We start from the raw sequence: 72,089 nt of genomic DNA, 5'->3' as shown, positions 1-72,089 counted from the left end.
TGGAACGTCGACTACTAGCTAGCAGCTATTCAATATTTAAATATTATTTGATCGATCACTTATAATAACTAATTAACTTCGGGTCTTTGAGTGTCTCGACCCCTTTGGAAAAAAACCAGCCCAAGCCTCCGGTGCAATCTCGGAATCTCAGAGCTGCAATCTCAGAGCTGCGGTCCTCTAATCTTCTCTCTTACTTCAAAACCTTCCTCAATCCACCCTCTTATCGTACGCTTTTTGCTAGATTATATTACTGTTTCAAACAAGAAACGAACCAGCCTGGTCCCGGTTAAACTCGGTGAAAGCAGAGTGACCATAAACAGGCATTACTATTACTACTTAACTTACTTCGTCCTCTAGGACGTAACTATATTTTTCTTATAAATATCCAAAGAAATGTTTTTTAAGTATAATGTTTGCGTATTTAGGAATTTTATACTAATTTTTCAATAAAATAGAAAAGTTTTTAAATAGAAGAAACTGGACACGTGACAAAAAAAAATAAACCTTATTTACTATATATTTCTAATAAAAATACAATAATATAACTTAATTTTACAAATACAGAAAAAAAATAAAGAAAATAAATTTAAAAAAATTTTTTAATATAATAAAATAAAACAACGAAAATAGAAATAGATTTTAAAATCGTAATTCTAAACCCGATGAAACGAAAAAAATACGACCACAATTGTTCCCTTCTTTAACAGCATCTACAGTTATTAGTTGCAACACAAAAATGAATACTTGTGTATGCTAACCCATGATAAAGATATTTCACATACACAGAAAGTGTGAAAAGTGTAAAAGAAAAAATTCATCTACCTGAGATTCAAAAAAATATATTATATTTACTTAGGTTAAGACAGGGTATCATTCCACCGACAAACATTCTACAATTTTGGATTTGTATTTATGGCTAGCGCATTCGATATTCTATCTTTATTATTATTAATTGGCGTTAGGAACTCGAAAGTTTATTACCGCAAATACTAAATCCCGCCATTGTTATCGTCCCTGAGTACGATCCTTCCATTCGCGGTCTTCGTATATTATTTCTTTCAGATTCCTTTCTGGTATTATCCTCGATGTTCTATCTTCATGGGTACAATTTTGAAATGTTAATTTTTGTCAGCTACCTACATCCCAAGGCTGGTTCGTTTCCATAAGAACAGAATTATAAAAAACAGAGAAAGTCTGTTGAAATTTGATCTATATTCCTCATGTTTATTATCGGTTCGATAATATTCATGCCTATAGTTTTGCAAAGAATATGGGCGTGTTGTCATCATTCCTACTTACTTCTCAAATCCTTTTGTTAAAGATATCTTACTCTGTATATTAAAAAATTACAAAATACATCAGAGAAAAAAATTAGACAACACTGTAGAAAACATTAGAAGCCGATGAAAAACTACATTCAGAAGCAAATAAATTACTGTTACATTTTTATTTTCTTTCTTCATAGAATATATTCGATTCATTGAGATTTAAATAAGTGTATTGAATTTCATAATTATATGTTTTTATAAAAAATATAAAAAGACTTGTATTTACCCAGGAATACAAAAAATTATATTAATAATTATAATATTTACGTAATAACGAAATTTATGTTAATTTTTTAATCAAATAAAAACATTTTTGACAGGCTGAATGCCCAGCGTAAATTAGTGAAATTACCACGGTGCAAAAATTCGAAACTAGTTGTCAACACAGTTCAATAAACTGAGAGAGCGATACGATTCAATGCGTTCTTTAGATTTTTCGTCTTTCGGATCTTTATTTAGTCGGGAGTACTTAGAATGATAGGTTTATAGTCCAAAGAATAAAGACGAAATATGTTATAAATAATAAGGGTCTCGCAGTGTGACGCAGGCTACAGAGTTGAAAAAACATCTCTAGATAATATCTTTATTAGGTCTCTCATTGCATTTTATCAGAACCTTCGTTCCGTTCAGCAGTATTTTCCATATGTTTTTCGTAATGTCTTTATTTCATCTATCCTGAAATGTTTGTTATACAGCGCAAGAATATAGATGAAAAAAGGAAATTAAAAACCATACTAATAAAAAAATTTTATACCTGAGTTTCAAAAAAGGATTACATATATTTACCTAATTTCTGACGGATTATATTTCCTTTGATAAACATCCTACCATTTTGGTGTCTTTTTATAACTATCGCATTGAGCATTTCATTTTTGTTCCCTCGCTGAAAGATTTCAAAACTTATCTTGTTATGTGGGACTGTTGGATGTTGCTCTCACATTGCTGCTATCATATATTATTTATCTTACGCTCGATATTTGGTGAAAATTGTAACACCTACTGAGATTCTGAGTCGCGTGTTCATCGATGAAAAAATTAGTGTCCTAGTGAATTAAAACAGTAATGAAGACTAATATAGTTACATCTTCTATTATAATTTTTATTTTTTTTGCATAAGATTTAGAATAATATCTAACCTTTAAAAAAATATAAGTACCATCTTTAAGTGTATTTTTAATAATCAATAACTCTTCTAATTACGTTAGACGGAATACATCTTAATTGTTTTATAATAATCTTTATGTTTATTTCTGGCAAAGTGTATTTTGAGTAAAAAAATATTTTTTCACATTTTTTTTTTTTTTAACTGAAAAAAAAAATATAGTTTAGTTAAAACTTGAGATTTTAGAAAAAAATGAGTTTTTAATTTTTTTCATATTGTTGCTTTGAAGTTATTATTGCAAAGGGAACTTTTCTTCTGGCCCAACGATTAGTTTCTATCTCCAAGGCTAAAGTATTTTCTTGGTCTTTTTTTTTGAATACGTGGCAGCAATTATTTTTTCTGTAAGATCAAGATCAGAACCAAGTCTTATTTCAAATTTAAAATATATATATATACAAGTTAGTTAAAACTTGAGATTTTAGAAAAAAATGAGTTTTCTATTTTTTTCATATTGTTCCACCACTTCAAAAAATTCAAAAAAATTCTTGAGTATAGAGGAGTATAAAAGACATTTTCTAAAAAATTTGGATGAGTGACATATTTCAAAAAAGCTAAAAAAAAAAAAAATTTAATTTTCTTTCGCCCGCCAAAAATCGGCTTTTCGTTAAAATATTATGATAATATTTTTTTTCATGTCTTAGACTCCTAAGAACAAGAAAAAAAATCATCATTGATTAGTTTTGAATTTTACTATAAAAAAAAAAATCGAAAAAACAGGTTTTTTGAAAATCTCGAGAACCGTTTAAGTAAAAGAGCTAAAATTTAGGGTGAATTATTTTTATTCGACACCAAATCGATCCCCTAAGTGCGAGTCAAAAAAGCCACGGGGGCAGATTTCCCATACTTATCCGGCTATACCCTTTGAAAAAGTGCAGTTTTTATCGGCTATTCCACCCACTAATCATACCGGTGACCTCTATTATATATGGTAATAATATTATAATAAATAAATCCTACAATTATCTTACTCTTGAAACTGTGCATTTAACTGATTCTCTCGAAACTTAGTTTTTTGAAGGTTTCACTTCTACACGTGTGATCTGCACACATGATTTTTTCAAATCACTCCCTATTCTAAAGAAGTTTTCACTTCAAAAACAATGCACCATACCAATACATTTGGAGTAGGGAAAACCCTGGCCTAATACTATTCAACTCATTAAGTTGTCTCGATTGTCAACCTGGCATAATATGTGAACATTTCTCGATGGGACAAATAAACTAAAGTGATAATCGCTTTCTTGCCTTCTGCAAAGGCACAGAAAATGTTGAAAAGATTTCAGAAAGACCCCGTAGTCAGGACAGTGCTGTCAGATCGTGGGTAAATCTTACCCCTCTCCCTGTGCCACTGGGATTGCACACAATGAAAGTTTTCCATGTCCGTGTGTTTGGGATGTCGAGGAAAGCCGAGTGTAACCGAAGTTGGCGGTTGGCCACGAAGTGGCACACTATGAAAGCGACTCGTGTCCATGTGTTCGGACGACACGAGTCGCTTTCATAGTATGCCACTCCGGCGTGCCCGCCAACTTCGGTTACACTCGACTTCTTTCGACATCCCAAACACACGGACATGGAAAACTTTCATTGTGTGCAATCCCAGTGGCACAGGGAGAGGGTAAGATTTACCCACGATCTGACAGCACTGAGTCAGGATGGAAATCAAATGTGTATTATGTCATTTGAACAATGTGTAAAACAATGTTTATTGTGTCCATGTATTTCTCCGCGGCGCGTGGTGGGGGTATTATTTCTCCTCTGTCGCGAATCTAATCTCGGCTTCCCTCGGCTTAATTCGGTTTCCCGACACACCGACACGTAACATTTCCTTGTGTGCAAGGCGTGCTAGGCTCGAGAGAAGGGGTAGAAATGTTTCTACGATTTGGCTTCACTGGACGCGAGCCATTTCGTTTTGTTCTGTTAAGTTTTATGTTTCTTTTTTCGTTGGTAAGTCTTTATCTGTTTTATGCAAAATCAGTGAATTTTTTATACACGATTGATCATTAACGTAAAATAATAAAGTTAAACATAGTTAAATTTGAGAAAAAATATTTTAGTAAAATTTGATATTATCTACGACTAGCATTATTTTATTAATGGTTATTATAAATGTGTGTACCGGAGGCTTCAATCCACGAGCTACTACAGAAAAGGTAAGAGGCTTACTTTAGTTCCTAACATAATGTATGCGGCGTTCTTTTATTTCAGAGCTAATAAATTTTTGGGTGCTTTTATATATATACTAACATAACTTAATTAAAAAATGTCGCTATTATCACCAAGTTCATTTTCGTTTAAAGTATTATATAGTAATCTGATAAATCGTTAAACAAATATTCACTTTAACTTTTATTTTTTTTAGATACTATTTTAAAATTAGTGTCTATTTCATAAAATAATTCTTATTATAAATTATCATTAAAAGATTAAAATTATAATTGATTTTTAAGAAGCTGTTTTCCTTACAAATTATAATACACGATTCTTAAAATAACAAAATGTCAAACAATAAACCATTTTGTAAGGTAATATGTATAATATATATAATACATAACTGCATATATATTACCTAACGTTCGTCTGATTTTTACGTCTCGGGCTATAGACATTTATTTTTTTTTCTCGTTAATCATTTATTTGGAGAATCGCGTTACTTCGTTACCGTGGTAACGTAACAAGAAAATTTATTTTTAATTCCTTAATTCAATCTATTCAGTTCGAAAAAATCTAAAGACTATATATACGCACAATATTTTAACATTACGATTAACATTTTAATTTCTTATTTTAACTACCTCTTCTTTATTCATTTTATCGTCTGTTGTCATTTTTTCTCATCTTTGTCCTTTATTTTTTCTTTCTTTGAAATCCCTACTTTCCTCCATAGCAGATAATCGTTTTTATGATCGTGTTTTGTTTTCTGTTACGTCATAAGTACGCGCCCACACACAACAAAACTCATGTGCACACATACATACATATACTCATTTCTTATACTATACAACGCGACAAAAGAAATAATAACATTTTATGTAGCTTACTTCCAAGAAAATTATCTTATTCTAAAAATATCTATATTCGCATTTCCAATAGCATTTGTTATTTTTCGTCCTTACATTTCTTCTGTTCTTATATACATAATTCACATCAACACAAAGCACTGCTTCTTGTGTATTCCTCAATTTCTTTTATCGTTACAATTTTTTATATTATTTTTTTGTCAAGGCTTCCATATCTTGATCAATAACTAGCATACAGTCAAAAATACTGCTTTAATTGAATCGAATAATAATTATAATTTATTTTTATAATATAAATAATTTTTATAATTAGGCATTTTCTTAAATATTGAATAAATATATAATATTTGGAGGTTAAATTGAGGTAAAAACACAAGATTGATTCGTCTAAAATATAGAGTTTTTATTATTAATGATGTAATAAAATCACTTTACTATAACGTACATATGTTATACTAGCCTAAAATATAGAAATCAACAATTTAATGTTTATGCTTTTCTATATTGATTGTTTTATATTATTTCATAAATTCTTATAACAAGGTGTACTTATCGAAGATTACATTAACTTAATATTATGAATTTAGATTCTATAGATTACAGTAATTAGTTGCAAGAATAAACTCTTGTTATCAATCCTATCTATCTTGTCTGTATATCTTCTGCTCCGATATTCTATTCTCTCCTTTTAATTTACTTATCCGTCAAATGTCGACCTCTCAAGTATAACCGTAGGAGTTACCGACGAACAGAACATACACAAAGCTTACAAAATTTATTTTTGTTTTGTACGAGGAATGTTATCTATATTTCATACATTTTAACTGATTAGATAGAATTAGAAATATATTTTATTGTTAATAGTACATTTATATGTTTCAATTTTATAATAAATTTAATAGTTTATAAATTATATATTTTATTTTTATAATGTTAATATCTTTAATATTAGATATTTTTTTGTAATTTTAAATAAATATTTATTTTTCTTGTACGAGGAATCTTATCAATAACCACATATTAGCTGATTTGGTAGAAGTAGAAATAGAAATTTTTTATTGTTGATAATTTCAGTATTTAGATATTAAAAGATAAGAGTAAATCGCACTTTATATTTGTTTGTAAAAAAAGAATTTACATAAATACGCGTGAATCGTTCGTTACTTTATTACAGTAGTATTTTATTATATAATAGTACTGTTCTAATAGTAAATTAATTACAGACGTTAAGTTATTTAATTATTTAGTTGTTAACATAAATTCGTCCAATTTTATCTAATTTAAAAATAAACATAAAAAGCGTTTATTTTTACATATATATATATATAAGACCAGAATAGGAGTGGTCCAAACAAAACGGTCAAGAATAGCACAAAGTATTGTTCTGAAACGAATTTATTTCTATGTCAACCTTATTTCCTATATACAATATTTACAAAATGAACAATATAATATTACCTGAAACGAAAAACGACAATTATGTCTATTCTTCACTTTTATCACTCACTTTCTTAGTCTATTAAATCTATCTATCCTTTTTAAATATCTAATCTGATTTGTATATGTAACGTCTTTTCTCTCTTATTTATATCCCATCTGATCCATATACGTTACATCTTTGCTTTGTCTCTTTTGTTTGTGTATCCAATTAGGTTTATACACATAACGCTTTTCCTACTTATGAAAGCGCGCGTAATCACAAAGGAAGAAAGTACACTTTCTTTACATCTCCCCCTCCGGGTGAAAATACTTCATAATTTGTATTCTATTTGTGATATTTATCATTCTTTATCTGTGTCTCTTCTGTTTCATCGGTGATTGGTATGAGCTTTGTTATATGGAATAAATCTGTATTTCTTTTTTTTCTGTTTTTATGTTATATATTGAATCCGATATCTGACCTATTATCTCATCTGGTCCAGTTCTCAATTTATCCAATTTCGTCTTATTTAATTTATTTCCATTCTCTATATATACTAAATCTCTTATGTTAAATTTGTGTTCTTTTCTATTTTTATCGAATAGCGTTTTATTATAGTTATGAGATCTAATCGTATTTTCTATTGCTGTTTTTCTGTTTTTAAGCCATATATCTTTTTCTTCAACTTCTTTTAATTCTTCTGGTACAATACTCACGTCTGATTCATCTAATAAATATCTTGGGGCAAATCTAGTTGTTGAGTGTTCTGTCTCATTGAATTTTTTTATACATTCATGAGCTATTGTTGTCTATGCTTTTTTATTTTTCTTTTCATTAATTTTGCATCTAATTTTATTTACTATAGTTTGATTTAATCTTTCATTTAAACCATTCGAAAATGGCGAATCTACGGCTGTAAATATTATTTTTATTCCTTTTTCTTTTAAAAATTCTTTAAATTCTCTTGAATTAATGCCTGGATATTGGTCTGCTAAAATCATTTCTATCTGATTTATTTCTATTACTTTTTTTAATAGTTTTATGAAATCATTTGCGTTTTGTTTCCGTGATGTTATTATGAAAGCGTACCTTGTAAAATGGTCAACTAGTAAGTGTAGATATCTCTTTGTTGATCTATTTCCTCCAAAACCCCTATTGTATCTAGTGACATAATTTGAAAAGGCTTTGTCGCTGGGCCCAAGTGTGACATTAGTCCATATTTCCTTTGCCCTCTTGTTTTATTCTCCAAACATATCCTGCAATTTTTACATATTTTTATTATATTTTTTGTCATATTTTTTGCTGTGTATCTCTTACTCATTCTTGCTGTCATTTGGCGTATACCAATATGGCACCATTCCTTGTGAATTTTTTCTATTAATTTTTTGCTTAATTTCTCTGATAAAATTATTTTATCCCCCTTTCTTGTGTGCTTATAAAATATCTTATTTTTCTTTATAAGTTTCCTTATATTTTGTTGAATATTTTTGTTTTCAGCTTGGTCCCTTTGAATTTCGTTTATCTCTATTAGATTCACAGTTCTTAGCGCTTCTTCTGTATCTTCTCCTGGTTCTAATACTGGGTTTCGACTTAGACAATCCGCTTCTATGTTGTTCTTTCCTGGAATATATTTTATTACAAAATTATACTGTGATAAGTAGTACGCTAAATCGCCTAGTTCTTCGTCTGTTCTTGCTTTAATATTCAAGTTTTCCAGTGGTTTGTGGTCTGAAAACACTGTGAATCTTTTCCCAATAAGCCATTGTTGCCAGTATCTCACCGCTTCCTTTATCGCCAGACATTCCAAGTATATAGCCTTTCTCTTCTTTTGAGTTTCTGTTAATTTCTTTGAAAAATAAGCTATTGGCTTATCTTTTCCATTAGGTTGTGTTTGTTTAAGTATTGCTGCTATACCTTCTATTGATGCATCTGTGTATAGTTTTATTTCTAATTTTGGATCGAATATTTCTAATATTGGTTTTTTGCATAGTAGCTTTTTTATTTCCTGGAATGATTTTTCACAATCTTCTGTCCATATAAACTTTTCATTTTTTCTCAATAATTTGTAGAGTGGATCTAGTATTATGGCACTTTTCGGAATATATTCATGGTAAAAATTTATTTTGCCTAAAAATTGTCTTATGTTCATTTGAGTTTCTGGTTGTGGAAAATTTTCTATTGATTTTAGGTTGTCTTTGATTGGCCGGACTGTATTATTTTCTATTATGTGTCTCAGGTATTTAGCAGAGTTAGAAGCGAATGTACATTTTTTAAATTTCAATCGAAATCCTTCTTTTAGTATCGCACTTAACACTTGTTCTAAGTGTTCTATGTGCTTTTCAAAGGTTGGTGAAAAAATAAGTATATCATCTATGTAATTTTCCGAAAAATCTTTTAAATTATTTTTTCTTAAGATATTGCTTAGTATCCTTTGGAATATCGCTGGTGCTGTTTTTAAGCCGAATGGGAGGCAGGTCCATTGGTAATGTCCATCTTGTGTTACAAAACCGGTTTTTGTTCTATCTTCTATTCTAAGGGGAATTGACCAAAAGGCAGAATTTATGTCTAGTGTGGAGAAAAATTTGCAGTCCCTTGTTTTTACTATTAAATCTTCAATTATTGGAAAAGGTTGTGCTTGTAGTACAATTAGTTTATTTAAGTCTCTAAAGTCTATGCACAGTCTTGATTTTTTATTTTCTTCTTTTTTAAATGCTAGAGTGACAGGTGCTGCAAAAGGGCTATATGATTCCTCTATTAGTTTCTTTCTCAGTAATTTTGCTATTTGCTGCTCTATTTCTTTTTTATCTTCTATTGTACATCTGTATGGTCTTTTACTACAATATTTTTCTTCTATCAAATCTATTCTTGCCTCATAATCTTTAACTGTCCCAATGTCATACTTATCTTTTGCGAACACCGTATTATACTTCTGTATTACTTCTTCTATCTTATTTCTTTGGTTTTTCTTCAGGTGTTCTAATTTTATATCGCATTCCCCTTGTATGACATTTTCGTTGAAATTTACTTTGGCTTCTTTATTATTCTCAGTCTTATATCCTATATCTAGGACTCTATCTATCTTTTTATTTATTTCTCTTTCTTTTAAATTTGTTTTTTGTGATATTTTTAGGTTTTCATCCTGAGAGAGTCTAAATATTTTTATCATATCTAGTCCTATGATAAAATCTTCAAAATTATCTTTTTCTATTATGAATACATCTATTTCTTTTTCCAATTCAAAAATTTTTATCTTTATTGTTATTAAACCTTTCGTTTGTGTCACACCATTGACTGTTTTTAGAAATGTTTTATTCATATCTTTCCCTTTATTTCCTATTTTTATCCATTTTGAATTTATTAAAGAGACTTGTGATCCAGGATCGTAAGTCCCTTCTATTTCTAAAGTATTTTCTATTAACATTTTTTGTTTAATCAATGGTGTGATTATCAGTTTTTTTGTTCTGTGTTTAAATTTACTTCTATTATTGAGTTGTTTTTTACCTTTGGATACTTACCCTTTTCTTTTTCACCTTCATTTATTTTGTACCAACATTTGTCTTCGGGATGATATCTGATGCCTTTATTCATTTTCTCGCATATATTGCATGGCTTCTTTTCCTTTTTTTCCTTTATCCAGTTTCTTTTATTTTCCCTTGTTCCTGCATTTGTCCTCATTACCATGCTTTCTAATTTTCGTATTTCTTTAAAAAGAGAAATTCTGTCTGTTATTTTATCTTTCTCTATCCCTTCTCTTATATCTTCAGGCATTCCTACCGCTATTAATGCGGTTTTTGTTTTCATGTCGATTTCCCTATCTGCATCTAACAATAACTTTTCTTTCCGTATTGCATATTCTAATAATGATCCTTCTCTGTATCTGTATGCTACAGCGTATGCCCATCTGTTTCAACCTTGATCTTCAAAGGTGTGTATAAATTTATCTCTCCATCCTTCCCAATCTCTTTCTCCAAGTTCTGTGTTAGTTGAAAGATACCAATCCTGGCCTGATTTGTCTAGGAATAGTCCTAGTATTCCGATCTTCATGTTATCCTCTGTGATGTCAAATCTTCTGCATTCTTTCTCAAACGTCTCTATCCACTGTTTTGTATTTGTGTTCTTACTAATGAATTTTTCTAATATAAATTTTTCTGAAATATTTTTTAAATCTTTTTCTCCATCTTTTTTTCCATTAGCTATTGTTATTTGTTCTATTAGTGTTTTAAGATCTTCGTTTCCTGTGTTTTCTTTTTTCTCCTCTATTGTATCCAAAAAGTAGTTTTTAAATTTCATATTTCCATACTCATCCATATAAACCTTTTTTAATTCTTCTGACAAACCTATCCATAATTTTTTCTTCTCGTGTCTCTTGGCCGATTCTTTCAAACTTGCAAACACGCTTGTTTTCCTTAATTCGGTATGCTGACTTACATTCTGATATTCCTCAGGTAGAACATATATTTCCTCATTTTCTGTCTTAATTGTAGTTATAATCCTAATGTTTGTTTTTGATTCTGTTGGAGAAGGTATCACCTGAAATTCAAACTGTAGTTTTTCCATTTTCTTTTTGTTCTATAGAAATTGTCGTTTTATAAGACCAGAATAGGAGTGGTTCAAACAAAACGGTCAAGAATAGCACAAAGTGTTGTTCTGAAACGAATTTATTTCTATGTCAACCTTATTTCCTATATACAATATTTACAAAATGAACAATATAATATTACCTGAAACGAAAAACGACAATTATGTCTATTCTTCACTTTTATCACTCACTTTCTTAGTCTATTAAATCTATCTATCCTTTTTAAATATCTAATCTGATTTGTATATGTAACGTCTTTTCTCTCTTATTTATATCCCATCTGATCCATATACGTTACATCTTTGCTTTGTCTCTTTTGTTTGTGTATCCAATTAGGTTTATACACATAACGCCTTTCCTACTACCTTCCTACTTATGAAAGCGCGCGTAATCACAAAGGAAGAAAGTACACTTTCTTTACATATATATATGTATATCTTTATCTCTATAAAATTCCCCTGTCACAGTGTTTGTTATTCTTATTCTCCGAAACGACTTGACCGATTTATATAAAAATTTTTGTGTATATTCGGTAGGTATGAGAATAGTTTTTCTTATATTTCTTATACCCCTGAGGGATAAGGGTGACCCACCATAATTATTTTTCCTTTAAAAGGATATTAAGAAAAAAGCGAAAAAAAAGACAAATGTTATGTGCCTATATTCAGACAATGTAAAATTATATGATGTGAAGTAAGTGGTGATCTTATGTTACCGCTCATGCGCAGTTGGTTCGATATTAAGAAAAAAGAGAAAAAGAAGACAAATGTTTTATGTGCGTAGATTCAGATCTATCTATATATTTATTAGCCAAAGCAACGCGTGGCCGGGGCACCCCTAGTATATATATATATATATATATATATATATATATTTATATTTGTTTTGATGATTTTGGTGTTCCGCAAATTTTCTTTCTAATCAAAAATGTTCCGTGACTTCGAAAAGGTTAAGAACTACTGGCATAACCGAAAACAAAACGATCATAACATCGCATGTCAATTTCAAAGAAAGGGAAAGTTAAGGAAAATGATGATAAAAAGAAATGACAATTGACGATAGAGGGGGTAAAGAAGAGGTAACTAAGATAAGAAATTAAAATTGAATCATATTGCGTGCGTGTATATTCCCTTTAAAATAAATAATGTCGACATTCCGAGAGAGTAAAAATCAGATGGAAAAATTATAATTATATATATATATATATATATATATATATATGAGTAATTGACGGGAATTTCCCTAAGAATTCGCGTGTATTGAAAAAAACAGTTAAACGTGTCAGTCATTACTCACGGACGCGGCCTAAAGGGAAAGTCTAGTGTCAGCCACTGGTGGCTGACGTGGCGCTCAACCTGTTAATTGTTTTTAAAATTATGTACGTATACGTTTTTTTTATTTTGTTTTTCTTCCCCCCAGAAATTTAAAATAATAAATTTAACTTGAATGAAATTTTTATTAATGAATAATCTTTTAAAATTAACTCTAAATTAGATTAAAATTTTTTCTTTTTATTTCTTACTACAACTTTTTCAACTTGAAACTCGGTTCACCTTTCTCGATTAAATGTTCACACTTGATCGAACACGTCCTCGATCTTCATCACTTTGATCGTGAACGAGCTAAAGTTTCCTCTCATTTTCAATTTTGTTGTCTCTTTTCTATCTTTCTCTCTCTATATAGTATATAATACCATCGAAGCTATTCTTCTTTTATTACCTGAGATGATTCTCAATCTGTAAACATCGATAAATAAAAGATATCTTTAAAAATGTAATATATATGTAATAGGTTTTTTCTTATTCCGGTTTTAGGTTAGAATAGAACTCAACTGCGTTTATCTGTAGAACAAAAGATTTATTTACACCATTTTAAATAAATATATATATTAGACGAAATATATATATAAGACCAGAATAGGAGTTTTTCAAATAGAATGTTTAAGAATAGCACGAGGTGTCATTCTAAGAATTTATTACTACATTAACTTTATTTTCCTATATACAATATTTACAAAATTGAACAATTTAATATTACCTAAAAAAAAAAACAGCAATAAAGTCTATTCCTCACTTTTAACACTCACTTTCTTAGTCTATAAAATCTACCTGTCTTATTTAAATATTCAATCTAGTCTATACACGTAACGTCTTTTCTACTACCTTCTTACTTATAAAAGTGCGCGTAATTCAAACGAAAGAAAGTACATTTTCTGTACCTACATATATATATATATATATATATATATAATTATAATAATTATAATTTTTCCGTCTGATTTTTACTCTCTCGGAATGTCGACATTATTTATTTTAAACGGAATATACACGCACGCAATATGATTCAATTTTAATTTCTTATTTTAGTTACCTCTTCTTTACCCCCTCTATCGTCAAATGTCATTTCTTTTTATCATATTTTTCCTTAACTTTCCCTTTCTTTGAAATTGACATGCGATGTTATGATCGTTTTGTTTTCGGTTATGCCAGTAGTTCTTAACCTTTTCGAAGTCACGGAACATTTTTAATTAGAAAGAAAATTTGCGGAACACCAAAATCATCAAAACAAATATAGTATAATATATATATATATATATATATATATATATATATATATATATATATAATATAAGACAATTCCTTTGTCTTACTAGTTTTGGTAACTACTTCACCAATAATTTGTACTGCGGTTGATGATTGTAATAACTGGAAATATATTTACACTATACACAAATATTCAGAGCGATTTCAATAATTATAATAGAAGATTGTACGCAGGATTACCTGAATCAACAACAAGTACAGCTTGACTTTATTATAATTAATAATTGAACGTAATTATAATTCTTAGCGACAGGCGCTATGAATCTCCCACGTATCTCAACGTGATTTCTGCTGTTATCACGCAGTTACGACTCACGAGTTCCAACGGCCGCGTGCCTCGCTTTGTATGAGTGTCGAGCTGGGGCGACCTCTGACGTGTCGCGCTATAGTTTCGACTAGTCTCAAAATTACATATATATATTTTTATTTAATATATTTATTTTATATATAGCGTATATATATACATGTAGGATTGGGTTTAGTGTAGAGGTGCGAGGTTAACGTACATCTAGTTTAATCCTACTGATAAGGTATATTTAAAAAAATAGGTATAATATACTAAGCATTGGCATCGTTCAAAAACCTTCCTGACTCACATAGACTTACACAATTTACAAAGACAGACCATACACCTTTCTTTATTTTGACCGTTGATTTCGTTTAAACCTTATTCTTTTGTCGCTTACACGCCACATCTCTGTTATTTCTGTCTTTCTCTATTATTCTGTCTCTTCTATTCTCTGTTATTTCTTATCTCTGCTTATTATTCTGCCCTTATATCGCTCCTACATATGTACATACAGTAGTCTGAGAGCTAGCAACGTTTTAGAGAGGGAATCGTGGGTAAGCTGATTTTTTGATGTGTCTTTCTTCTTGATCTTTCGGTTAGAACCTGCACTTCTTGGCTGGCCGTAGGTCTTGCGTTTACTAGTGCGCATCCTACCTGTACAGGTAATAATCCTATATTTTAAAAAAATGTTAAAAGGCCTAATTTTTCATTTATTGACTTTAGATAGATTTATCAAGCATAAATTTTTTATTGCTATGCACTTTTCTCATTGCTAAATATCTGCCATATACGATTTTTTTTTAATAAAAAATTAAAAGTATCTTGGTATGCGCATTTAATTTTAATATTATGTTATTTAAGTATACAGAAACCTAAAATTAATTTGCCAAGTGTTTATTTGCTTGGTAAACCTAGAATAAGAACGACAAACTTATGAAAAGTATTGCAGTATGATGCTGTAGTTAGAGAGAGACAGTTCAAATTGCAAGAAAGATAGACAGCCACGGTTGCGCAACTAGCAAGTTTACAAGATGATGTTCAATCCCCCAAATCTTTTGCAGACGATAAACTTTATATTTGTTATTTTTTATAGTATTCATTTCTGTGAAACAGAACCTGCGATAAGCCTATAAAATAAAATATCATAAAATACGATAGGTAGCTATCTTTCCCTTGAATTTGACCATTGACTCGTCTATTGACTGCCTTGTGCTGTCAGTGAAACTTTTCAAAAAGTATACTTCAAGCAGGAAACTAGTTCTTCAATATAGTATAATTTCAAAGCATCTGCTGGTTTCTCCGGGGAAGTGAAATATAATTTCGGAATAAAAAAAAAAGCGATCCCTACTCATCGCCTTTTGAATAGCTGCATTTCCCAGCGAACAATTGCGTGACCAATAGTGAGCCATTTGAGGTACCTGGTTGTAGCTCATTATCAACAGTATCCCAAATACTGTCATTATTTCAAATTTGTCGGTCATGTGATGCATTTTGTCTGTAGCGTTTCAACTGTATGATGCTAAATTTGCTTCCTTTTCCTTCAATGCTTTATTCTCCATTTCTATTCTTTCATTCGTATATTGGGCAATGTACATAAATAAACTTTTGGGAAGGATCTTGAAGAAAAATCCACTTCGGTGGCTTCGTTGCCAATAGAGAGATTTGCTTGACCCTTGATGTAAGTAACTAATGGCAGTCGTGGTGCACAGTTAGTTGCATGGGACCAGAAAATGATGGTTGACTCTGATTCTAGAGCTGTACTTCATTATCAATCAAATCATTGTAAAATCAGTGTACGCAAATAAAGATATAGAATTTAGGAAAAATGTCATATTTTCTAATGAAAGTGAGTTTAATTTATTCGGATCAAAGGGAAAGAAATGGATGAAAAATATATGGAAAATCAGATGAAAAAAAGTACACTTTTGCAAATCTAAGCTATTTTTATCTATTCACTTCATTGATGAACGGTTTCTTTCTTGCGGTTCTGCCGTATATGTGAGCTGAATGTTTCGAATTGTTTGTGGATTCACTGTCTTTCCCTAGTGTGTTGCGACATCAACGAACAATCTATGAGCACTTACAAATGGATTTTTCCAATTTGTTTAATGATATCGGGCTGCTCCTTCATTGTTAATATTTTCGGTCGGCCTGCCCGTGGTCTATTTACGCATTGTGCAACCTTATTCCTGGGGCTCCAAATCATGACATAACAAAGTTTGAACTTGATAATAAACACGATTGAAATGTTGGTGAGCTGCTGCACTTGTTGGTGAAATATTTTATAACTGCACAGGTTTATTCAGTTTTGTAGACTTAACGTATTGTGCATAACGAAGATGATCGATACCGTCCACAGATATTGAAGCATTTTAGACTACCAAAAAGATTTAAATTCCATTCGAAAATAATCTTCGATCTGGACAGTTTTCTTCTTCAAATGCTGCTGTAAGTTGATCCAGATTCGGCAGTTTCTCAAATGCTTTTAAAAACGTTTTTTCCTCCTTTTTAAAAAACGTAGAAGTCGTGTCATAACCACTTTATGCGTGCAGAAACAAATTGTGTTTTTTGGAACGAGGATACTTATCAAAACTTTTGGAAGAATATATTTTTGTTTTTACATTTCCTTCGTCGACTTTTTTAAAGAAAATTTCTTGTTGATGAGACATTGTACGCCCAATTAAAATGACAAGTAAATCAATATTTTCTCCTATTATAACTGCAGTTTTTTCAAGTTTTGATTCTTTAATTGCTGTTTCAATAATAAGTACATCTACATCATCTCTGGCCTGTTTGGTAGTAATATTTACAGCTTGTAATTTTTCAATTAGCATAATAATGAGCTTTTTTTGTTACTTCGATTTGATAATAATTTTTCTTGCGTAATTGGTACAACAATTTTTTCGTCGGAACAAACTTCATATGTTTTTGAAATTGTAGCAGTTTTTCTCAGTTGCTCCATTGCTTTTATGTTCTTATTGTAGTCTGAATATCCGTCAAATACAACAATAATTTTTGAACTGTAATGCGTCTGTAAATACTTTACATATTTATGTAAAATAATAGAAAAAGTATCTTCTCTACTCCATATAACGCGATGCAAAAGAAATTTGCCATCAATAATGAACCTCACATTGATTTCAATAAGAACAAAATCGATTGGCGTCATATCGTAACACAATGACGATTTTGTGGTTTTTCTCATGTCATTATCAAATAGTGCTGTGGGATACGAACTCAATTCATATTGAAGATATTCTTCAAGATTACTTTTAAATTGTTTGCTGACAGTAATTTTTTGGAAGAGTTATAATGGATCTACTGAAACTTTACAATCATTAATTATTACAGATTTGTTAACAATTAAAAGCAGCATTACTTTTTCAGAGCGTTTAAATTTTATTTCATGAAAGTTTAAGCCAATGATCTTCGTCATTAACCTAATTCAAATTTTGTTAACTCTGTGAAAAATAATTTGCTTATTTCCAACCATTCCCGAAGCTAACGATATTAACTATGTGGTATTTGGAAAAGGATCATGAAGTTTAAACTATTAAACTAAAATATTTACGTCAATATTGTCTCTTTTTACTCTTGAATCTCTGGTATCTACGTATTGATCTGTCGAGTCCAAGGAAATATTAAAGTACTTCTCCATTTCCTCACAAATAGTTTTGTGGTGTACGAAGCATATACCAATTTACACAAAACACTTTCTTGCGTACTTCGACCACAAGATACTCCTCCTTCTGTTTTCATTGATTTCATGAGACTCTGTTCAATCACCATATCTGTCCATGTACCTTTATTGAATTTTCCTGTTCGTTTCACCGTGAAGAATCTATTTTTAAAGTTCTCAAAAGTTTGTTTATCCATAGTTTCTTCCAATTTTAGCATATCTTGCAGATATAAGTGGGCAGATTTTGCATATATGAAGTGACTACTAACGGGAAAATATGGAAGCATTTTGCACTCTGCATCAAGATGTTCTTTAAAAAGCCCAAGTCTTTCAGCGCAAACAAAATCAAGTGCTATAGTAACTATTTTGAAATATTGAATCCACAATTGTGCTGTTAAACCTCGAGCTTTTAATTCATCCAGTTTGTTCAAAAATATCGAAGGAAGAAGGTTAGAGTTACCTATACACCATTCTACATTTTCGTAGGAAACATCTCGAGAACTGATTTGCTGTATTAACGCATCCAACCTACCATCTTAAATCTTCATGTCTTTAAAAATTATCATTGATAATGCAAGTCGTAATAATGTATGGCCTCTAATGCTTCTTGAATAAGCGTGACCACTCAGCATTTTGTCAACAGAACTCGTTGCATATATTTTACCGAGAGCTTCCTTGAGTCCATTTCTGTCCATTATGTATCCTATGCTTCCAAGAAAGGACATAGGCATATGAAATCCTCTTAGTTTTGCAACTACTTTACATAAATTTGAGTTAGCTTCTGACGCAGCTACCATTTCACGTACTTAAGAGTAGAGAGCGGTTGATCAAAAGTAATTACACACGTCTTTTGTCCATGTGACTTGACAATATCGAGAGCACAATGTAAAGTTGTGTAAATTGTGTCTACGTTACTGGCAGGATGATCAATGAAAGGAAAAACTATAACCTGAGATGTTGAAAAATTCTTGTCATTTTTAGTGAGCTGTTCAAGATAACTATTCCACCCTGGCAACGATGCAATATCCCTCCACTTTCCATATAACCACAAAAACTCAACTCCGTTAAAGTATTTTTCTGAGAATGCTTGATCATCATGTAGATTTTCAACTTGAGCTTTACTGTATCCAGGTATGACTGGTTTTTCATAAACTTGTAAAGACACATGTGATATTGCTGCCAACTCTTTTGCACTTAGTTTGGTTGTGCATTCTTGTCTCTGTTCATCGTAGAGAAAAGCATTTCTTGGAGTTACTATCTTAATCATCCCCATAAAATGAAGAGTATTGTTACCATCAAGAGTATAGACATTTATATCGGCATTGTCTCTAACATATTGTACAAGTGCACCTGATTTTTATGATAAAATACGAGGCTGTGGGTGATAAATTGCTGAAATTTCATACTGTACAGTATTATTATAAGAAGCTGCAAATCCCAAACTAGATAAAATATTCAATAGTCTTTTAGATCCATTTCTTCTGTGAAGAAATACAGAAAGGCTTAATAGTAGCTGTGATGAAAAAGAACGTTCCCGTATGGCAGCCATTATTGCATTGCTTATTAAAGAACATTTTGTTTTTAAATGATCTATTTTTCCTTTTCTGATTTTGACAATGATTTTATCTTGAAGAATCTAAGAAATGCAATAAAGTTTTTGGAATTTCTTGATTAATATCATCCAACATTTTACTGGGAGGTGGATAAGATTTGGTTTTAACTATAGATGATCGGATATCTTTTCTAATAATAGCTGCTGCAGCTTCTACAATTCTTAGCCTTTCTGCTTCGGGATCTAATATTTTACTACCGTATTATGCGTTTGATAGAATATTGGCGTTTGCATCAGGGAAAGAAATGATTGTAAGAGCTCCAACTTCTTCGTAACAATTATATAGGTTAAGTACTTCTGTTGTAGTCTTTTAATGATATTTTTAAGCTCTTTTAGTGTAAATTGTGATTCGTTATTTTTTTCGATGTAATTAAAAATCTCTAACATAGCTTCTGTAACTTGATTATTTTGACGAGGTCTCTGAAGAGGCGATGATGATGATGATTTATTTGAGAATTTTGTAAAGCAAATAGCATGATATTGGCCCGTTGCAAACATGTTAATTGCTCTAATTAGGCAAGGTACATGTACCACCAGGGGCTCAGCCCGCCCGATGGGATCAAGTACGAAAAACTGCCCCGCCCTACGGTGCAGCTGGTGAATTCAGCTCCCGTCACGAACGTGTTAAACCTTTCCGCTTTTCCATTTAACTCATGCTCATACGCTGGATACTTATTTAGCCAGATACCATTTTCATTTGCAAATTGAAACATTTTTTTATTTATATTTTTTTTACCATTATCACATCTGATCACCTTTACTCTTTTTTCATTTATATTTTCCGTTTTATTTACGCAGGGAACTAAACAATCAAAAACTTTCTCTTTAGATTCTATTTTTTATACTTTTGCAATTTTAGTGTAGTTGCTAAGGTAGGGCTGACAAATAATAACGCAGAGTTATGATAGAAAAAGTAAGATGTAATATTTATTATAAGATACAGTGAAAAGTAATGTACTGCACAACTAGCCCAGAGCTAGACCAGATACAGACAGAGAGAGGGCGTACCAGCGCCCTGTACAAAGGGACTGTATGGCCCGTAGTAGAGAAGTAGAGATAAGGAGTAGGGAAAGTTAGGGTGAGAAGACATAACGTCTTATATTTACGCTATTCCTAACAGTAGTTGTGAATAAACGATACGATATATCATTTACCATTAAAACCTGTTTTTTTGAACAGACCACATACATCCGTATGAAAAATTTCTAAAATTTATTTTGCTCTACTTCTATTGTTTTTGAATGATAAATTGTGCATTTCATTCTCTATACAAGTTTTACATTTCATAAATTCCGTTTAGAGTTCGTTTGAAATACCATTTAGCAACTGTTGTTTACAAATTATAAATAAATGGCAAAATTTTTCTTGACCCAACATTCTGTGTTATTTCTTTTTGAGACTCCTATTACTCCGTTCTTTACTATTTATTGAGCTAATATATTCAATTCTACTTTTCATCTTATACGTTCTAATATTTTTAAATGCTATGGCAATACACTTCTTTTTACTATCAATAATTTTTGCCATGTTGCCTTCCAAAATTATCATATTATCATTGTCCGGTAATTTTCCGACACTTATTATATTCTTAATTATATCTTTTGAAAAGTAAACATTCTTGATTTTAACCTTGTTTTGTTTCCCGTAGGCAGTAGAAGAAGTAACTACACTTCCTATCCTAGTAGCTTTTATGGATCTATTATCCGCAAGAAATATCTCTATCGGCTTTTTAAGACTAATACTATTTTCAAAATATAACTCGTTGTTTATTATATGATCTGTACAACCGCTGTTGAGCAGCCACTCGATTTTTTTCTCACCTAGCGTGTCACCCTGCGTCACATTTACAGTCGCTATCCAAGCGTTTAAGTCCCTGCTGCTTTGTTCTATTCCCTGTTTACCGCAGCGTCCTCTGTCGTTGCCTCTTCTATTCTCCCCGCGACCTCTGCCACGCGTTGATCCTCGCCAATGCCCGCTATTATGCCTTGGTTCGTTTACGTTTTTGCATACCCTTGCAAAATGCCCTGCTTTTCCGCATTTGTAGCATCCTTTGTTACTTGCGGTAAATGCATTTTAATTTCTATATTGATGTTCTTTTTTACTATTTCTTTTCTTGAACTCGACTTCTAATTTTAATTTGACAAATTCAACTTTTTTGTCCTTTTCCAGTAATCCGTCAACAATATCAACAAATTGTTATAGTCATTCAGGCAATGTCAACAAATAATAGTTTAATTTATCCTCTTTTGTTATTGTTTCTCCTGAGTTCTTTTTTTCGTTAATTGATTTTTCAAATTTATTGTAAAATTTCGTTAGGTTTTCATGTTCTTTTATTTTTAAATCGAGCAATTTTCTTTTATATTGGGTCTGCAAGTAAGTTTCCATCGTTTTTTAAATAAAATTTGAGGGTTTATTCTGAAAAAATGGCTACATAATTTTCATTCGAAATTATTGTCTATCGGAAGATACAATTGTTTTCCATCTTTCTGGCAATTTGTTATTTCTGGATCAAAAAAGTTCTCTTTTGAGCCCAAGAACGTATTGAGCCTATTTTTGATTCCCTTTACTGAAGTGAAGCGCATTCCGGTAAGAGCGTTATGCATCGACCAAAACAATTGGTAGTCGGATAGCATCAATCTGGACAATAAAGCGGGTAAAGCAGATTTTCTCATCCACTATTCTTCAAGTAGTTTTTGACCGAAGCAACAACATGTGGTTGAGCGTTGTCGCGGTGAAAAATTACGGACTCATGCCTGGTTTGATATACTGGCCGTTTTTTTGCCATTGCCCGCTTCAAACGAATTATGCGGGTTTGATACAATGGTCCTTTGATGGTTTGACCACTCGGAAGCAGTTCGTAGTATATGTGTTAAGGAAAAAGGAATTTAAGAAGAGGTTAATTATTATATATACCGGTGATTTACTAAGTCACTTTATTATCTATCTACTAGCTGACCCGGCAAACGTTGTTTTGCCATATAAATAATTTCCTAGTAATTTCTAGTGTAGACAAAAAATAGATTACTTATTGTAAGTATGTATGTATGTTAGAATGTGTATATTGTATGTATGTAAGAATGTGGTATATGCGTGAAATAAGCATGAAGCGCTGTGAACGATGAGGGAATATAAAAATAACAAAAGGCAAACATTATTTTCAAGTTATTATAGTTTATTCCCTAAAATTATATATCATTAATTAAACAATTACGACAGTAACACTATTAAACAATATCAATCTCTTAATGCTATAGCGTGAACAATATTTTTTGTTAGTCCATCTTTAGCTAACACAAACAAACTGGATGGTTTACCCACTCGAGAGCATGCCACGTATAATTGTCCGTGTGAAAAACATGGTGTTCTCAAATCTAATCCACAAACAGACATCGTTTGACCTTGGGATTTGTTGATAGTCATTGCAAATGCCAATCTAATCGGAAACTGAATACGTTTGAATTAAATTGGCACATCTGTAGGTATAATAGGAATCCGTGGTATGAGTATATTTTCACCTCCGAACTTGCCATTTAAAATCCTGGCTTCGATCACGTTTTTCATTAATTTTTGAATGACTAATCGCGTACCGTTGCACAGCCGGGGCGGGTTCAAATTTCGAAGCAAGATAATTGGAGATCTAACCTTTAATTGTAAATTATGCGGTGGCATGCCTGGCAAATCCAGTGAGTTCAAAAACTCTGTGGGAAAATTTACTTCTTCGCTGTCGTCGCAAACTGTATCAATAGATTTATATGATACCAAGTTCCCTGGCAACAACATTTGTATCTTCAGTTTTAAATTGTCAACGTCTACATTTTTTGCCGCTAAAATCGCTCTTTCGGCAAGCCACTCATGATTTATGTACTGTGTGTGTACATCGGGAAATATTTGTTTAATGAGAGTATCTTGCGAATCAGCGATTGTGCAGAAATCGGTCGGTAATTTTATGTATCCAGTTTCATCTATAGCAACTTTTCCATCACCGATATCTAAGAGTTGTTTTGAAAATGTTTCAGCGGATGGATCTTGAAGCATTTGAACGCGTATATTTATTTTTAGCTGTAATTTTTCAACATTACGCCACAATGGAGATGATTTTAAGCAAGCGTTGATCTCATCAGCGTATGTTGAACTTGGAATGACTGGAAGTGTTTGTCTGAAATCACCTGAAAGGACCAACAGAGTTCCGCCAAATAGTTTGTCACTGTTTTTAATATCTTTCAATGTCCTGTTCAACGCCTCAAGTGAATGTTTGTGTGCCATAGTACATTCATCCCAAATAATAATTTTACACCGTTTCAGCACAGTGGCCATGGACGATTGTTTCTTAATGTTGCATACTGCGTCAGGGTTATTCTGAATATTTAGTGGCAGCTTAAATACTGAATGAGCTGTTCTACCTCCATCCAATAAAGTTGCTGCAATGCCCGATGATGCAACGGCCAATGCGATGCCATTATTTGATCGTATTTCAGCAAGAATTAGCGAAATAACGAATGTTTTGCCAGTTCCACCCGGTGCATCCAAAAAGAAGAACCCACCTTGTCCAGCTGAAACTGCGAGCATAATGCGATCATAAATGGTTCTTTGTTCCTCATTCATTAGTGGGACATTGCGGGCAACAATCGCTGCCATTTCTACAGTACTGTACTGCAGTTCACGATTCATTTCAGTATTCATTAAATCAGATGCAGTTCAATTTGGCAAATTCATACCGAAATTACAAAGTGGTAAGTTGGCAATGACAATGTAAAGATCCTCAATAGCAATCAATGCTTCATTGTACATTTCGTCGCTGAATGTTATGGTTAGATCGTGGCACCGTATACGATGTTGATGCAATATATCATCAGTCATTGAATCTTTGTGATTTTTCCATAATATCTGTGCTCGGGCTGGGAAACATGTAGTCAACACTATAGCGAATAGTAGACGAATTTGTATTGCTGTACAGTTCAATGCAGCTTCAGCAAGCATGCATTCCCACTGGTTGTCGTCTTCCAGCAAGCCGAGTGCAAGGCATGCATCTTTATACGTTGGATATTGTTGCCCATTCACTTTACGTATATCTTGAAATGATAATGGGCCAGTAACATTAACCAACAACAGTCGAAGATAAAAGCACTCCGTGTGTCTTGGATTGACTGTAAATAATCGCCCCAAGGCGTTTGATTTAAATATATTGAGACATGCAGCAACTGGTGAGCCTTGCTTGCGGGGCATCCATGTTTTTGTTTGAGTCCATGTGAAATAGCGTGGTACTTGTGAATAGAGTAATGTTCGTGCAAAGGCACCAAAATCATCCGCACGATTACACAATTCAAAAAATGCAGTGAGTGTAGTTTTAGGTGGATTTATTGCACGATCAATCGCTGTCTCGTTCGTGAAAAATACACGCTGACCGTTTTCAAGATGGATAGCTAACTGAACAACTGCTGGATCCCGTTCATGAATTGGAAAACCAAAGATACGCCAAGCAGCTTCATTGGAGCTGATGTACCGACCAATTTGGTAGAGCGTTATTTCATCGTTTTTATTCACTGAAGGAGCATTCACATTAGTATTTTCCACTCTAAACACAGCCATATCACTGCCTTTATGGACATACTTGCAAATGTATTTGATGCTCTTCACAGAACTGCAGAACTCAACATTAATATGAGCATTATATGTCTTGCTCAGCAAAGGCGAATATGGCACCACCCAACGATTGTCAATATCAATGTCTGTGTTGATGATATTTTTAATAAATGATTGTCCGCCATTTTCAGGATTTCTTCGACGATATATTGGGTATCCGTCGACATTTGTGACCGTATCATTGGTAAAATCTTTAGGGAAATTTTTAGTACATTTTCCATCAGCCATGCAAGGCGATGAACTATTAAGAGTACCACATGGACCATGAATCATGTTTGTTGTAACAATATCAAACAGCAGTTGGTCAGTGGATGGATCTGGAATTTCCGCAGAAATGATACTATCGATTTCTTCAGGACGGATTTTGTCGATGAACCAAACCAAAATCTGTGCATGAGGTAATCCTCGCTTTTGCCACTCAACCGAATACATCCAGCAACGTGTGGGACCAAATACATGTGATTTAGTAATGAAACTTATTAAAGACTTCAACTTTTGTCTGAACACACGTGCTGTAATGTCATAGCGATGTATTGCATTTTGGCCAGGCAGTAGCAAAGATGTAATCTCTGGCCATTTTGGATTACATGTGAACGTGATAAATAAACATGGTCGTCCATATTCGCGCACGAAAGTCAGAGCATCCTGTATATATTCTTGCATATGACGTGGACTGCCTACGTACGATGATGGTAAAATGACATGGTTACCAATTTCGGCGACGTCGGCGTTGTTGTTGATAGCGTCTCGCAAATGAATGTACTCTTCCGCGCGCAGCTTTTTTTGATTATATCGTAAGTATCGTAGTCGTTCGCTCTCAATCTTCGCGTACATGTCGACCATGAATTGTTGACAAAGCTCACGACATCGTAAAATGACGTTGTCCAGGCCACGTCTAATCATTAATCGGTACGCATAATAATCCTTTGAGCTAACGTTCTTGTTTGTTTCAGCTCCTGTAATATTTGTTCATAAAAATTAATTTAAATTTATTACGTTCAATAATTTAATTGTTTTGTTAAATGATTAATGATCGAATTAATAATCAATGAAGTACCTGATAAGGGATCTCGTTGTTTTATGTTTATGCAATATCCGTCTTGTCCCTTCCAGAATATTAGCGGATATTGGAGAGCGTCATATGAACGATGCGTGTCAGCAATGAACTGAAGATTATTATTTCTTCTACGAATCACAATTTCTCGTGCAGCTGTACAATCGCCAACCATGATTCCAGCAACATCATCAACCACGGGTGCATTGAATCTACGAATATGCTCTCCAGCTGGTGTTTTATCAGGATTAATGACGATAGCGTGATTATCGCTTTGTAATTAGTGCATATGTGATTTGAATATTTTCAACAACTCGTTGTGCTCGTTCAAAAGAGCATCTAGCTCGCTGACGATGCGCCTGGCATAAAGTGAATCAAGGTTATTATAATCACAACGTGCATTCACGCGATTGGCAAGTGCGCTTCCGGAATCCTCGCCGCCCATAAAGTAGATTTGTAAAAATTTATGTGGTTCGTTTGGCATTGGCAGCAGTGAGCCCATTTTATAATAAACTTGGCCTCTGATTTTGAATGTAGAATTGAATTGTTGACCATTTGCATTAGTATTTCGAACTATTTCTGTTGCTCCGAACGATGTCATTTGAAAGCATGAATTGAATCTTCGAATTGACTTCAGGAACACGTTAGAATCTGGATCCGTGCCGATAAGTAAGCCGTTCAATGGTTCAGGTGGTGTTTTAATTTCAGGTAGTTGCACTTTTCCTGACGCGCAACACATCCCAGCTGGCTCATTTTTGAATTTCAGAGCATGACAATGCGGACATTTCTTGTCCATAGCACCAAATACCACTTTTGAATGAGCATAATATTCAATATCAGGCTCATACTGGAATGTTAGACGCAGGAATGAATCAGATATAAATGCTCGATGTACCTGTTGTCGTTGTTAGTCATTTGTTCTTCGTCTATTGACTGTGAAACGGCGTGATTGTCGTTGTTCTAATCTTCTGACTTCATTGCGTTCAGCTTCGTGTATCTTCTGACTCTTCTTGATGCAATTGGGCCATTCTGACACGTGCATCAGTATTTTGTTGCTGGATTTGTTCTTCTGTTCTTTCGGATCTGCTATTTCGCAACTTTCGAGCTTTACTTGTACTGCGGCTCAAATAAGCCCCTTTGCGTTTTCTTGGCATTGCTCACTGTACAAAACATACATAAATAGAATTAATGAAATTATTTAATGATGAAAAATGTTAAAAGTATAATTAGGGCCAGGATTTTTGCCGCAGTTTTGAAATGATTAGTTTTAATTTATGAAATTATAACAAAAATATAAGTTTTATGGAAAAATTTTTCAAACAAAAGTAAAAAATTAAATTTTATGAAAACATTGTCTCTTATAATTTTTTCATACAACCAATATTTCCATTGACATTTCAAAATAAAGATTCATAATGATTGATTTTTTGGAAACTATGAAAATCTTAATTGTTCATTTACATCTAATATATAAAATTAAATTAAAATTACATTTTTATAAGATCAACAACATTTTCGATATAAATAAAAAAAAGTATACTTACAACACAAAATCCGTTGTTATTGGAAGCTCGTGTCACGTGTTGAGTACTTTTGAGGTTATAAAATCACTTGATTAACTAATCGTGCAAAATACACTCAAAATTGATAATTTAATTATTATTGATAAAATAGGAATGATTAAAAGTTAATATGAGAGTTACACTGAGATAGCAAAATAATAATTGTCAACGTTACTACTACACTTGATGCATAAACAATAATAATGGCCGACAACTGTGTAGGGAGTGAGAAAGAAAGGAGACCGGCTTCGTTCTCATCCCTACTCCGTGCTGTTTACTGGGTCAGAAGTGACACCTGTAGACATCTGGCGGGGATAACTAATTAAATGACGATTGATCAGTTTTCGACCGGAGAGGAAAAATGATTAAATTACTAAAATGGCTATTAAAAAATAAACGTTGATCGTAGAAGGGTGAAAATTAAGGATTGTATGTATTTTTGTATGTTGTATCATAAAAAAATAGAAATTAAAAATTTTGTCTAAAAAATAAAAAAAAATTTAGGGGTGGACTACCCCTAACATTTAGGGGGATGAAAAATAGATGTTGGCCGATTCTCATCGATACCGGATAAGCACAAAAAACTTTATCAAAATCGGTCAAGCCGTTTCGGAGGAGTATGGCAACGAAAACTGTGACACGAGAATTTTATATATTAGATGAAGCGTGTGTGTAACAAGCGATAGCGAAACTCCTACTGCGCCACCATATCGTCGCGCGTCTTTCTCTCGTACGACACTCTCACATACGGACTAGGTGGGGAATCGTACATGTGTGTGTGGAATATCCACGGTCCCAGATATGTACAATATACAATGTATATTCTCAACAATATGACACTATTCTGATCCGACCATATGTAGAGCATGACCTTATTTATCTGAATATTTCGCTTTAGCGTCGATGTGGCTAATTTGCCAGGCTTTGCATATTTTTTTTTGCGTTTAGCATTATCATAATAAATCCACTTTTCGTCACCAGTGACAATACGATGCAGAAACGACTTTTTATATGCTGCTGCAGCAACATTTCTGACATGCAAAATCTCCGTTCGACATCTCTCGGCCTCAACTCGTACGGCACCCAATTTTCAACTTTTTGAAAGAATCCTAAATCTTTCAGGCACAAGGAAATGGCTTGTTGTGTGACGTCTAATGATGCAGCAAGCTCTTTTTGAACTTGACACGGATACTCATCCAGCAAAGCCTTCAATTCCTCGTCATCAAAATTTTTCGGCTTTCCAGAGCGCTCCTTGTCTTTAACGTCGAAATCACAATTTTTGAACTGTTTAAACTACTCACGAAACGTCGATTCACCAATACATTTCGCCCAGTAAGTTTCCAGAAGCAAACGATAGGCCTCAGTGCACTTTTCTTTATATTAACGAAGAGAAGCTTTGCTTCCCGCAAATGACGCTTATTTGGCACATAGCTTGCCATGTTTCTGCTTTATAAAATATACGACGCTAAAAGAAATGCGCAAATATGGTGATACAATGTTGTTTACAGATTCACAAGCTTCAAAAAGGACACATAAGATGTGACATATCTGTCCGGAATCTAATCGTGACACCATCTATCAAAAATGCTTAAAACTTATTTGTAGACCCAATATAATAATCTTATAGCTGCACTTTTGATCAAGTAAGTGAAAGATCTTACGGGCTCCGCCTTCGGCGGGCTCAGTTTGATCTCAATTTTTCGAGTGTCTCGCACAAGAGATTGTGAAGGTAGCTGTTTAGAGCAACTATCTCTTAGTATCAGTGGTAATTATCCGATTAAACGGAATAAAAAGAAGCAAAATTAAATACATTACATTTCTAACGGCTTATACCTATTGTTAATATAATTACACAAATATATTGGGTGTTAACACTACCTCTGCAAAATTATTTTTGTGAATAGTTATTAGCTAAGGGTAAAAGTCGGCAAACACTTTAGGGTTTTAGGACCAATCTGCTACTTTCTTAATTTCCTCAATACTAATGCCTCTGTCATATGCTCTTGACGTCGATGCATGCTTTGTAAGTATGCCGTTAATTTCTTGTCAACTCCCAGCGATACCAATGTCGTCTTTATCCACCGACTGATCGTTCCACTCCTGACCGCACTATGCGGCTTGTTAATTGAGATGAACAAAGAGTCAACACCTCCTGGCAGTTCTTTAGTCACCAACAGATATTGTTTCAAAGTTCTGGCAATACATAATTCTGGTTTATCCAAAAAGAATGGAAGTTTTTACACTAACTGCGGAGCTCTTGATCGAGAGGTCTTTATCCTCCCAGGAATTCGGATTTCAATTTTAGACTCTGAAACGATAATGCTCGAAATATTAATCAGCGCCAACGTTTGACAGTAATGTGCTGTACCTAAAGCCAATAACACAACAAGCTTTTGCGTCAATTTTTTCAAAGGAAGCTCTTCCACTGGACCCCATTCTGCCAGCTTTAACAAAAAATCAGCTTAATAAGGGGCTATTCGTGATATCCTCGTTCAATATCAAAGATAACGCCGCCCTAGCTGAGTTTAGCGCACTATGTGGAACTCCATCACCGAATCTTTCCGTCAAAAATTTTAAAACCTTCTCCATAGACACCTTATATGGAGCTCCAATGACCTGATTATTCGCTACCAGAACTTTAAAGTTCCATTGTAATTTTTTAATGTTGCTTCTACTAGTGAAGCCAGCGAAATATCTACTGCTTCCTGAGGCATGCCTTTGATTACAAGTGCCTAGCTGATAACTTGGTGACAACCAGGGTAAGTCTCGCAGTTAGAGGATGATGCCATGACCTACACGGAGAAACTAAGAGATTAGGATCTGCAAGAAACCAACCCCAGTCTCCAACAGAAAGTTCCTTATAGGCAGGAAACCAAACCTGAGTAGGCCCATAAGGTACAACAACAATGCCTTCTGCCTTATCATCTTTGATTTTTTTAATCACTCTAGTTATGATGGAAAAGGAGTTAAAGGCATAAAATATCCAATGTGACCAACTAACTGTATAAGCATCAAACGCGAAGGCTTCTAAATCTTTCCTCCACGAACAATAAACCACGTATTTATTATTGATTCGTGAAGCAAACAGATCGATCTCCAGATTCCCGAATCTTTTAACGATTTTTTTAAACGCATAATCTGCTAATTCCCACTCCGCGTCTGAGTTATCGATTCTTAAGGATCGGTCAGCCGCCCCATTTTCCTTCGACGGGATGTACGAGGCATGCACCTATAAAAGGCGGCCCTCGCACCAATTCCATAGTTCACTCGCTAATCTATGTAGCCCGGCATAACAGACATCACCCATCCGATTAATATATGCTATCGTTGTCGTGTTGTCTACCATGAGTAAGACATCAGTGTCCCTCAGGTCCGTCGCAAAACACTTCAAGGTCAATAGCGCGGCTTTAAGCTCCAGGTGGTTTATATGAAGACTTCTCTCTTCCTGACTCTATAACCCATTAGCGCTTTCACCTTCACAGAACGCACCCCACCCGGACATTGATGCGTCTGAGTAGATTGTTCTCACATACTGGTTATTCCTTACCTGCTTACTAGCTTTTAGTAAAATCTTTACCCACCAATCCCAGTCATCTAGGGTATATTCCGGTACCGCCATAACTGAATCAAAACAACCCCTACTACTTTCTAGAGCTTGGACTTTCGCCCTTTTAAATGATCTATAGTGTAACAAACTGTACTGAACTGCCGGACAACACGCTACCACTGACCCTACAACCTTGGCAAAATCACGAATCTTCACCTATAACTCTTCCCAGACTTTCCCAATGGCTTTTATCTCCTTAACCTGGTCACCTTATTTATCGCTAAACAAAAAATCATCAGCCTCACTTTTCTCTAGTGTTGTCGCCCACTGTCTTGAAAATGCCGGTAAGATGCAAGCTTTGCGTGCAACCGTTTGAGATCTGTGGATCTAAACTAGTAATTTTGCTGCATCCCAGATCTGCTTCTATCTCTTAACTTGCCTGAATCCCAAAGAAATGCTAGAGACTCCATTACTGTAGCTAAAGCAGCAAAAGCAGACCCTGCTAGCTTCTGCGTACCACAAAAGAGCTTGTCCTTCTTAAGAGCCGATTCTTTTAGGTTAGCTGCAACCTCTTTATTCAAAATCGGCAGCTCGAACGAAAGCGTAACCTTCCTGGGATATTCTCCTAGGAGTGACTCTCTAACCTCTTTCTTTAGACCTTCAGCTAGATAGTGTTTCTAGAGATTAGCGACTTTGGAGTGCAGGAGTAATCTAGGTTCTTCCTGCACCGGGTCTTCTCCAAAGATACGGAGAGCATCTGCATCCAGCTCTAATGGGATTTTTTTGTGCGCTTCCAACTGGCTGTGATCTCTGTGGGACTACTCTGCTAGTCGTTTCAGGCTAAGAACTCTTTTCTTCTGCCACTTGCTGCTCACTCGGGGCTTGATCCCTAGTTGACGTAGTCTCTGTGTATTTAATTCATTTTATTATAAATTTCCACAAATCTGTTTATTTAACAATTGTACAAAATTTGATAGTCTATTGTTTATTCTGAATTAACTTCCTGGGTAAATTCGAGTAATTTTAATCTCTACTTTACCTTCCAGATAAAGTCAGATTACCATATAGGTCCTATATTACCTCTCGGGTAAAACAGAATATTACCATGCCCACAGAGCACTACCATGCCTAGATGTAATTATTATGATTATTTATAATTATGTAAAAGTCGGCCTGAATGATCACTGAGTAGATTGAGTAGCTTAGTAGTTATGTTGTCGGTCCCAAGCCCGGAGAAAGGATGACGGTTGTAAGGTTAGGTTAGATCCCTGCCTGACGTAAAATATATAACATGCTCACAGACCCGCAGAATCGCCTCGGATTATCACTGCTGCACGGAAAACGACCTAGACACGGAAAAGGACAGCGAGTTGAAAACGTAAAATTATCCCGAGAACAGCTTCCTGAAATGTCAAAACATTTAACAATAAAGAGCAAGAAATAACAAATGAAGTGAAAAATCTGAAAATAGACGTTGCTGCATTACAGGAAACAAAGAAAAAGGGCAAAGGTCAAAAATCGAACGGGAAATACTTTGTAATATATAGTTGTGTTGACAAGAATGAAAGAGTTAAGAAAGGTGTAGCTATCGCTTTACATAAGAAATACACCCACCAAGGGGAAAAATGCCAATATATTATTAGTACAAATAAGTTTCCGCTGTTCTGAGAGAGATGGCATTGCACAAGGCTTACGTTAAAATTCGCAGATGGTAACCGGCTTTAAAATTATGTTACTTATTCAAAAGCAACATAACCCTATCATATTATTAACTTTGTATTAGAATCATATATTTTTTTTTATCCAAAAATTTTTAAATTTGAGTCAAATAAGCGTCATTTGCGGGAACTTTTAGGTTACTTCTTTAATTTAAAAAAATCTGCAGCTGAAGCGCATCGATTGCAGCATATAATGAAGATAGAAGCATATAATGAGGCTGCCTTGAGTAAGAGAACATGTCGTGAGTGGTTTCAAAAGTATAAAAACGGTGATTTTGACATAAAAAACGAAGATCGCAGTGGAAGGCCAAAAATTTACAAGGATGCAGAATTGGAGGAATTATTGAAGGAAGATTCGTCTCAAACACAAAATTTATTTGCACTTACTTTAGAAGGCACTCAACATTCATAAATAAGGTAATTGCGTTCCATACGAATTAAAGCCGAGAGATGTTGAACGCTGATTATGCATGAGTGAAATGCTGCTAGCTAGGCACAAAAAAAAGGTTTTTTACATCGAACCATCACTGGTGATTAAAAGTGGATACATTATGATAATCCAAAAAGAAGAAAATCATGGGGACTACCTGGCCACGCGTCAACATCCACAGAAAAACCAAATATTCATGGAAAAAAACTCATGCTGTGTAATTAGTAGGATCAGCTGGGTGTAATGTATTACGAGTTGCCTAATCCAAGCGAAAAAATCTCTGGAACTCTTTACCGAAAACAATTGATGAGATTGAGCTGAGCTCTAAAGGAAAAACGCCCTCAAGAGGTTATACGCAGTTGCGAGTCTCAAAAAAGGCATCTTTTTATGAGTTTTTTACAGAGACAGTTTTTATTTATTAATTACAAGTGATGGTAATTTAAATAGATCCTACTTTTAAAAATTCAATAGCGCGTCGATCGTGTAAAAATATTGATGTACACCGCTCCTATAGATGATCTTCCGAACGACCTCCAAAAAAAGGCGCTTGGCGGTGATCTCCATTTCGGCGGTTTTGATTATCGGAAATAAAAAAATATGGGGGATTCTATTGAAGGAAAGATTGATGCAAGCATTGGATGAAGAAGTAATAAAAATTTGATTTTTGACAAAATATCGTCTGTTTGAAAAAAAATGTTTTGTTTTTGACTGAAATTTTCGCTCCAAATTGATAAAAAAAATAGTAATAATATTTTAAAATTTTTGTCCCTTGTCCAATACCTGAGGAACATATCTAAGAAGATTGGGTAAAAATTTAAGCCCGATTAATTAAGCCATTTCTGAGAAATCAAAATCACCGACTTTGAAAACACTGTTTTAAGAAAAACGCGTTTCAAGTTTCAGAAGTAGTTTACACATAGTTAAAATTTTTTTTCTTCAGCTTTCACGGTATCATCTATTCCAGGGCCATAAGAGGGACCTTTTGTCGTATCGGTAGCTTCTACTAAGTCAAGCTGGTGTTGTCGTCGAGCCATTCTTCCTTCTCGCGTGCTCCTATGCGCTCTCGCGTCGGATCTTATCACACGCTCTGCGTCCTCTATTTCGACATAAGCATTAGCTGCAGTGACTAATGAAAGTCCTAATGCACTCATAAAGTACAGTAATGATTTTGTACCTTTATTAAACATTCTAGCTGCAATGTAAGCCGCTATTTCAACAACTTTAGAGCTACATGGAACAATTTTTGGAGTTATTTTCCATATAACTGATTATAACTCTCATTATTGTTTTGTGTAAATCCACCAACACACCTTTTTAATAATTTTACATTTCTAAGGTCTTTATAAATTGGATATGCACCTTCAGCAACATCAGCTGGTAATGTTGGATAATCATGGGTGTAAAAAGATAATCTGTCTGTTGTTAGCGCTTGCTGGCAACTACACCATTAACACGATTTTCACACTTATCACACACTACAACGATTTTAAAACCAAGTCCACGGGGGGAAGCATTTTAAAATTTTATTTTTCTGTCACAAGAGTTACATTTCACCTTATCACTTATCGCAGCAAATACTTAATATTTAGGTAAAAAATATCTTATCTCTGCTGCCTATCGTATTTCATGATATTTTATTTCATAGGCTTATCGCAGGATCTGTTTGACAGAAATTGAATGTTATAAAAATTAACAAATATAAAGTTTATCGTCTACAAAAGATTTGGTACTGGAAATTTGGTACGACGAAAGATTTGGTACTGAACGCACGACTTTAAACTCTGACGTGGCCTTACAAATTCAGGTATCTCTCCGAAAATATTTATCGGATTGGCTTTATATTTTCAAAGAATATACTTAAATTTACGTACACAAAAAAAACTTTTTGTAGTACAATGTCTCTTGGTATATACCACTCGAGCCTGCTCTAGCAATGCAGCTGCAGGTTCAGAGATGCTCCACATCATGCGAATCTTTTCAATTGACATGAGAGCATCATGTTTTGCTTCCACATTGTACTTACCATCCTCTGTTGGGCACACCATCATCCACAGAGCGTCGTCTACTATAGGGTAAATTGTTTCGAAGTTCCAGCCCACCTTCACAGTCAGGTCTTTCATCCTTTATCTCTCCAATACTTCATACCCGTTCTTTGAACCTCCTTCTTTTGTCCTTCGTAATATCTGATCTACCAGTCTATTAAAACTAGTATATCCTGGTCTCAGAATGAAGAGAGCGAGGAGAGAGAAGGCCATCCCCTTCGGGAGGGCAGAGGCCCCTGTCATTGTTACTGTATTATCTGCAGGTTTCACCCCTGCATAACAGAGAACTGGACATTTCTGTTTCAGGCTATCATAAGTATAGGGATAGAGAGTAGCTATTGCAGTTAGAATTTAGCTGGTGATGGTATTACCCCGTTCTAAAAGAAATGAGTAAAGAACCTGCTCATCACATCTGAATGCCACAATTTTTGGAGCATCTACATGTCTCAAAAAAGAGGTGTTAAGCACAGCTAACTCGTAACTTTTTAGTGCTGTGGTACCTTTTATTGTGATATTTAGATTCAGCTGTTTTACCCCTTCTATGACTCTCCCACAAAATCCTAGACCTCCCACCCCTATGATAAGTCCGGAGGTGCTCTTGCTGCTCACTGTTCTCTCCCGGTGAATAGTCATTAAGTAACAGTCACTTTCTACGAAGTTGGTCCCCGCCCCAAAGCAGAGGGCTGAGACTTGCTTCGACACCAGACTCTCATGGGCAACAGTACATACTCACTGTCTAGTAGAGTAGCAGATTTTAAAAATTCCTGCATGTTCTTGTATACCACGTCATCCTCTGAGATAGTAGGAAATAATTGATAGTGACTGGATAGTTCGTCAATTCCAAAAGGATAATTGTCCAGTGAATTAAGCGCGACTGGCATGCTAGGCGCCAGAAGAAAACAAACCGAAATAAGAGAAAGAAACTTTTTTTAATAAACTTGAGAGTCTAGTGGTGTCAATACTACCAATGGTCGTATTAGTCCATCGACGGTGTTCGATGTTATGATCTTTCAGGGGTTGGTTCCACGGCTAGTGGCAGTGATGGTTGTTGCAAAGAGGGGTGAACAGGTGTTGAGGGAATCCTTCTTCTCGATGGTGTGAAGGAAATCCGTAATCGTGATCGGGTGACCCGTACTTGCGCAACGCTTGCTAGACTCCCCAGAATCCAAATAACTGTCGTGTGGTGGAGTTCTAAGGAGATGAGGCTGCGCATTTTGTCGGTTGGACTGACTCATGTGCATCTTTTTATGGGGCATAGTTACTTGGCGACGGGCGTACGCGCCTTTGCCAGTGAAACCACACGACGCGCATTTATGCTTTATACTAAAATTTACATCTTTGTTGTAATATTTCAAGTGCTTTACATAAATTTATGTGAATTATTCGTACCATATTTAAGGTCAGGACGGTTTCCAAGGGGATCTCCCTAGAAGTTACTCGGAACTAGAGGGTGTTGCTGTTTCTTTTCTTCCCTCTCTTCTCCCTCTTTCACTGCCCCCAGCCTTCATTCTTTCTCCTGCTCCCCCATCCCTGAAGGTGGTTGAGTCCGCCTCGGAGAATCTGCCTCTAGTTGTGATTTTGCTATTTCCCACACAGGTGATTGTCGCGATCGCACAAGTGACCTTAGCGAGGAATGATTTTGCTTCATTGAGGGTTTTCTATAGTTTGTATGGAGCCCGTGCAGACTGTAGTTGTGGGTGTGACAGAGTCGGAGTAGTGCGAATCGCGCCCGTAATTTCCAGCCCTGTTAGCTTGTAGATCTTGTCTAAAACCTTCCAGTTTTGAGCCTGCTTTATGCTGGACCACTAAACAAGGGAGGCGTACGTCAGTTAAGGGGGGAGGACCAGTATAGCAGTGTACATCTACCTAATCATCCGTGGTTTTAATTCCCACATCTGTCAAAACATCTTTTTGCAGGCCCAGAAGGTATTAACAGAATTCCTGGCCTTGTTACTGATGTGACTATTCCAACTGCAAGCCTGCCTTCGAGGCCCCTTTTATAGAGAGCCTAGTCAGTAGCCTTTGTGTTTTGGTAGCCCTTCTTTGCTCGAAGTTTGTCTGCGGCCGCTAAGGTGACGTATGCGGCTGTTCCGGCGGGGTTTGCGGCCGCTCAGGTGGTGTTTGCGGCCGCAGGGGTGGTGTTGGCAGGTGCTCCGGTGGTGTTGGCAGCTGCTGGGGTGGTGTTGGTGGCCGCCCGGGTGGTGTTGGCGGCTGTACAGGGGGACTTCTTCCCTGTGGTGGAGTTGCCCTGGTCGATGGAAGGGAGCCCGTGCAGGTTGTAGTGGTGGTGGTTGCTGTAGTGAGGGTCGCCGGAGCGCAGCTCGTGGCCACCTCCTGCTCCGGCGACTGCGGTGGTGAATAGACCATCCTTCGACGGGCTCCCGTTTGACGTAGGGAGAGAAGCCCCCTGAAGACCCTCCTTGCTGCTGTGGGAGGCGGACTCCGTGGCGTGGGGAGGGGCGGGCCGACGGATCTTTCCCCCTCCTCTAGGAGGGGCTCCAACTGGGTTGGTCGTGTTGGGGGGTGACGGGCGGGTGACGGGGTCCTCCTGGATGGTGTGCGGGGGCCCCTTGACTGAGACCTTGTCACCCGCCTCCGTGGTTCCTCTTCTGGAAGGGGTTCGGGGGCTGGTGGTTCTGGTGGAGAGGGTGTTGCGGGTGGTGGGGTCCTCCTTCTGGGTGGTGTTGGGGGGACCGTGGGCTCGGGGTTTCTCACCCGCCTCCGCGCGACGTTGGCGAATGAATCCCCGGAGTCCGAGTCTGGAGAGGGTATACGCGGTGGTGGTGAGGGTGTTCTGGGGGGAACACGCGCATTTCGAGGGGGGGGCGGAGGCATGTGCATCTTTTTGTGGTGCATGGTTACCTGACGACGGGCATATACCCCGTCGCCAATGTAACCACACACCGCACATTTATGTATTATTTTATAATTAATTTCTTTATGATAATTTTTTAAATGTTTAATATAATCTTCGTGCCTCCTCCCCCCCGCAAAGATCCCATCTCGACGACCATCGCGGTGCATCCTGCCTATTTTTTCGGCAGGACAGAGCTCGCACCGAAGCTCTGTGACGGTAGGGTTTAATATAATTATCTCCCTAACGTCCTCCGCACCGACCTGGGCCGCCGTGAGCGATGTCATATTATAAAATAATAAATAATAAATAATAAATAAAATAAATAAGAAAATAAATAAAAATAAATAATAGAATAAAATAAATAAGATAAATAAATTAAAATAAATAAAATAAATAAGTTAATAAATTAAAATAAGTTAAGTTAGTCAATAAATAAAAGAATAAAAGGTTAATAAATAAGTTAAAATAAATAAATAAAATGTCAATAAATAAATAGAATAAAAAAAAATAAAATTAAAAAGTCAATAAATAAAATAACTAATTAAGTCGATTAAATAAAATAAAAAAAAAGGTAAAATAAATTAAAATAAATAAAAAAGTTAATAAATTAAAATAGATAAAAATAAATAGAAGTCAATAAATAAAATAGAATTAAAATAGATAAATACGTCAATAAAGTAAAATAAAATAAAAATAAATTAAAAATAAATAAATAAAAAAGAAGTCAATAAATAAAATAAAATAAAATAAATAAAACGTCAATAAATAAAATAAAATAGAATAAATTAAATAAATAAGTAAAAAAAGTCAATAAATAAAATAAAATAAATTAATGAAATGTATTAGTGGCCACCGGTGGCCACAGTCGATAATTTAAAATATGTTTTATCGGTCGACGATAAAACAAGTCTCGCTCACGGCGTCGCGTAGGATAGCCGGCATCCACCGGCAGACGAACAATTACCCAGTCGGTACAGAGCCCGCCTTCCTTGCCTTTTTTAATCGTGTCCAAGTGACACGTGTGACGCAGCGTATTTTAAATAAATAAAAACGAATAATAAATAAATAAATAAATAAAACGCACGCGTTCACACGTTACGAAGATTCGAAAGAGGATGGGGAAGGAAAGGGGAAGGAAACAACGTTGACAGATAAATCTGTGAACGTTGGGGATTTAACGTTTGAAAGGAAAACAAAGGATAGGAGAAAGTTGGGTAAATAAGGTCAAGGGTATTTTCGAATCTTCGTAACGAACGTATATCAATCTAATTTAACGGGTGATTTAAAATATCTTACGATCGTATTAATTATATAAATTAAATTTAATTTAATTAAGATATAATAGAATTAAATAAAAGAAATAAATAAATAAGTTAAATAAATTGATTTAAACCCCCTAGCTTGCCGAGTAAGATATTTTAATCACCCGGTGGATATTTGTTTCAAACCGATTTTAATTAATTTAATTAAAATGGTTTAAAACAAATATATATAATAACTAATAAATAAATAAATAAATAAATAGAATAAAATAAATAGAATAAACGAGTTTTGACGTATTTGCGAGTGTTAGACGAACAATTAACAGAAATAGAAATAAAACACTTAATTAATTAACGTTACACTAACAAATTAATAAACGTTAATTAATTAATAAATAGAATAAATAAATAAATTAATAAATAAATAAATTAAACAATTAAATAAATAAATAAATAGATGAACACTCGCAATACGTCAAATAATTAGATTGATATACGTTGGTATTGCCGTAATTACGGAAATTTGAATTTTACAGAAATAAATATATATACAAAGATAAATTTCCCGTAATTACGGCAACGGACAACACGACACGTAGAAAAATAAATTATAACATACGTTATAAAATAAATAAAAATAAATAATCCAAAAGAACTTTTACACAGAACACTATAACACGCGAAAAACTTAACTATACGCCGCGAAACTCGAAAAAACTAAATTAACGAAATTTTCTCCGGACACTTGGACACTTTTTCGACTAAGACCAAAGTGTAGGACCTGTTTAAGTATTTTATTTTTTAAATAGGATTATTGGGCTGAATCCAGCGGTACTGCAATACTGGCTCAACCCGCGGCGGACCCGAAGCAAGCTCCGGAATTCCGCCCAGTTACAAAAATATAGCTAATATTCTGGCAATTCTATGAATTGCGTATCAGATATTAAGCTGATAAGAACAGATTTATTTTAAAAATTTTACAAAAACTTCCCCGGTTAAGGGGTGAAAAATACAAAATTATCCCCGAAGGGTGGTACATATAATAAATATTTATCAGCTTTTGACATACAAAATTAAATATATAAAAGAAAAATAAATATAAAAATATAAATATACATATCGCTATAATACATGCATTGCGGTAAAATATAATAATAAATAAATAGACATAGTATAGAAAGAATAAATAAATAAATAAATAAATACAAATAACATTGGTCGCAACTCGGTCTATATATAAGGCAAGGTATCGCCGCTAGTATTGTCGGTTACCGGACACATGTTCTACATAAATGTCCCTGGACCACCTAATCGTGTCGCTGACCATCAACCGCCTCATCATTGCGCTATAAAATTTACTGATTTTGAGGCGGTTGATGGTCTCCTTGTTCCGGTGGTCCCAAGCGCCTAATGCTCCTACTACGAAGGGGAGGACCACTGTTTCATACCCGCGAGCACGCAGGTCATTAGCTAGGGGGGTGTATTTATTAATTTTTTGCTCGCGGGCTATGTCCATGGCCTCCCTTCTATTCTCGAACGGAACGCATACGTCGATAATTACAATTTTCTTTTCTTCTTCGTTTCTAATAACAATATCGGGCCGTAATAATCTATTTGGGGGGCTCGCGTCTTCAACAGCCTGGTTCACGCGGACGACCCCACGCGCGCGGTTTGCCTTGAAGAGGCGTTCGACAATGGCGTCGTGCCTAAATTGTCGTGCGGCAGAGTGGGGGCCACAGTGGTTCAAGACATGCGGAATGGTTTCCACATCCCCGCATAGCCGGCAACGCTTGTCACCGTCCCCCCAGCGTCTCGCCCCATTAAGGGGGAGAACACCAAGGCGGGCTCGGTGGACGAAGCGCCAATCGGCGAAGCGGGTGTTTCTACCACTCCGCATGAAATGATTTGCTATCCTGGACCGTGAGGTGACCTCATACACCTTGCCCTGGTCGGGTTTGGCGAGCAAACGCTCACGGTACCAGGATATCACTGCAGCCCTCAACCTACCCACGACCTTCTCTCTACTCGCGGGAGTGATTCTAACTGGGTGGCCCCTGCCACCCCGACACACCAGGGAGAGTTCCTGGCTCTCCCCACACCATTCCCACCGGATTTCAAATGTATTGGCTCCTCTTCTGGTGGCATTCCGAGTCCTCGACCACAATGAGGAAGTGTCCGCCGAAGGTCCTGAGAGGTCTCCCTCGACGCTCCCGGACAGGTATTGGGCAAGGTCATCACCGCGAGGATCGCGCTTTAAACGGAAGGCCACTGTCTCCCTCAGTGAGCCCCACGCCAACATCCTGACGCCGCGATCCTTAGATGTTAATAATTTAAATGAATGGCATATTGTCAGGATGTCGGCGAGGTCCCCGAGCGGGAGGAGCCCTCCTCCACCTTCCCTGGGGGGCAGGAACACTACCTCCGCGCTCGCACGCTGAGGGAGATGTAGCCACCCCTTTGCCATCCGCTTGATGACCTTGTCCACGACTTTCAGCGGACCCTTCTCCACGTGTGATCCCCCCAGACAGAAGTCGAGGCGCGGCAGTACAAAAGTAGCTACCGCGTCGAGCTTCTGCCAAGGGGCAAGGAGGCTGGAATCCACCGCTCTGATGTCCCTGATGACCTGGGAGAGAAGCTCCACAGGCGTCTGTGCGCAGTTGAATCCGGTCGGTGTGCCGAGGTGGGAGTAAGCCTCCCCCTCCTCCAGGGGCCTCATCCAATCTCCGCCGATCTTAAAACGCGTGCCCTGGACTCTATTTCTTCGCCTTCCCTCACCAATATGGAGGGAGGCACACTTGTTCGCGTTAAAATTGAGGCCCCTGGAGCGCGCAGAGTTCGTCAATGGACGCCAAAAGCGTCCTCCATGCCGACCGGGTAGTTAGCTATGAGGGCAACGTCGTCCGCGTACCCCAGACTGTTGAAGAGTTGATCATGGATCCGGTACCCGACGTTGATGCCCGCGAGTGGTCGTAACAAAAACTCCATAGCATAGATTAAATACAATTGGGCTCAGGGGACAGCCCTGACGTACCCCTGAGCGGATAGGGATGGGATCGGTTAAGCCATCCGCCGTCCTGAACCTAGTGGTGACCCCCTCATAGTAGGATTTTATTATGTTTAGGAAAAGAGGAGGCAGATGATGTTGCCGGAGGGCCTCAAAGATGGTCGTGTGGGGGACCGAACCAAAAGCATTGGCCAGGTCCAACCACACGACCACTACCTCTTTCCCTTTCTTCCTACTATCTGTTAAAATTTCTTGGAGCACAAAATTGTGCTCCACACAACCCTCATAGGGGAGGAAGCCCTTCTGAGACGCACTGAGCTTCCCCCCTCCTGAGCCCAGACGGTTAGGCGATGGGCAACTAGCGCCGCGAATAGCTTTGGGGTTGTATCCCCCATCGCTATCGGGCGCCAGCTGTCCAAGGAGTCCAGATTATCTTTCTTGGGGAGGAGAATGGAAATGGAAGCCTTCCAGGAGTCAGGGACAGCACCCAGCCTCAAACAGGCGTTAAAAATTGATGTTAGGATGTGGCATCCTGGGTCCGCTCGTCCTAGGTCGGAGTAGAGGACCCCATCAGGTCCAGGGGATGAGTTCTTCATCCTCCTGAGCCTGGCAGAGACCTCCATCCTTCCCAGGGGAGCGGTCAGGGCCACATCGAGATTTAGGATCTGTGGGCTGCTGCACGAGTACGTCGGGGTCGCCGCCCCCAGCTTCTCTAATTCGGTGGACCTCCACGAAGTGGTCTCGGATCCGCTCACGGTCAATGGAACATGCCGTGGGCGGGCCCGAAACCACCTCCCTTATGGCCCGCCGCCGATTGGTTCGGTAGAGTTGCTGGAGACGGGTCGCCCGACGCACTCTCTCCTGACTCCCTTCCGGCGGGATAGGTGTAGGATGGACTCGGTTGGGACGTCTCCTCCCCCTCGTCTGGGTATCAGGCCCCCCCTGTTCCCCTCCCCTTCGCTGCGCACGAGAGCTGAAAAACTCCGCCACCCTTTGGGCGGCGTTTTCCAACTCCTGGACGGTTCCCGCCGCCTCAATCAGACGGATCAGCACCCCCTGATCGCTGTTGGGCGAGGAGGGATTGGCGCGACGACGCCCAACCCCCCCACGCCCTCCAGCAGAACCAGGAGGAGACTGACCGCCCGACGGACGACGAGGCCGCCCCGCGCCCACAAAGGGGAGGGCCCCCTCCCCCCATTATCTAAACTACTCCCTCCGGCATCATCTGTGGGAAGGGAGAGGAAAGGATTCTGTGTGAGGGGTACGGGCTGATGTGTAGGGCTATGGGGGGAATCACCCCCAGGGTCAGGACGGTTTCCGGCGGGTCTCTCGGGATTAGACTCGGACCCGGGGGACGTCGGCTCTCCTCTTCTTCTTCCTCTTCTTCCCCCTCCACTTCTTCTTCCACTCCCCACCAGCCTCCATTCCTCTTCTTGTTCCCCCTCCCTTGATGGGGGCGGAGTCCGCTCCTGAGGGTCTGCTCCCCTTCCTTGTACCACCGCCCTCCTGGGTTCAGGGTTTGTCTGCGGGGGCGGGGTTTGCGGCCGCTCAGGTGGTGTTTGCGGCCGAGGGGGGTGTTGGCAGGTGCTCCGGTGGTGTTGGCAGCTGCTGGGGTGGTGTTGGTGGCCGCCCGGGTGGTGTTGGCGGCTGTACAGGGGGACTTCTTCCCTGTGGTGGCGTTGCCCTGGTCGATGGAAGGGAGCCCGTGCAGGTTGTGGTGGTGGTCGTTGCCGTAGTGAGGGTCGCCGGAGCGCAGCTCGTGGCCACCTCCTGCTCCGGCGACTGCGGTGGTGAGTAGACCATCCTTCGACGGGCTCCCGTTTGACGTAGGGAGAGAAGCCCCCTGAAGACCCTCCTTGCTGCTGTGGGAGGCGGACTCCGTGGCGTGGGGAGGGGCGGGCCGACGGATCTTTCCCCCTCCTCCAGGAGGGGCTCCAACTGGGTTGGTCGTGTTGGGGGGTGACGGGCGGGTGACGGGGTCCTCCTGGATGGTGTGCGGGGGCCCCTTGACTGAGACCTTGTCACCCGCCTCCGTGGTTCCTCTTCTGGAAGGGGTTCGGGGGCTGGTGGTTCTGGTGGAGAGGGTGTTGCGGGTGGTGGGGTCCTCCTTCTGGGTGGTGTTGGGGGGACCGTGGGCTCGGGGTTTCTCACCCGCCTCCGCGCGACGTTGGCGAATGAATCCCCAGAGTCCGAGTCTGGAGAGGGTATACGCGGTGGTGGTGAGGGTGTTCTGGGGGGAACACGCGCGTTTCGAGGGGGGGGGCGGAGGCATGTGCATCTTTTTGTGGTGCATGGTTACCTGACGACGGGCATATACCCCGTCGCCAATGTAACCACACACCGCACATTTATGTATTATTTTATAATTGATTTCTTTATGATAATTTTTTAAATGTTTAATATAATCTTCGTGCCTCCTCCCCCCGCAAAGATCCCATCTCGACGACCATCGCGGTGCATCCTGCCTATTTTTTCGGCAGGACAGAGCTCGCACCGAAGCTCTGTGACGGTAGGGTTTAATATGACTATCTCCCTAACGTCCTCCGCACCGACCTGGGCCGCCGTGAGCGATGTCATATTTTAAAATATAATAAATAATAAATAATAAATAAAATAAATAAGAAAATAAATAAAAAAAAAAATAAATAAGAAAATAAATAAAAATAAATAAATAAATAAATAAATAAGTTAATAGATTAAAATAAATTAAGTTAGTCAATAAGTATAAAATAAAAAAATAAAAGGGTTAATAAATAAGTTAAAATAAATAAATAAATTGTCAATAAATAAATAGAATAAAAAGAAATAAAATTAAAAAGTCAATAAATAAAATAACTAATTAAGTCGTTAAATAAAATAAAAAAAAGGTAAAATAAATTAAAATAAATAAAGTTAATGAGTTAAAATAGATAAAAAAAAGGTTAATAAATAAAATAAATTAAAATAGATAAAACGTCAATAAATAAAATAAAATAAAATAAATTAAATAAATAAATAAAAAAGTCAATAAATAAAATAAAATAAAATAAATAAAACGTCAATAAATAAAATAAAATAGAATAAATTAAATAAATAAGTAAAAAAAGTCAATAAATAAAATAAAATAAATTAATAAAATGTATTAGTGGCCACCGGTGGCCACAGTCGATAATTTAAAATATGTTTTATCGTCGACGATAAAACAAGTCTTGCTCACGGCGTCGCGTAGGATAACCGGCATCCACCGGCAGACGAACAATTACCCAGTCGGTACAGAGCCCGCCTTCCTTGCCTTTTTTTTAATCGTGTCCAAGTGACACGTGTGGCGCAGCGTATTTTAAATAAATTAAAACGAATAATAAATAAATAAATAAATAAAACGCACGCGTTCACACGTTACGAAGATTCGAAAGAGGATGGGGAAGGAAAGGGGAAGGAAACAACGTTGACAGATAAATCTGTGAACGTTGGGGATTTAACGTTTGAAAGGAAAACAAAGGATAGGAGAAAGTTGGGTAAATAAGGTCAAGGGTATTTTCGAATCTTCGTAACGAACGTATATCAATCTAATTTAACGGGTGATTTAGAATATCTTACGATCGTATTAATTATATAAATTAAATTAAATTTAATTAAGATATAATAGAATTAAATAAAGAAATAAATAAATAAGTTAAATAAATTGATTTAAACCCCCTAGCTTGCCGAGTAAGATATTTTAATCACCCGGTGGATATTTGTTTTAAACCGATTTTAATTAATTTAATTAAAATGGTTTAAAACAAATATACACGATAACTAATAAATAAATAAATAAATAAATAGAATAAAATAAATAGAATAAACGAGTTTTGACGTATTTGCGAGTGTTAGACGAACAATTAAAAGAAATAAAACACTTAATTAATTAACGTTACACTAACAAATTAATAAACGTTAATTAATAAATAAATAGAATAAATAAATAAATTAATAAATAAATAAATTAAACAATTAAATAAATAAATAAATATATGAACACTCGCAATACGTCAAATAATTAGATTGATATACGTTGGTATTGCCGTAATTACGGAAATTTGAATTTTACAGAAATAAATATATATACAAAGATAAATTTCCCGTAATTACGGCAACGGACAACACGACACGTTGAAATAAAATTTAACATACGTTATAAAATAAATAAAAATAAATAATCCAAAAGAACTTTACACGCAACTAAAACACTATAACACGCGAAAAACTTAACTATACGCCGCGAAACCCGAAAAAACTAAATTAACGAAATTTTTTCCGGACACTTGGACACTTTTTCGACTAAGACCAAAGTGTAGGACCTGTTTAAGTATTTTATTTTTTAAATAAGATTATTGGGCTGAATCCAGCGGTACTGCAATACTGGCTCAACCCGCGGCGGACCCGAAGCAAGCTCCGGAATTCCGCCCAGTTACAAAAATATAGCTAATATTCTGGCAATTCTATGAATTGCGTATCAGATATTAAGCTGATAAGAACAGATTTATTTATAAAATTTTACAAAAACTTCCCCGGTTAAGGGGTGAAAAATACAAAATTATCCCCAAAGGGTGGTACATATAAGTACAATATTTATCAGCTTTTATGCACAAAATTAAGTATAAAAATGAAAAAAATGATATAAATATAAATATACATATAAATATAATACATACAGAGAAACATAAATATAATAATAAATAAATAAGACATAGTATATAAAGAAAATAAATAAATAAATAAATACAAATAACATTGGTCGCAACTCGGTCTATATATAAGGCAAGGTACCGCCGCTAGTATTGTCGGTTACCGGACACATGTTCTACATAAATGTCCCGGGACCACCTAATCGTATCGCTGACCATCAACCGCCTCATCATTGCGCTATAAAATTTACTTATTTTGAGGCGGTCGATGGTCTCCTTATTCCTGTGGTCCCAGGCGCCTAATGCCCCCACTACGAAGGGGAGGACCACTGTTTCATACCCGCGAGCACGCAGGTCATTAGCTAGGGGGGTGTATTTATTAATTTTTTGCTCGCGGGCTATGTCCATGGCCTCCCTTCTATTCTCGAACGGCACACAGACGTCAATAATTACAATTTTCTTTTCGTCTTCATTTCTTATAACAATATCGGGCCGCAATAACCTATTAGGGGGGCTCGCGTCTTCAACAGCCTGATTCACGCGGACGACCCCACGCGCGCGGTTTGCCTTGAAGAGGCGTTCGACAATGGCGTCGTGTCTAAATTGTCGTGCGGCAGAGTGGGGGCCACAGTGGTTCAAGACATGCGGAATGGTTTCCACATCCCCGCATAGCCGGCAACGCTTGTCACCGTCCCCCCAGCGTCTCGCCCCGTTAAGGGGGAGAACACCAAGGCGGGCTCGGTGGACGAAGCGCCAATCGGCGAAGCGGGTGTTTCTACCACTCCGCATGAAATGATTTGCTATCCTGGACCGTGAGGTGACCTCATACACCTTGCCCTGGTCGGGTTTGGCGAGCAAACGCTCACGGTACCAGGATATCACTGCAGCCCTCAACCTACCCACGACCTTCTCTCTACTCGCGGGAGTGATTCTAACTGGGTGGCCCCTGCCACCCCGACACACCAGGGAGAGTTCCTGGCTCTCCCCACACCATTCCCACCGGATTTCAAATGTATTGGCTCCTCTTCTGGTGGCATTCCGAGTCCTCGACCACAATGAGGAAGTGTCCGCCGAAGGTCCTGAGAGGTCTCCCTCGACGCTCCCGGACAGGTATTGGGCAAGGTCATCACCGCGAGGATCGCGCTTTAAACGGAAGGCCACTGTCTCCCTCAGTGAGCCCCACGCCAACATCCTGACGCCGCGATCCTTAGATGTTAATAATTTAAATGAATGGCATATTGTCAGGATGTCGGCGAGGTCCCCGAGCGGGAGGAGCCCTCCTCCACCTTCCCTGGGGGGCAGGAACACTACCTCCGCGCTCGCACGCTGAGGGAGATGTAGCCACCCCTTTGCCATCCGCTTGATGACCTTGTCCACGACTTTCAGCGGACCCTTCTCCACGTGTGATCCCCCCAGACAGAAGTCGAGGCGCGGCAGTACAAAAGTAGCTACCGCGTCGAGCTTCTGCCAAGGGGCAAGGAGGCTGGAATCCACCGCTCTGATGTCCCTGATGACCTGGGAGAGAAGCTCCACAGGCGTCTGTGCGCAGTTGAATCCGGTCGGTGTGCCGAGGTGGGAGTAAGCCTCCCCCTCCTCCAGGGGCCTCATCCAATCTCCGCAGATCTTAAAACGCGTGCCCTGAACTCTATTTCTTCGCCTTCCCTCACCAATATGGAGGGAGGCACACTTTTTCGCGTTAAAATTGAAGCCCCTGGAGCGCGCAGAGTTTTCAATTGACGCTAACAGCGTCCCCATGCCGACCCGGGAGTTTAGCTATGAGGGCGACGTCGTCCGCGTACCCCAGGCTGTTGAAGAGTTGATCATGGATCCGGTACCCGACGTTGATGCCCGCGAGTGGTCGCAACAAAAACTCCATAGCAAAGATTAAATACAATTGGGCTCAGGGGACAGCCCTGACGTACCCCTGAGCAGATAGGGATGGGATCGGTTAAGCCATCCGCCGTCCTGAACCTAGTGGTGACCCCCTCATAGTAGGATTTTATTATGTTTAGGAAAAGAGGAGGCAGATGATGTTGCCGGAGGGCCTCAAAGATGGTCGTGTGGGGGACCGAACCAAAAGCATTGGCCAGGTCCAACCACACGACCACTACCTCTTTCCCCTTCTTCCTACTATCTGTTAAAATTTCTTGGAGCACAAAGTTGTGCTCCACACAACCCTCGTAGGGGAGGAAGCCCTTCTGAGACGCACTGAGCTTCCCCCCTCCTGAGCCCAGACGGTTAGGCGATGGGCAACTAGCGCCGCGAATAGCTTTGGGGTTGTATCCCCCATCGCTATCGGGCGCCAGCTGTCCAAGGAGTCCAGATTATCTTTCTTGGGGAGGAGAATGGAAATAGAAGCCTTCCAGGAGTCAGGGACAGCACCCAGCCTCAAACAGGCGTTGAAAATTGATGTTAGGATGTGGCATCCTGGGTCCGCTCGTCCTAGGTCGGAGTAGAGGACCCCATCAGGTCCAGGGGATGAGTTCTTCATCCTCCTGAGCCTGGCAGAGACCTCCATCCTTCCCAGGGGAGCGGTCAGGGCCACATCCAGATTTAGAATTTGTGGGCTGCTGCACGAGTACGTCGGGGTCGCCGCCCCCAGCTTCTCTAATTCGGTGGACCTCCACGAAGTGGTCTCGGATCCGCTCACGGTCAATGGAACATGCCGTGGGCGGGCCCGAAACCACCTCCCTTATGGCCCGCCGCCGATTGGTTCGGTAGAGTTGCTGGAGACGGGTCGCCCGACGCACTCTCTCCTGACTCCCTTCCGGCGGGATAGGTGTAGGATGGACTCGGTTGGGACGTCTCCTCCCCCTCGTCTGGGTATCAGGCCCCCCCTGTTCCCCTCCCCTTCGCTGCGCACGAGAGCTGAAAAACTCCGCCACCCTTTGGGCGGCGTTTTCCAACTCCTGGACGGTTCCCGCCGCCTCAATCAGACGGATCAGCACCCCCTGATCGCTGTTGGGCGAGGAGGGATTGGCGCGACGACGCCCAACCCCCCCACGCCCTCCAGCAGAACCAGGAGGAGACTGACCGCCCGACGGACGACGAGGCCGCCCCGCGCCCACAAAGGGGAGGGGCCCCCTCCCCCCATTATCTAAACTACTCCCTCCGGCATCATCTGTGGGAAGGGAGAGGAAAGGATTCTGTGTGAGGGGTACGGGCTGATGTGTAGGGCTATGGGGGGAATCACCCCCAGGGTCAGGACGGTTTCCGGCGGGTCTCTCGGGATTAGACTCGGACCCGGGGGACGTCGGCTCTCCTCTTCTTCTTCCTCTTCTTCCCCCTCCACTTCTTCTTCCACTCCCCACCAGCCTCCATTCCTCTTCTTGTTCCCCCTCCCTTGATGGGGGCGGAGTCCGCTCCTGAGGGTCTGCTCCCCTTCCTTGTTCCACCGCCCTCCTGGGTTCAGGGTTTGTCTGCGGGGGCGGGGTTTGCGGCCGCTCAGGTGGTGTTTGCGGCCGAGGGGGGGTGTTGGCAGGTGCTCCGGTGGTGTTGGCAGCTGCTGGGGTGGTGTTGGTGGCCGCCCGGGTGGTGTTGGCGGCTGTACAGGGGGACTTCTTCCCTGTGGTGGCGTTGCCCTGGTCGATGGAAGGGAGCCCGTGCAGGTTGTAGTGGTGGTCGTTGCTGTAGTGAGGGTCGCCGGAGCGCAGCTCGTGGCCACCTCCTGCTCCGGCGACTGCGGTGGTGAATAGACCATCCTTCGACGGGCTCCCGTTTGACGTAGGGAGAGAAGCCCCCTGAAGACCCTCCTTGCTGCTGTGGGAGGCGGACTCCGTGGCGTGGGGAGGGGCGGGCCGACGGATCTTTCCCCCTCCTCCAGGAGGGGCTCCAACTGGGTTGGTCGTGTTGGGGGGTGACGGGCGGGTGACGGGGTCCTCCTGGATGGTGTGCGGGGGCCCCTTGACTGAGACCTTGTCACCCGCCTCCGTGGTTCCTCTTCTGGAAGGGGTTCGGGGGCTGGTGGTTCTGGTGGAGAGGGTGTTGCGGGTGGTGGGGTCCTCCTTCTGGGTGGTGTTGGGGGGACCGTGGGCTCGGGGTTTCTCACCCGCCTCCGCGCGACGTTGGCGAATGAATCCCCGGAGTCCGAGTCTGGAGAGGGTATACGCGGTGGTGGTGAGGGTGTTCTGGGGGGAACACGCGCATTACGAGGGGGGGGCGGAGGCATGTGCATCTTTTTGTGGTGCATGGTTACTTGACGACGGGCATATACCCCGTCGCCAATGTAACCACACACCGCACATTTATGTATTATTTTATAATTAATTTCTTTATGATAATTTTTTAAATGTTTAATATAATCTTCGTGCCTCCTCCCCCCCGCAAAGATCCCATCTCGACGACCATCGCGGTGCATCCTGCCTATTTTTTCGGCAGGACAGAGCTCGCACCGAAGCTCTGTGACGGTAGGGTTTAATATAATTATCTCCCTAACGTCCTCCGCACCGACCTGGGCCGCCGTGAGCGATGTCATATTTATAAAATAATAATAAATAATAAATAATAAATAAAATAAATAAGAAAATAAATAAAAATAAATAAGAAAATAAATAAAAATAAATAATAAATAAAATAAATAAGTTAATAGATTAAAATAAATTAAGGTTAGTCAATAAATAATAAAATAAAATAAGTAAAGAGTTAATAAATAAAGTTAATAATAGATTAAAATAAATATAGTAAATAAATAAATAGAATAAAAAGAAATAAAATTAAAAAAGTCAATAGATAAAATAACTAATTAAGTCATTAAATAAAATAAAAAAAAGGTAAAATAAATTAAAATAAATAAAGTTAATAAGTTAAAATAGATAAAAAAAAGAGTTAATAAATAAAATAAATTAAAATAAATAAATACGTCAATAAATAAAATAAAATAAAATAAATTAAATAAATAAATAAAAAGGAGTCAATAAATAAAATAAAATAAAATAAATAAAACGTCAATAAATAAAATAAAATAGAATAAATTAAATAAATAAGTAAAAAAAGTCAATAAATAAAATAAAATAAATTAATAAAATGTATTAGTGGCCACCGGTGGCCACAGTCGATAATTTAAAATATGTTTTATCGTCGACGATAAAACAAGTCTCGCTCACGGCGTCGCGTAGGATAACCGGCATCCACCGGCAGACGAACAATTACCCAGTCGGTACAGAGCCCGCCTTCCTTGCCTTTTTTAATCGTGTCCAAGTGACACGTGTGACGCAGCGTATTTTAAATAAATAAAACGAATAATAAATAAATAAATAAATAAAACGCACGCGTTCACACGTTACGAAGATTCGAAAGAGGATGGGGAAGGAAAGGGGAAGGAAACAACGTTGACAGATAAATCTGTGAACGTTGGGGATTTAACGTTTGAAAGGAAAACAAAGGATAGGAGAAAGTTGGGTAAATAAGGTCAAGGGTATTTTCGAATCTTCGTAACGAACGTATATCAATCTAATTTAACGGGTGATTTAGAATATCTTACGATCGTATTTAATTATATAAATGAAATTAAATTATAATTAAGATATAATAGAATTGAATAAAGAAATAAATAAATAAGTTAAATAAATTGATTTAAACCCCCTAGCTTACCGAGTAAGATATTTTAATCACCCGGTGGATATTTGTTTCAAACCGATTTTAATTAATTTAATTAAAACGGTTTAAAACAAATATACACGAAACTAATAAATAAATAAATAAATAAATAAATAAATAAAATAAATAGAATAAACGAGTTTTGACGTATTTGCGAGTGTTAGACGAACAATTAACAGAAATAGAAATAAAACACTTAATTAATTAACGTTACACTAACAAATTAATAAACGTTAATTAATGAATAAATAGAATAAATAAATAAATTAATAAATAAATAAATTAAACAATTAAATAAATAAATAAATAAATGAACACTCGCAATACGTCAAATAATTAGATTGATATACGTTGATATTGCCGTAATTACGGAAATTTGAATTTTACAGAAATAAATATATATACAAAGGTAAATTTCCCGTAATTACGGCAACGGACAACACGACACGTTGAAATAAAATTAACATACGTTATAAAATAAATAAAAATAAATAATCCAAAGGAACTTTACACGCAACTAAAACACTATAACACGCGAAAAACTTAACTATACGCCGCGAAACTCGAAAAAACTAAAATAACGAAATTTTCTCCGGACACTTGGACACTTTTTCGACTAAGACCAAAGTGTAGGACCTGTTTAAGTATTTTATTTTTTAAATAGGATTATTGGGCTGAATCCAGCGGTACTGCAATACTGGCTCAACCCGCGGCGGACCCGAAGCAAGCTCCGGAATTCCGCCCAGTTACAAAAATATAGCTAATATTCTGGCAATTCTATGAATTGCGTATCAGATATTAAGCTGATAAGAACAGATTTATTTTATAAAATTTTACAAAAACTTCCCCGGTTAAGGGGTGAAAAATACAAAATTATCCCCAAAGGGTGGTATACATATAATAAATATTTATCAGCTTTTGACATACAAAATTAGTTATAAATAATGAAAAATAATAATAATATAAATATAAATATACATACGAATATAATACATAGCATAGATAGACATAAATATAATAATAAATAAATAGACATAAGTATATAAAGATAAATAAATAAATAAATAAATATAAATAACATTGGTCGCAACTCGGTCTATATATAAGGCAAGGTAACGCCGCTAGTATTGTCGGTTACCGGACACATGTTCTACATAAATGTCCCTGGACCACCTAATCGTGTCGCTGACCATCAACCGCCTCATCATTGCGCTATAAAATTTACTGATTTTGAGGCGGTTGATGGTCTCCTTGTTCCGGTGGTCCCAAGCGCCTAATGCTCCTACCACGAAGGGGAGGACCACTGTCTCATACCCGCGAGCACGCGAGATCATTAGCTAGGGGTGTGTATTTATTTATTTTTTGCTCGCGGGCTATGTCCATGGCCTCCCTTCTATTCTCGAACGGAACACATACATCTATAATTACAATTTTCTTTTCATCCTCATTTCTAATAACAATATCGGGCCGCAATAATCTGTTTGGGGGGCTCGCGTCTTCAACAGCCTGGTTCACGCGGACGACCCCACGCGCGCGGTTTGCCTTGAAGAGGCGTTCGACAATGGCGTCGTGCCTAAATTGTCGTGCGGCAGAGTGGGGGCCACAGTGGTTCAAGACATGCGGAATGGTTTCCACATCCCCGCATAGCCGGCAACGCTTGTCACCGTCCCCCCAGCGTCTCGCCCCATTAAGGGGGAGAACACCAAGGCGGGCTCGGTGGACGAAGCGCCAATCGGCGAAGCGGGTGTTTCTACCACTCCGCATGAAATGATTTGCTATCCTGGACCGTGAGGTGACCTCATACACCTTGCCCTGGTCGGGTTTGGCGAGCAAACGCTCACGGTACCAGGATATCACTGCAGCCCTCAACCTACCCACGACCTTCTCTCTACTCGCGGGAGTGATTCTAACTGGGTGGCCCCTGCCACCCCGACACACCAGGGAGAGTTCCTGGCTCTCCCCACACCATTCCCACCGGATTTCAAATGTATTGGCTCCTCTTCTGGTGGCATTCCGAGTCCTCGACCACAATGAGGAAGTGTCCGCCGAAGGTCCTGAGAGGTCTCCCTCGACGCTCCCGGACAGGTATTGGGCAAGGTCATCACCGCGAGGATCGCGCTTTAAACGGAAGGCCACTGTCTCCCTCAGTGAGCCCCACGCCAACATCCTGACGCCGCGATCCTTAGATGTTAATAATTTAAATGAATGGCATATTGTCAGGATGTCGGCGAGGTCCCCGAGCGGGAGGAGCCCTCCTCCACCTTCCCTGGGGGGCAGGAACACTACCTCCGCGCTCGCGCGCTGAGGGAGATGTAGCCACCCCTTTGCCATCCGCTTGATGACCTTGTCCACGACTTTCAGCGGACCCTTCTCCACGTGTGATCCCCCCAGACAGAAGTCGAGGCGCGGCAGTACAAAAGTAGCTACCGCGTCGAGCTTCTGCCAAGGGGCAAGGAGGCTGGAATCCACCGCTCTGATATCCCTGATGACCTGGGAGAGAAGCTCCACAGGCGTCTGTGCGCAGTTGAAACCGGTCGGTGTGCCGAGGTGGGAGTAAGCCTCCCCCTCCTCCAGGGGCCTCATAAACTCTCCGCCGATCTTAAAACGCGTGCCCTGGACTCTATTTCTTCGCCTTCCCTCACCAATATGGAGGGAGGCACACTTGTTCGCGTTAAACTTGAGGCCCCTGGAACGCGCGGATTCGTCAATTGACGCCAAAAGCGTCTCTCATTCCGGCCGGGAGTTTAGCTATGAGGGCAACATCGTCCGCGTACCCCAGACTGTTGAAGATTTGATCGTGGATCCGGTAGCCGACGTTGATGCCCGCGAGTGGCCGTAACAAAAACTCCATCGCTAAGATTAAATACAATTGGGCTCAGGGGACAGCCCTGACGTACCCCTGAGCGGATAGGGATGGGATCGGTTAAGCCATCCGCCGTCCTGAACCTAGTGGTGACCCCCTCATAGTAGGATTTTATTATGTTTAGGAAAAGAGGAGGCAGATGATGTTGCCGGAGGGCCTCAAAGATGGTCGTGTGGGGGACCGAACCAAAAGCATTGGCCAGGTCCAACCACACGACCACTACCTCTTTCCCCTTCTTCCTACTATCTGTTAAAATTTCTTGGAGCACAAAATTGTGCTCCACACAACCCTCATAGGGGAGGAAGCCCTTCTGAGACGCACTGAGCTTCCCCCCTCCTGAGCCCAGACGGTTAGGCGATGGGCAACTAGCGCCGCGAATAGCTTTGGGGTTGTATCCCCCATCGCTATCGGGCGCCAGCTGTCCAAGGAGTCCAGATTATCTTTCTTGGGGAGGAGAATGGAAATGGAAGCCTTCCAGGAGTCAGGGACAGCACCCAGCCTCAAACAGGCGTTAAAAATAGATGTTAGGATGTGGCATCCTGGGTCCGCTCGTCCTAGGTCGGAGTAGAGGACCCCATCAGGTCCAGGGGATGAGTTCTTCATCCTCCTGAGCCTGGCAGAGACCTCCATCCTTCCCAGGGGAGCGGTCAGGGCCACATCCAGATTTAGGATCTGTGGGCTGCTGCACGAGTACGTCGGGGTCGCCGCCCCCAGCTTCTCTAATTCGGTGGACCTCCACGAAGTGGTCTCGGATCCGCTCACGGTCAATGGAACATGCCGTGGGCGGGCCCGAAACCACCTCCCTTATGGCCCGCCGCCGATTGGTTCGGTAGAGTTGCTGGAGACGGGTCGCCCGACGCACTCTCTCCTGACTCCCTTCCGGCGGGATAGGTGTAGGATGGACTCGGTTGGGACGTCTCCTCCCCCTCGTCTGGGTATCAGGCCCCCCCTGTTCCCCTCCCCTTCGCTGCGCACGAGAGCTGAAAAACTCCGCCACCCTTTGGGCGGCGTTTTCCAACTCCTGGACGGTTCCCGCCGCCTCAATCAGACGGATCAGCACCCCCTGATCGCTGTTGGGCGAGGAGGGATTGGCGCGACGACGCCCAACCCCCCCACGCCCTCCAGCAGAACCAGGAGGAGACTGACCGCCCGACGGACGACGAGGCCGCCCCGCGCCCACAAAGGGGAGGGCCCCCTCCCCCCATTATCTAAACTACTCCCTCCGGCATCATCTGTGGGAAGGGAGAGGAAAGGATTCTGTGTGAGGGGTACGGGCTGATGTGTAGGGCTATGGGGGGAATCACCCCCAGGGTCAGGACGGTTTCCGGCGGGTCTCTCGGGATTAGACTCGGACCCGGGGGACGTCGGCTCTCCTCTTCTTCTTCCTCTTCTTCCCCCTCCACTTCTTCTTCCACTCCCCACCAGCCTCCATTCCTCTTCTTGTTCCCCCTCCCTTGATGGGGGCGGAGTCCGCTCCTGAGGGTCTGCTCCCCTTCCTTGTACCACCGCCCTCCTGGGTTCAGGGTTTGTCTGCGGGGGCGGGGTTTGCGGCCGCTCAGGTGGTGTTTGCGGCCGAGGGGGGGTGTTGGCAGGTGCTCCGGTGGTGTTGGCAGCTGCTGGGGTGGTGTTGGTGGCCGCCCGGGTGGTGTTGGCGGCTGTACAGGGGGACTTCTTCCCTGTGGTGGCGTTGCCCTGGTCGATGGAAGGGAGCCCGTGCAGGTTGTGGTGGTGGTCGTTGCTGTTGTGAGGGTCGCCGAACGAGAGAAAGGGAAACACTACAGAAAATCTGCGTGGGGTTAACGTTTGAAAGGAAAACAAAGGATAGGAGAAAGTTGGGTAAAAAGGTCAAGGGTATTTTCGAATCTTCGTAACGAACGTATATCAATCTAATTTAACGGGTGATTAAATACTTACGATCGTATAATATATAGATAAAAAATTATAATAAATAAATAAATTAAAAAGAAATAATAAATAAGTAAATAAATTGATTTAAACCCCCTAGCTACCGAGTAAGAATTAATCACCCGGTGGTATTTGTTTCAACCGATTTAATAATAATAAAAGGTTTAAAACAATATACAGAACTAAAATAATAAATAAAAATAAATAAATAAAATAATAGAATAAAGAGTTTTGACGTATTTGCGAGTGTTAGACGAACAATTAAAAAAATAAAAACTTAATTAATTAACGTTACACTAACAATTTAATAAACGTTAATTAATAATAAATAGAATAAATAAAAAATTAATAAATAAATTAAAAAAAATTAAACAAATAAATAAATAAAAAAAATGAACACTCGCAAACGTCAAAATAGATTATATACTTGGTATTCCGTAATACGAAATTTGAATTTACAAAAAAAAAAACAAAGGTAAATTCCCGTAAACGGCAACGGACAACACACACGGAAGAAAATAAAAAACTACAAAATAAATAAAATAAATAATCCAAAGAACTTTAAAACACTAAACACGCGAAAAACTAACTAACGCCGCGAAACTCGAAAAAAAATACAAATCCCGGACACTTCACTTCACTAACCAAGGTACTTTTAGTATTAAAAAAGGCTAATCCACGGACTCAACTGGCTCAACCCGCGGCGGACCCAAGCAAGCTCCGGAATTCCCCCATTACAAAAATAAGCTAAATCTGGCAATCTATGAATTGCTATCAGATATAAGCTGATAAGAACAGATTTATTTAAAAAATTTTACAAAAACTTCCCCGGTTAGGGGTGAAAATACAAATTATCCCCGAAGGGTGGTACATAAAGAAATATTATCAGCTTTTGAGTATACAAATAAGAAATAATAAAATAAATAAATAAAAAATAAATAAACATTAAATAAGTAAATGGACAAAATAATAAATAAATAAATGACAATATAAAAAATAAATAAATAGATATAAGTAATGTTGGTCGCGACTCGGTCTATATGTAAGGCAAGGTACCGCCGCTAGTATTGTCGGTTACCGGACACATGTTCGACGTAAATGTCCCGGGACCACCTAATCGTGTCGCTGACCATCAACCGCCTCATCATTGCGCTATAAAATTTACTGATTTTGAGGCGGTCGATGGTCTCCTTGTTTCTGTGGTCCCAGGCGCCTAATGCTCCTACTACGAAAGGGAGGACCACTGTCTCATACCCGCGAGCACGCAGGTCATTGGCTAGGGGGGTGTATTTATTGATTTTTTGCTCGCGGGCTATGTCCATGGCCTCCCTTCTGTTCTCGAACGGGACGCATACATCAATAATTACAATCTTCTTTTCCTCTTCGTTTCTTATAACAATATCTGGCCGCAAGTAACCTATTGGGGGGCTCGCGTCTTCAACAGCCTGGTTCACGCGGACGACCCCACGCGCGCGGTTTGCCTTGAAGAGGCGTTCGACATGGCGTCGTGCCTAATTGTCGTGCGGCAGAGTGGGGGCCACAGTGGTTCAAGACATGCGGAATGGTTTCCACATCCCCGCATAGCCGGCAACGCTTGTCACCGTCCCCCCAGCGTCTCGCCCCGTTAAGGGGGAGAACACCAAGGCGGGCTCGGTGGACGAAGCGCCAATCGGCGAAGCGGGTGTTTCTACCACTCCGCATGAAATGATTTGCTATCCTGGACCGTGAGGTGACCTCATACACCTTGCCCTGGTCGGGTTTGGCGAGCAAACGCTCACGGTACCAGGATATCACTGCAGCCCTCAACCTACCCACGACCTTCTCTCTACTCGCGGGGTGATTCTAACTGGGTGGCCCCTGCCACCCCGACACACCAGGGAGAGTTCCTGGCTCTCCCCACACCATTCCCACCGGGTTTCAAATGTATTGGCTCCTCTTCTGGTGGCATTCCGAGTCCTCGACCACAATGAGGAAGTGTCCGCCGAAGGTCCTGAAGGTCTCCCTCGACGCTCCCGGACAGGTATTGGGCAAGGTCATCACCGCGAGATCGCGCTTTAAACGGAAGGCCACTGTCTCCCTCAGTGACCCCACGCCACATCCTGACCCGCGATCCTTAGATGTTAGAATTTAAATGCATGGCATATTTCAGGATGTCGGCGAGGTCCCCGAGCGGGAGGAGCCCTCCTCCACCTTCCCTGGGGGCAGGAACACTACCTCCGCGCTCGCGCGCTGAGGGAGATTAGCCACCCCTTTGCCATCCGCTTGATGACCTTGTCCACGACTTTCAGCGGACCCTTCTCCACGTGTGATCCCCCCAGACAGAAGTCGAGGCGCGGCAGTACAAAAGTAGCTACCGCGTCGAGCTTCTGCCAAGGGGCAAGGAGGCTGGAATCCACCGCTCTGATGTCCCTGATGACCTGGGAGAGAAGCTCCACAGGCGTCTGTGCGCAGTTGAAGCCGGTCGGTGTGCCGAGGTGGGAGTAACCTCCCCCTCCTCCAGGGGCCTCATCCAATCTCCGCCGATCTTAAAACGCGTGCCCTGGACTCTATTTCTTCGCCTTCCCTCACCAAATGGAGGGACACACTTCTCCTTAAAATAGCCCCTGGAACCGCACCCCCCCCCCCCCCCCCCCCCCCCCCCCCCCCCCCTCCCCCCCCCCCCCCCCCCCCCCCCCCCCCCCCCCCCCCCCCCCCCCCCCCCCCCCCCCCTTTTTCCCCCCCCCCCCCCCCCTCCCCCCCCCCCCCCCCCCCCCCCCCAAAAAAAAAAAAAAAAAAAAAAAAAAAAAAAAAAAAAAAAAAAAAAAAAAAAAAAAAAAAAAAAAAAAAAAAAAAAAAAAAAAAAAAAAAAAAAAAAAAAAAAAAAAAAAAAAAAAAAAAAAAAAAAAAAAAAAAAAAAAATATTATCCCATTTTTCCACCCCCCCCCCCTTTTTACCCCCCCCGTATTTTAAATAAATAAAACGAATAATAAATAAATAAATAAATAAAACGCACGCGTTCACACGTTACGAAGATTCGAAAGAGGATGGGGAAGGAAAGGGGAAGGAAACAACGTTGACAGATAAATCTGTGAACGTTGGGGATTTAACGTTTGAAAGGAAAACAAAGGATAGGAGAAAGTTGGGTAAATAAGGTCAAGGGTATTTTCGAATCTTCGTAACGAACGTATATCAATCTAATTTAACGGGTGATTTAGAATATCTTACGATCGTATTAATAATTATATAAATGAAATTAAGATTAATTAAAATATAATAAGTTGAATAAAAGAAATAAAATAGAATAAATTAATTAATTGATTTAATACCCCCTAGCTTGACGAGTAGGATATTTTAATCACCCGATGGATATTTGTTTTAAACCGATTTTAATTAATTTAATTAAAATGGTTTAAAACAAATATACACAATAACTAATAAATAAATAAATAAATAAATAGAATAAAATAAATAGAATAAAGGATTTTGACGTATTTGCGAGTGTTAGACGAACAATTAAAATAAAGAAAATAAAACACTATAATTAATTAACGTTAACTAACAATTTAATTAACGTTAATTAATTAATAAATAGAATAAATAAATAAATTAATAAATAAATAAATTAAACAATTAAATAAATAAATAAATATATGAACACTCGCAATACGTCAAATAATTAGATTGATATACGTTGATATTGCCGTAATTACGGAAATTTGAATTTTACAGAAATAAATATATATACAAAGGTAAATTTCCCGTAATTACGGCAACGGACAACACGACACGTTGAAATAAAATTAACATACGTTATAAAATAAATAAAAATAAATAATCCAAAAGAACTTTACACGCAACTAAGACACTAAACACGCGAAAAACTTAACTATACGCCGCGAAACTCGAAAAAACTAAATTAACGAAATTTTCTCCGGACACTTGGACACTTTTTCGACTAAGACCAAAGTGTAGGACCTGTTTAAGTATTTTATTTTTTAAATAGGATTATTGGGCTGAATCCAGCGGTACTGCAATACTGGCTCAACCCGCGGCGGACCCGAAGCAAGCTCCGGAATTCCGCCCAGTTACAAAAATATAGCTAATATTCTGGCAATTCTATGAATTGCGTATCAGATATTAAGCTGATAAGAACAGATTTATTTTTAAAAATTTTACAAAAACTTCCCCGGTTAGGGGGTGAAAAATACAAAATTATCCCCGAAGGGTGGTATACATAGAATAATATTTATCAGCTTTTGATATACAAAATTAAATATATAAAAATGAAAAAAATAATATATAAGATATAAATATACATGACGATATAATACATACAGAGAAGACATAAATATAATAATAAATAAATAAACAGTATATATAAAGATAAATAAATAAATAAATACAAATAACATTGGTCGCAACTCGGCCTATATATAAGGCAAGGTACCGCCGCTAGTATTGTCGGTTACCGGACACATGTTCTACATAAATGTCCCGGGACCACCTAATCGTATCGCTGACCATCAACCGCCTCATCATTGCGCTATAAAATTTACTTATTTTGAGGCGGTCGATGGTCTCCTTATTCCTGTGGTCCCAGGCGCCTAATGCTCCTACTACGAAAGGGAGGACCACTGTTTCATACCCGCGAGCACGCAGGTCATTAGCTAGGGGGGTGTATTTATTGATTTTTTGCTCGCGGGCTATGTCCAGGGCCTCCCTTCTATTCTCGAACGGAACGCAGACATCAATAATTACAATTTTCTTTTCGTCTTCATTTCTTATAACAATATCAGGTCGTAACTAACCTATTGGGGGGCTCGCGTCTTCAACAGCCTGGTTCACGCGGACGACCCCACGCGCGCGGTTTGCCTTGAAGAGGCGTTCGACAATGGCGTCGTGTCTAAATTGTCGTGCGGCAGAGTGGGGGCCACAGTGGTTCAAGACATGCGGAATGGTTTCCACATCCCCGCATAGCCGGCAACGCTTGTCACCGTCCCCCCAGCGTCTCGCCCCATTAAGGGGGAGAACACCAAGGCGGGCTCGGTGGACGAAGCGCCAATCGGCGAAGCGGGTGTTTCTACCACTCCGCATGAAATGATTTGCTATCCTGGACCGTGAGGTGACCTCATACACCTTGCCCTGGTCGGGTTTGGCGAGCAAACGCTCACGGTACCAGGATATCACTGCAGCCCTCAACCTACCCACGACCTTCTCTCTACTCGCGGGAGTGATTCTAACTGGGTGGCCCCTGCCACCCCGACACACCAGGGAGAGTTCCTGGCTCTCCCCACACCATTCCCACCGGATTTCAAATGTATTGGCTCCTCTTCTGGTGGCATTCCGAGTCCTCGACCACAATGAGGAAGTGTCCGCCGAAGGTCCTGAGAGGTCTCCCTCGACGCTCCCGGACAGGTATTGGGCAAGGTCATCACCGCGAGGATCGCGCTTTAAACGGAAGGCCACTGTCTCCCTCAGTGAGCCCCACGCCAACATCCTGACGCCGCGATCCTTAGATGTTAATAATTTAAATGAATGGCATATTGTCAGGATGTCGGCGAGGTCCCCGAGCGGGAGGAGCCCTCCTCCACCTTCCCTGGGGGGCAGGAACACTACCTCCGCGCTCGCACGCTGAGGGAGATGTAGCCACCCCTTTGCCATCCGCTTGATGACCTTGTCCACGACTTTCAGCGGACCCTTCTCCACGTGTGATCCCCCCAGACAGAAGTCGAGGCGCGGCAGTACAAAAGTAGCTACCGCGTCGAGCTTCTGCCAAGGGGCAAGGAGGCTGGAATCCACCGCTCTGATGTCCCTGATGACCTGGGAGAGAAGCTCCACAGGCGTCTGTGCGCAGTTGAATCCGGTCGGTGTGCCGAGGTGGGAGTAAGCCTCCCCCTCCTCCAGGGGCCTCATCCAATCTCCGCAGATCTTAAAACGCGTGCCCTGAACTCTATTTCTTCGCCTTCCCTCACCAATATGGAGGGAGGCACACTTTCTCGCGTTAAAATTGAAGCCCCTGGAGCGCGCAGAGTTTTCAATAGACGCTAACAGCGTCTCCATGCCGACCCGGGAGTTTGCTATTAGGGCGACGTCGTCCGCGTACCCCAGGCTGTTGAAGAGTTGGTCATGGATCCGGTACCCGACGTTGATGCCCGCGAGTGGTCGCAACAAAAACTCCATACAAAGATTAAATACAATTGGGCTCAGGGGACAGCCCTGACGTACCCCTGAGCAGATAGGGATGGGATCGGTTAAGCCATCCGCCGTCCTGAACCTAGTGGTGACCCCCTCATAGTAGGATTTTATTATGTTTAGGAAAAGAGGAGGCAGATGATGTTGCCGGAGGGCCTCAAAGATGGTCGTGTGGGGGACCGAACCAAAAGCATTGGCCAGGTCCAACCACACGACCACTACCTCTTTCCCTTTCTTCCTACTATCTGTTAAAATTTCTTGGAGCACAAAGTTGTGCTCCACACAACCCTCATAGGGGAGGAAGCCCTTCTGAGACGCACTGAGCTTCCCCCCTCCTGAGCCCAGACGGTTAGGCGATGGGCAACTAGCGCCGCGAATAGCTTTGGGGTTGTATCCCCCATCGCTATCGGGCGCCAGCTGTCCAAGGAGTCCAGATTATCTTTCTTGGGGAGGAGAATGGAAATAGAAGCCTTCCAGGAGTCAGGGACAGCACCCAGCCTCAAACAGGCGTTGAAAATAGATGTTAGGATGTGGCATCCTGGGTCCGCTCGTCCTAGGTCGGAGTAGAGGACCCCATCAGGTCCAGGGGATGAGTTCTTCATCCTCCTGAGCCTGGCAGAGACCTCCATCCTTCCCAGGGGAGCGGTCAGGGCCACATCCAGATTTAAATTTGTGGGCTGCTGCACGAGTACGTCGGGGTCGCCGCCCCCAGCTTCTCTAATTCGGTGGACCTCCACGAAGTGGTCTCGGATCCGCTCACGGTCAATGGAACATGCCGTGGGCGGGCCCGAAACCACCTCCCTTATGGCCCGCCGCCGATTGGTTCGGTAGAGTTGCTGGAGACGGGTCGCCCGACGCACTCTCTCCTGACTCCCTTCCGGCGGGATAGGTGTAGGATGGACTCGGTTGGGACGTCTCCTCCCCCTCGTCTGGGTATCAGGCCCCCCCTGTTCCCCTCCCCTTCGCTGCGCACGAGAGCTGAAAAACTCCGCCACCCTTTGGGCGGCGTTTTCCAACTCCTGGACGGTTCCCGCCGCCTCAATCAGACGGATCAGCACCCCCTGATCGCTGTTGGGCGAGGAGGGATTGGCGCGACGACGCCCAACCCCCCCACGCCCTCCAGCAGAACCAGGAGGAGACTGACCGCCCGACGGACGACGAGGCCGCCCCGCGCCCACAAAGGGGAGGGCCCCCTCCCCCCATTATCTAAACTACTCCCTCCGGCATCATCTGTGGGAAGGGAGAGGAAAGGATTCTGTGTGAGGGGTACGGGCTGATGTGTAGGGCTATGGGGGGAATCACCCCCAGGGTCAGGACGGTTTCCGGCGGGTCTCTCGGGATTAGACTCGGACCCGGGGGACGTCGGCTCTCCTCTTCTTCTTCCTCTTCTTCCCCCTCCACTTCTTCTTCCACTCCCCACCAGCCTCCATTCCTCTTCTTGTTCCCCCTCCCTTGATGGGGGCGGAGTCCGCTCCTGAGGGTCTGCTCCCCTTCCTTGTACCACCGCCCTCCTGGGTTCAGGGTTTGTCTGCGGGGGCGGGGTTTGCGGCCGCTCAGGTGGTGTTTGCGGCCGAGGGGGGGTGTTGGCAGGTGCTCCGGTGGTGTTGGCAGCTGCTGGGGTGGTGTTGGTGGCCGCCCAGATGGTGTTGGCGGCTGTACAGGGGGACTTCTTCCCTGTGGTGGCGTTGCCCTGGTCGATGGAAGGGAGCCCGTGCAGGTTGTGGTGGTGGTCGTTGCCGTAGTGAGGGTCGCCGGAGCGCAGCTCGTGGCCACCTCCTGCTCCGGCGACTGCGGTGGTGAGTAGACCATCCTTCGACGGGCTCCCGTTTGACGTAGGGAGAGAAGCCCCCTGAAGACCCTCCTTGCTGCTGTGGGAGGCGGACTCCGTGGCGTGGGGAGGGGCGGGCCGACGGATCTTTCCCCCTCCTCCAGGAGGGGCTCCAACTGGGTTGGTCGTGTTGGGGGGTGACGGGCGGGTGACGGGGTCCTCCTGGATGGTGTGCGGGGGCCCCTTGACTGAGACCTTGTCACCCGCCTCCGTGGTTCCTCTTCTGGAAGGGGTTCGGGGGCTGGTGGTTCTGGTGGAGAGGGTGTTGCGGGTGGTGGGGTCCTCCTTCTGGGTGGTGTTGGGGGGACCGTGGGCTCGGGGTTTCTCACCCGCCTCCGCGCGACGTTGGCGAATGAATCCCCGGAGTCCGAGTCTGGAGAGGGTATACGCGGTGGTGGTGAGGGTGTTCTGGGGGGAACACGCGCATTACGAGGGGGGGGCGGAGGCATGTGCATCTTTTTGTGGTGCATGGTTACCTGACGACGGGCATATACCCCGTCGCCAATGTAACCACACACCGCACATTTATGTATTATTTTATAATTGATTTCTTTATGATAATTTTTTAAATGTTTAATATAATCTTCGTGCCTCCTCCCCCCCGCAAAGATCCCATCTCGACGACCATCGCGGTGCATCCTGCCTATTTTTTCGGCAGGACAGAGCTCGCACCGAAGCTCTGTGACGGTAGGGTTTAATATAATTATCTCCCTAACGTCCTCCGCACCGACCTGGGCCGCCGTGAGCGATGTCATATTAATAAAAAATAAATAATAAATAATAAATAATAAATAAAATAATAAAAAAATAAAATAAATACGTTAATAAATAAAATAAATAAAGAAAATAAATAGGAATAAATAATAAAATAAGATAAATAAAATAAATAAGTTAATAAATTAAAATAAGTTAAGTTAGTCAATAAGATAAAAGAAAAAAGGGTTAATAAATAAGTTAAAATAAATAAATAAAATGTCAATAAATAAATAGAATAAAAATAAATAAAATTAAAAAGTCAATAGATAAAATAACTAATTAAGTCATTAAATAAAATGAAAAGAAAAGGTAAAATAAATTAAAATAAATAAAGTTAATAAGTTAAAATAGATAAGAAAAAGGTTAATAAATAAAATAAATTAAGTTAAATAAAACGTCAATAAATAAAATAAAATAGAATAAAATAAATAAATAAATAAAAAAAGTCAATAAATAAAATAAAATAAAATAAATAAAACGTCAATAAAATAAAATAAAATAGAATAAAATAAATAAATAAGTAAAAAAGTCAATAAATAAAATAAAATAAAATTAATAAAATGTATTAGTGGCCACCGGTGGCCACAGTCGATAATTTAAAATATGTTTTATCGGTCGACGATAAAACAGGTCTCGCTCACGGCGTCGCGTAGGATAGCCGGCATCCACCGGCAGACGAACAATTACCCAGTCGGTACAGAGCCCGCCTTCCTTGCCTTTTTTAATCGTGTCCAAGTGACACGTGTGGCGCAGCGTATTTTAAATAAATAAAACGAATAAAAAATAAATAAATAAATAAAACGCACGCGTTCACACGTTACGAAGATTCGAAAGAGGATGGGGAAGGAAAGGGGAAGGAAACAACGTTGACAGATAAATCTGTGAACGTTGGGGATTTAACGTTTGAAAGGAAAACAAAGGATAGGAGAAAGTTGGGTAAATAAGGTCAAGGGTATTTTCGAATCTTCGTAACGAACGTATATCAATCTAATTTAACGGGTGATTTAAAATATCTTACGATCGTATTAATTATATAAATTAAATTAAATTTAATTAAGATATAATAGAATTAAATAAAGAAATAAATAAATAAGTTAAATAAATTGATTTAAACCCCCTAGCTTGACCGAGTAAGATATTTTAATCACCCGGTGGATATTTGTTTTAAACCGATTTTAATTAATTTAATTAAAATGGTTTAAAACAAATATACACAATAACTAATAAATAAATAAATAAATAAATAAATAAAATAAATAGAATAAAGGATTTTGACGTATTTGCGAGTGTTAGACGAACAATTAACAGAAATAGAAATAAAACACTTAATTAATTAACGTTAACTAACACAATTAATTAACGTTAATTAATTAATAAATAGAATAAATAAATTAATTAATAAATAAATAAATTAAACAATTAAATAAATAAATAAATAAATGAACACTCGCAATACGTCAAATAATTAGATTGATATACGTTAGATATTGCCGTAATTACGGAAATTTGAATTTTACAGAAATAAATATATATACAAAGATAAATTTCCCGTAATTACGGCAACGGACAACACGACACGTTAAAATAAAATTAACATACGTTATAAAATAAATAAAAATAAATAATCCAAAGAACTTTACACGCAACTAAACACTAAACACGCGAAAAAACTTAACTATACGCCGCGAAACTCGAAAAAATTAAAATAACGAAATTTTCTCCGGACACTTGGACACTTTTTCGACTAAGACCAAAGTGTAGGACCTGTTTAAGTATTTTATTTTTTAAATAGAGATTATTGGGCTGAATCCAGCGGTACTGCAATACTGGCTCAACCCGCGGCGGACCCGAAGCAAGCTCCGGAATTCCGCCCAGTTACAAAAATATAGCTAATATTCTGGCAATTCTATGAATTGCGTATCAGATATTAAGCTGATAAGAACAGATTTATTTTAAAATTTTACAAAAACTTCCCCGGTTAAGGGGTGAAAAATACAAAATTATCCCCAAAGGGTGGTACATATAATAAATATTTATCAGCTTTTGACATAGAAATTAATTATAAAATGATACAAATATAAATATACATATAAATATAATACATACATGTGAATACATAGATATAATAGATAAATAAATAAGAAAAGTATATAAAGAATAATAAATAAATAAATAAATACAAATAACATTGGTCGCAACTCGGTCTATATATAAGGCAAGGTATCGCCGCTAATATTGTCGGTTACCGGACACATGTTCTACGTAAATGTCCCTGGACCACCTAATCGTATCGCTGACCATCAACCGCCTCATCATTGCGCTATAAAATTTACTTATTTTAAGGCGGTCGATGGTCTCCTTATTCCTGTGGTCCCAGGCGCCTAATGCCCCCACTACGAAGGGGAGGACCACGGTTTCATACCCGCGAGCACGCAAGTCGTTAGCTAGGGGGGTGTATTTATTAATTTTTTGCTCGCGGGCTATGTCCATGGCCTCCCTTCTATTCTCGAACGGCACACATACGTCGATAATTACAATTTTCTTTTCATCTTCATTTCTTATAACAATATCGGGCCGCAATAACCTATTAGGGGGGCTCGCGTCTTCAACAGCCTGGTTCACGCGGACGACTCCACGCGCGCGGTTTGCCTTGAAGAGGCGTTCGACAATGGCGTCGTGTCTAAATTGTCGTGCGGCAGAGTGGGGGCCACAGTGGTTCAAGACATGCGGAATGGTTTCCACATCCCCGCATAGCCGGCAACGCTTGTCACCGTCCCCCCAGCGTCTCGCCCCGTTAAGGGGGAGAACACCAAGGCGGGCTCGGTGGACGAAGCGCCAATCGGCGAAGCGGGTGTTTCTACCACTCCGCATGAAATGATTTGCTATCCTGGACCGTGAGGTGACCTCATACACCTTGCCCTGGTCGGGTTTGGCGAGCAAACGCTCACGGTACCAGGATATCACTGCAGCCCTCAACCTACCCACGACCTTCTCTCTACTCGCGGGAGTGATTCTAACTGGGTGGCCCCTGCCACCCCGACACACCAGGGAGAGTTCCTGGCTCTCCCCACACCATTCCCACCGGATTTCAAATGTATTGGCTCCTCTTCTGGTGGCATTCCGAGTCCTCGACCACAATGAGGAAGTGTCCGCCGAAGGTCCTGAGAGGTCTCCCTCGACGCTCCCGGACAGGTATTGGGCAAGGTCATCACCGCGAGGATCGCGCTTTAAACGGAAGGCCACTGTCTCCCTCAGTGAGCCCCACGCCAACATCCTGACGCCGCGATCCTTAGATGTTAATAATTTAAATGAATGGCATATTGTCAGGATGTCGGCGAGGTCCCCGAGCGGGAGGAGCCCTCCTCCACCTTCCCTGGGGGGCAGGAACACTACCTCCGCGCTCGCACGCTGAGGGAGATGTAGCCACCCCTTTGCCATCCGCTTGATGACCTTGTCCACGACTTTCAGCGGACCCTTCTCCACGTGTGATCCCCCCAGACAGAAGTCGAGGCGCGGCAGTACAAAAGTAGCTACCGCGTCGAGCTTCTGCCAAGGGGCAAGGAGGCTGGAATCCACCGCTCTGATGTCCCTGATGACCTGGGAGAGAAGCTCCACAGGCGTCTGTGCGCAGTTGAATCCGGTCGGTGTGCCGAGGTGGGAGTAAGCCTCCCCCTCCTCCAGGGGCCTCATCCAACTCTCCGCCGATCTTAAAACGCGTGCCCTGGACTCTATTTCTTCGCCTTCCCTCACCAATATGGAGGGAGGCACACTTGTTCGCGTTAAATTTGAGGCCCCTGGAACGCGCAGATTCGTCAATTGACGCCAAAAGCGTCCTCATGCCGGCCCGGGATTTTAGCTATGAGGGCAACGTCGTCCGCGTACCCCAGACTGTTGAAGATTTGATCATGGATCCGGTAGCCGACGTTGATGCCCGCGAGTGGTCGCAACAAAAACTCCATAGCTAAGATTAAATACAATTGGGCTCAGGGGACAGCCCTGACGTACCCCTGAGCGGATAGGGATGGGATCGGTTAAGCCATCCGCCGTCCTGAACCTAGTGGTGACCCCCTCATAGTAGGATTTTATTATGTTTAGGAAAAGAGGAGGCAGATGATGTTGCCGGAGGGCCTCAAAGATGGTCGTGTGGGGGACCGAACCAAAAGCATTGGCCAGGTCCAACCACACGACCACTACCTCTTTCCCCTTCTTCCTACTATCTGTTAAAATTTCTTGGAGCACAAAGTTGTGCTCCACACAACCCTCGTAGGGGAGGAAGCCCTTCTGAGACGCACTGAGCTTCCCCCCTCCTGAGCCCAGACGGTTAGGCGATGGGCAACTAGCGCCGCGAATAGCTTTGGGGTTGTATCCCCCATCGCTATCGGGCGCCAGCTGTCCAAGGAGTCCAGATTATCTTTCTTGGGGAGGAGAATGGAAATGGAAGCCTTCCAGGAGTCAGGGACAGCACCCAGCCTCAAACAGGCGTTGAAAATTGATGTTAGGATGTGGCATCCTGGGTCCGCTCGTCCTAGGTCGGAGTAGAGGACCCCATCAGGTCCAGGGGATGAGTTCTTCATCCTCCTGAGCCTGGCAGAGACCTCCATCCTTCCCAGGGGAGCGGTCAGGGCCACATCCAGATTTAGAATTTGTGGGCTGCTGCACGAGTACGTCGGGGTCGCCGCCCCCAGCTTCTCTAACTCGGTGGACCTCCACGAAGTGGTCTCGGATCCGCTCACGGTCAATGGAACATGCCGTGGGCGGGCCCGAAACCACCTCCCTTATGGCCCGCCGCCGATTGGTTCGGTAGAGTTGCTGGAGACGGGTCGCCCGACGCACTCTCTCCTGACTCCCTTCCGGCGGGATAGGTGTAGGATGGACTCGGTTGGGACGTCTCCTCCCCCTCGTCTGGGTATCAGGCCCCCCCTGTTCCCCTCCCCTTCGCTGCGCACGAGAGCTGAAAAACTCCGCCACCCTTTGGGCGGCGTTTTCCAACTCCTGGACGGTTCCCGCCGCCTCAATCAGACGGATCAGCACCCCCTGATCGCTGTTGGGCGAGGAGGGATTGGCGCGACGACGCCCAACCCCCCCACGCCCTCCAGCAGAACCAGGAGGAGACTGACCGCCCGACGGACGACGAGGCCGCCCCGCGCCCACAAAGGGGAGGGCCCCCTCCCCCCATTATCTAAACTACTCCCTCCGGCATCATCTGTGGGAAGGGAGAGGAAAGGATTCTGTGTGAGGGGTACGGGCTGATGTGTAGGGCTATGGGGGGAATCACCCCCAGGGTCAGGACGGTTTCCGGCGGGTCTCTCAGGATTAGACTCGGACCCGGGGGACGTCGGCTCTCCTCTTCTTCTTCCTCTTCTTCCCCCTCCACTTCTTCTTCCACTCCCCACCAGCCTCCATTCCTCTTCTTGTTCCCCCTCCCTTGATGGGGGCGGAGTCCGCTCCTGAGGGTCTGCTCCCCTTCCTTGTTCCACCGCCCTCCTGGGTTCAGGGTTTGTCTGCGGGGGCGGGGTTTG

At 40.3% G+C, this 72,089-nt stretch overlaps 4 protein-coding genes, 2 non-coding genes and 3 pseudogenes across 6 annotated transcripts; all 9 read right to left on the bottom strand.

Annotated features, from left to right (window-relative positions):
• Positions 1–23,148: 23,148 nt before the first annotated feature.
• LOC149032321 (uncharacterized) lies at positions 23,149–24,357 on the bottom strand. Its single transcript, XM_089173365.1, has one exon. The coding sequence runs from the start codon at positions 24,355–24,357 to the stop codon at positions 23,149–23,151; it is 1,209 nt and encodes a 402-aa protein (XP_089029491.1).
• Positions 24,358–24,384: 27 nt separating this feature from the next.
• On the bottom strand, positions 24,385–27,179 carry LOC149032320 (uncharacterized). The gene is made up of 3 exons (XM_089173364.1): positions 26,698–27,179; positions 26,387–26,655; positions 24,385–26,285 (listed from the first exon to the last, which is right to left on the bottom strand). The coding sequence occupies exons 1-3, from the start codon at positions 27,177–27,179 to the stop codon at positions 24,385–24,387; spliced, it is 2,652 nt and encodes an 883-aa protein (XP_089029490.1).
• A 7,381-nt stretch (positions 27,180–34,560) lies between these two features.
• LOC149032319 (uncharacterized) lies at positions 34,561–35,685 on the bottom strand. Its single transcript, XM_089173363.1, is given in 4 exon segments — positions 34,561–34,904; positions 34,907–35,079; positions 35,357–35,474; positions 35,535–35,685. Coding segments are annotated over 4 exon segments (786 nt in total).
• Positions 35,686–40,610: 4,925 nt separating this feature from the next.
• LOC149032318 (U2 spliceosomal RNA) lies at positions 40,611–40,791 on the bottom strand (annotated as a pseudogene).
• A 6,361-nt stretch (positions 40,792–47,152) lies between these two features.
• LOC149032317 (U2 spliceosomal RNA) lies at positions 47,153–47,333 on the bottom strand (annotated as a pseudogene).
• A 6,377-nt stretch (positions 47,334–53,710) lies between these two features.
• Positions 53,711–53,893, bottom strand: LOC149032316 (U2 spliceosomal RNA). Its single transcript, XR_016176847.1, has one exon. It is a non-coding gene; the product is annotated as a U2 spliceosomal RNA (small nuclear RNA).
• Positions 53,894–61,797: 7,904 nt separating this feature from the next.
• Positions 61,798–61,979, bottom strand: LOC149032315 (U2 spliceosomal RNA). Its single transcript, XR_016176848.1, has one exon. It is a non-coding gene; the product is annotated as a U2 spliceosomal RNA (small nuclear RNA).
• LOC107073783 (uncharacterized protein T26G10.4-like) lies at positions 61,894–63,854 on the bottom strand. Its single transcript, XM_089173362.1, has 2 exons — positions 63,100–63,854; positions 61,894–61,936 (listed from the first exon to the last, which is right to left on the bottom strand). Exons 1-2 carry the CDS (start codon positions 63,852–63,854, stop codon positions 61,894–61,896), a joined length of 798 nt encoding a protein of 265 aa, XP_089029488.1.
• A 4,509-nt stretch (positions 63,855–68,363) lies between these two features.
• LOC149032314 (U2 spliceosomal RNA) lies at positions 68,364–68,543 on the bottom strand (annotated as a pseudogene).
• Between the last annotated feature and the right edge of the window lie 3,546 nt (positions 68,544–72,089).

Source organism: Polistes dominula, unplaced genomic scaffold (assembly GCF_049000335.1).
Source record: "Polistes dominula isolate Pdom_NZ unplaced genomic scaffold, Pdom_raw_medaka contig_514, whole genome shotgun sequence".
NCBI lineage: Eukaryota > Metazoa > Arthropoda > Insecta > Hymenoptera > Vespidae > Polistes > Polistes dominula.
Note: the sequence above shows the minus strand (reverse complement) of the source record. Positions and strands in the feature narration are given on the sequence as shown.

Bases quoted from the DNA above. Each gene is read 5' to 3' on its own strand.
- LOC149032320 (XM_089173364.1), bottom strand. From the start codon at position 27,179: ATGGACAAGAAATGTCCGCATTGTCATGCTCTGAAATTCAAAAATGAG. The intron at 26,656-26,697 runs GTTGTTGAAAAT...CTAATTACAAAG, and splicing joins CTTTTGAACGAGCACAACGA to CGATAATCACGCTATCGTCA. The intron at 26,286-26,386 runs GTACTTCATTGA...CAAATATTACAG, and splicing joins ACAACGAGATCCCTTATCAG to GAGCTGAAACAAACAAGAAC.
- LOC149032321 (XM_089173365.1), bottom strand. From the start codon at position 24,357: ATGAATCGTGAACTGCAGTACAGTACTGTAGAAATGGCAGCGATTGTT.
- LOC107073783 (XM_089173362.1), bottom strand. From the start codon at position 63,854: ATGGAGACGCTGTTAGCGTCTATTGAAAACTCTGCGCGCTCCAGGGGC. The intron at 61,937-63,099 runs GTGGGAATGGTG...TGTTCTTATCAG, and splicing joins GCCAATACATTTGAAATCCG to CTTAATATCTGATACGCAAT.